Below are 72,089 nucleotides of genomic sequence, written 5' to 3'. Positions count from 1 at the left end.
ATCATCGCTTCCTCATAGTTCGTAGGTTCGTCATGGTCAAGTAACATGACCTCCAGAACTGGATTACCGTACCACTCTGGTGCAGATCGTACTCTGGTTGACCTACGACGTTCGGTAGTAACTTGATCTGAAGTTTCATGATCATCATCATTAGCTTCCTCACTGATTGGTGTAGGAATCACTGGAACTGATTTCTGTGATGAACTACTTTCCAATTCGGGAGAAGGTACAATTACCTCATCAAGTTCTACTTTCCTCCCACTCACTTCTTTCAAGAGAAACTCCTTCTCTAGAAAGGATCCATTCTTAGCAACGAATATCTTGCCTTCAGATCTGTGATAGAAGGTGTACCCAACAGTCTCCTCTGGGTATCCTATGAAGACACATTCTCCTATTTGGGTTTGAGCTTACCAGGTTGAAGCTTTTTCACATAAGCATCGCAGCCCTAAACTTTAAGAAACGACAGCTTAGGTTTTTTGCCAAACCACAGTTCATATGGAGTTGTCTTAACGGATTTAGATGGTGTCCTATTTAACGTGAATGCAGCCGTCTCTAAAGCATAACCCCAAAACGATAGCGGTAAATCAGTAAGAGACATCATAGATCGCACCATATCTAATAAAGTACGGTTACGACGTTCGGACACACCATTACGCTGTGGTGTTCCAGGTGGCGTGAGTTGCGAAACTATTCCACATTGTTTCAAATGAAGACCAAACTCATAACTCAAATATTCACCTCCACGATCAGATCGTAAAAACTTTATTTTCTTGTTACGATGATTTTCCACTTCACTCTGAAATTCTTTGAACTTTTCAAATGTTTCAGACTTATGTTTCATCAAGTAGATATACCCATATCTGTTCAAATCATCTGTGAAGGTCAGAAAATAACGATACCCGCCGCGAGCCTCGATACTCATCGGACCACATACATCAGTATGTATTATTTCCAATAAGTCAGTTGCTCGCTCCATTGTCCCGAAGAACGGAGTTTTAGTCATCTTGCCCATGAGGCATGGTTCGCAAGAATCAAGTGATTCCAAAAGCCCATCAGCATGGAGTTTCTTCATGCACTTTATGTTGGGGAACGTAGCAGAAATTCAAAATTTTCTACACATCACCAAGATCAATCTATGGAATAACTAGCAACGAGAGAGAGGGGAGTGCATCTTCATACCCTTGAAGATCGCGATGCGGAAGCGTTGCAAGAACGCGGTCGGTGGAGTCGTACACGAAGCGATTCAGATCGCGGCCGAATCCGATCTAAGCACCGAACAACGGTGCCTCCGCGTTCAACACACATGCAGCCCGGTGACGTCTCCCGTGCCTTGATCCAGCAAGGAGAGAGGGAGAGGTTGGGGAAGACTCCGTCCAGCAGCAGCACAACGGCATGGTGGTGATGGAGGACCGTGGCACTCCAGCAGGGCTTCGCCAAGCACTGCGAGAGACGAGGAGGGAGAGGGGTAGGGCTGCGCCAAGACAGAGGGAGACTCATGTCTATGGCAGCCCCAAAACCCCCACTATATATAGGGGAAGGGGAGGGGCTGCGCCCCCATCTAGGGTTCCCCCCCTAGGGGTGGCGGCCAGCCCTAGATTGGATGGAGGGGGCGGCCAAGAGGGGCAGAGAGGGGGGGCGCACCCTAGGTGGGCCTTAGGCCCATCTGAGCCTAGGGTTTCCCCCTTCCCCTTTTCCATGCGCCTTGGGCCTCTTGTGGGAGGCGCACCAGCCCACCTAGGGGCTGGTCCCTTCCCACACTTGGCCCATGCAGGCCTTCGGGGTTGGTGGCCCCTCCCGGTGGACCCCCGGAACCCTCCGGTGGTCCCGGTACATTACCTGTGATGCCCGAAACTCTTCCGATGGCCAAAACCTCACTTCCTATATATTATTATTTACCTCTGGACCATTGCGGAACTCCTCGTGACGTCCGGGATCTCATCCGGGACTCCGAACAACATTCGGTAACCACGTATATCTATTCCCTATAACCCTAGCGTCATCGAACCTTAAGTGTGTAGACCCTACGGGTTCGGGAACCATGCAGACATGACTGAGACGTTCTCCGGCCAATAACCAACAACGGGATCTGGATACCCATGTTGGCTCCCACATGTTCCACGATGATCTCATCGGATGAACCACGATGTCGGGGATTCAATCAATCCCGTATACAATTCCCTTTGTCAATCGGTATGTTCATTGCCCGAGATTCGATCGCCGGTATCCCAATACCTCGTTCAACCTCGTTACCGGCAAGTCACTTTACTCGTTCCTCAACGCATGATCCCGTGGCTAACTCATTAGTCACATTGAGCTCATTATGATGATGCATTACCGAGTGGGCCCAGAGATACCTCTCCGTCATACGGAGTGACAAATCCCAGTCTCGATTCGTGCCAACCCAACAGACACTTTCGGAGATACCCGTAGTGCACCTTTATAGCCACCCAGTTACGTTGTGACGTTTGGTACACCCAAAGCATTCCTACGGTATCCGGGAGTTGCACAATCTCATGGTCTAAGGAAACGATACTTGACATTAGAAAAGCTCTTAGCAAACGAACTACACGATCTTGTGCTATGCTTAGGATTGGGTCTTATCCATCACATCATTCTCCTAATGATGTGATCCCGTTATCAATGACATCCAATGTCCATGGTCAGGAAACCATAACCATCTATTGATCAACGATCTAGTCAACTAGAGGCTTACTAGGGACATGTTGTGGTCTATGTATTCACACATGTATTACGGTTTCCAGTTAATACAATTATAGCATGAACAATAGACAATTATCATGAACAAGGAAATACAATAATAACCATTTTATTATTGCCTCTAGGGCATGTTTCCAACAGTCTCCCACTTGCACTAGAGTTAATAATCTAGTTCACATCACCATGTGATTAACACTCAAAGTTCACATCGCCATGTGACTAATACCCAAGAGTTTACTAGAGTCAATAATCTAGTTCACATCACCATGTGATTAACACTCAATGAGTTCTAGGGTTTGATCATGTTATGCTTACGAGAGAGGTTTTAGTCAACGGGTCTGCAACATTCAGATCCGTGTGTGCTTTACAAATCTCTATGTCATCTTGTAGATGCAGCTACCACGCGCTACTTGGAGCTATTCCAAATAACTGCTCTACTATACGAATCCGGTTTACTACTCAGAGTCATCCGGATTAGTGTTAAAGTTTGTATCGACGTAACCCTTTACGATGAACTCTTTTACCACCTCCATAATCGAGAAAATTCCTTAGTCCACTAGTTACTAAGGATAAGTTCGACCGCTGTCATGTGATCCATCCCTGGATCACTATTGTACCCATTGACTAACTCATGGCAAGGCACACTTCAGGTGCGGTACACAACATAGCATACTGTAGAGCCTACGTCTAAAGCATAGGGGACGACCTTCGTCCTTTCTCTCTCTTCTGCCGTGGTCAGGTCTTGAGTCTTACTCAATACTCACACCTTGTAACACAGCCAAGAACTCCTTCCTTGCTGATCTATTTTGAACTCCTTCAAAATCTTGTCACAGTATGTATTCATTTGAAAGTACTATTAAGCGTTTTTGATCTATTCTTATAGATCTTGATGCTCAATGTTCAAGTAGCTTAATCCAGGTTTTCCATTGAAAAACACTTTTCAAATAACCCTGTATGCTTTCCAGAAATTCTACATCATTTCTGATCAACAATATGTTAACAACATATACTCATCAAAAATCTATAGTGCTCCCACTCACTTCGTTGGAAATACAAGTTTCTCATAAACTTTGTATAAACCCAAAATCTTTGATCATCTCATCAAAGCGTACATTCCAACTCCGAGATGCTTACTCCAGTCCTTAGAAGGATTGCTGGAGCTTTGCATACTTGTTAGCATCTTTCAGGATTGAAAAAACCTTCTGGTTGTATCACATACAACCTTTCCTCAAGAAAATCGTCGAGGAAACAATGTTTTGACATCCTATCTGCATGATTTCATAAATAATGCAGTAACTGCTAATATAATTCCAACAGACTCTTAGCATCGCTACGAGTGAGAAAATCTCATCGTAGTCAACTCCTTGAACTTGTCGGAAAACATCTTAACGATAAGTCGAGCTTTCTTAATGGTGACACTTACCATCATTGTCTGTCTTCCTTTTAAAATCCATCTGCACCCAACAGCCTTACGACCATCAAGCAGTTCTTCCAAAGTCCATACTTTGTTTTTATACATGGATCCTCTCTCGGATTTTATGGCCTCGAGCCATTAGTCGGAATCCGGGCCCACCATCGCTTCTCCATAGCTCATAGGTTCATTGTTGTCTAGCAACATGACTTCCAAGACAGGATTACGTACCACACTGAAGTAGTACGCATCCTTGTCGTCCTACGAGGTTTGGTAGTGACTTGACCCGAAGTTTCATGATCACTACCATAAGCTTCCACTTCAATTGGTGTAGGTGCCACAGGAACAACTTCTTGTGCCCTGCTACACACTAGTTGAAGTGACGGTTCAATAACCTCATCAAGTCTCCACCATCCTCTCACTCAATTCTTTCGAGAGAAACTTTTCCTCGAGAAAGGACATGTTTCTAGAAACAATCACTTTGCTTCCGAATCTGAAATAGGAGGTATACCCAACTGTTTTGGGTATTCTATGAAGATGCATTTATCCGCTTTGGGTTCGAGCTTATCAGCCTGAAACTTTTTCACATAAGCGTCGCAGCCCCAAACTTTTAAGAAACGACAGCTTAGGTTTCTCTAAACCATAGTTCATACGGTGTCGTCTCAACGGAATTGCGTGGTGCCCTATTTAAAGTGAATACGGTTGTCTCTAATGCCTAGCCCATAAATTATAGCGGTAGTTCGATAAGAGACATCATGGTATGCACCATATACAATAGGGTGTAGTTATGATGTTCGGACAGACCATCACACTATGGTGTTCCAGGCGGTATTAGTTGTGAAACAATTTCCACAATGTCTTAATTGTGTGCCAAACTCGTAACTCACATATCTCTATGATCATATCATAGGCATTTTATCCTATTGTCACGACGATCTTCAACTTCACTCTGAAATTACTTGAACCTTTCAATAATTCAGACTTGTGTTTCATCAAGTAAATATTTTTAGCATCTACTCAAATCATCTGTGAAGTAAGAACATAACGATATCCACTGCGTGCCTCAGCACTCATTGGATTGCACACATCAAATGTATTACTTCCAACAAGTTGCTCTCTTGTTTCATCTTACTGAAAACGAGGCCTTTCAGTCATCTTGCCCATGTGGTATGATTTGCATGTCTCAAGTGATTCAAAATCAAGCGAGTCCAAACGATCCATCTGCATGGAGTTTCTTCATGCATATCTACCAATAGACATGGTTCGCATGTCTCAATCTTTTCAAAAACGAGTGAGTCCAAAGATCCATCAACATGGAGCTTCTTCATGCGTTTTATACCAATATGACTCAAATGGCAGTGCCACAAGTATGTGTTACTATCATTACTATCTTATATCTTTTTGCATGAACATGTGTATCACTACGATCGAGATTCAATAAACCATTCATTTTAGGTGCAAGACCATTGAAGGTATTATTCAAATAGACAGAGTAACCATTATTCTCCTTAAATGAATAACCGTATTACGATAAACATAATCCAATCATGTCTATGCTCAACGCAAACACCAAATAACAATTATTTAGGTTTAACACCAATCTCGATGGTAGAGGGAGCATGCGATGCTTGATCACATCAACCTTGGAAACATTTCCAACACATATCGGCATCTCACCTTTAGCTAGTCTCCATTTATTCCGTAGCCTTTTATTTCGAGTTACCAACACTTAGCAACCGAACCGGTATCTAATACCCTGGTGCTACTAGGAGTACTAGTAAAGTACACATTCATATAATGTATATCCAATATACTTCTGTCGACCTTGCCTGCCTTCTCATCTACCAAGTATCTAGGGTAGTTCTGCTTCAGTGACCGTTCCCCTCATTACAGAAGCACTTAGTCTCGGGTTTGGGTTCAACCTTGGGTTTCTTCACTAGAGCAGCAACTGATTTGCCGTTTCATGAAGTATCCCTTCTTTCCCTTGCCCTTCTTGAAACTAGTGGTTTTACTAACCATCAACAATTGATGCTCCTACTTGATTTCTACTTTTGCGGTGTCAAACATCGCGAGTTGCTCAAGGATCATCATGTCTATCCCTGATATGTTATAGTTCATCATGAAGCTCTAATAGCTTGGTGGCAGTGACTATGGAGAACCATCACTATCTCATCTGGAAGATTAACTCCCACTCGATTCAAGCGATTGTAGTACTCAGACAATCTGAGCACATGCTCAACGATTGAGCTTTTCTCCCTTAGTTTGCAGGCTTAAGAAACTTGTCAGAGGTCTCATACCTCTTGACGTGGGCACTAGTCTGAAATCCCGATTTCAGTCTTTGGAACATCTCATATGTTCTGCGACGTTTCAAAAACGTCTTTGGCGCCTCAATTCTAAACCGTTAGCATTACGCACTGAACTATCACGTAGTCATCAAAACGTGTATGTCAGATGTTCGCAACATCCACAGACGACGCTCGAGGTTCAGCACACCGAGCGGTGCATTAAGGACATAAGCCTTCTGCGCAGCAATGAGGATAATCCTCAGTTTACGGACCCAGTCCGCATAATATCTACTATCAACTTTCAACTAAATTTTCTCTAGGAACATATCTTAAACAGTAGAACCAAAGCGTAAGCTATGACATAATTTGCAAAGACCTTTTGACTATGTTCATGATAATTAAGTTCATCTGATTATTTAATGAACTCCCACTCAGATAGACATACCTCTAGTCATTTAAGTGATACATGATCCGAGTCAACTAGGCCGTGTCCGATCATCACGTGAGACGGACTAGTCATCATCGGTGAACATCTCCATGTTGATCGTATCTACTATACGACTCATGTTCGACCTTTCGGTCTCTTATGTTCCGAGGCCATGTCTGTACATGCTAGGCTCGTCAAGTCAACCTAAGTGTTTCGCATGTGTAAATCTGGCTTACACCCGTTGTATGCGAACGTTAGAATCTATCACACCCGATCATCACGTGGTGCTTCGAAACAACGAACCTTCGCAACGGTGCACAGTTAGGGGGAACACATCTCTTTAAATTTTAGTGAGGGATCATCTTATTTATGCTACCGTCGTTCTAAGCAAATAAGATGTAAACATGACAAACATCACATGCAAATCATAAAGTGACATGATATGGCCAATATCATCTTGCGCCTTTTGATCTCCATCTTCGAGGCGCGGCATGATCACCTTCGTCACCAGCATGACACCATGATCTCCATCATCGTGTCTTCATGAAGTTGTCTCGCCAACTATTACTTCTACTACTATGGCTAACGGTTAGCAATAAAGTAAAGTAATTACATGGCGTTTTCATTGACACGCAGGTCATACAATAAATTAAGACAACTCCTATGGCTCCTGCCGGTTGTCATACTCATCGACATGCAAGTCGTGTTTCCTATTACAAGAACATGATCAATCTCATACATCACATATATCATTCATCACATCCTTTTGGCCATATCACCTCACATAGCATACCCTGCAAAAACAAGTTAGACGTCCTCTAATTGTTGTTGCATGTTTTACGTGGCTGCTATGGGTTTCTAGCAAGAACGTTTCTTACCTACGCAAAAGCCACAACGGTGATATGCCAATTGCTATTTACCCATCATAAGGACCCTTTTCATCGAATATGATCCAACTAAAGTGGGAGAGACAGACACCCGCTAGCCACCTTATGCATCAAGTGCATGTCAGTCGGTGGAACCTGTCTGACGTAAGAGTACGTGTAAGGTCGGTCCGGGCCGCTTCATCCCACAATGCCGCCGAATCAAGATAAGACTAGTAACGGTAAGCAAATTGAACAAATCATCGCCCACAACTACTTTGTGTTCTACTCGTGCATAGAATCTACGCATAGACCTAGCTCATGATGCCACTATTGGGGAACGTAGCAGAAATTCAAAACTTTCTACGCATCACCAAGATCAATCTATGGAATAACTAGCAACGAGAGAGAGGGGAGTGCATCTTCATACCCTTGAAGATCGCTATGCGGAAGCGTTGCAAGAACGCGGTCGGTGGAGTCGTACACGAAGCGATTCAGATCGTGGCCGAATCCGATCTAAGCACCGAACAACGGTGCCTCCACGTTCAACACACATGCAGCCCGGTGACGTCTCCCGTGCCTTGATCCAGCAAGGAGAGAGGGAGAGGTTGGGGAAGACTCCGTCTAGCAGCAGCACAACAACATGGTGGTGATGGAGGAGCGTGGCACTCCAGCAGGGCTTTGCCAAGCACTACGAGAGACGAGGAGGGAGAGGGGTAGGGCTGCGCCAAGAGAGAGGGAGACTCATGTCTATGGCAGCCCCAAAACCCCCACTATATATAGGGGAAGGGGAGGGGCTGCGCCCCCATCTAGGGTTCCCCCCCTAGGGCTGGCGGCCAGCCCTAGATTGGATGGAGGGGGCGGCCAAGAGGGGCAGAGAGGGGGGCGCACCCTAGGTGGGCCTTAGGCCCATCTGAGCCTAGGGTTTTCCCCTTTCCCCTTTTCCATGCGCCTTGGGCCTCTTGTGGGAGGCGCACCAGCCGACCTAGGGGCTGGTCCCTTCCCACACTTGGCCCACGCAGGCCTCCGGGGTTGGCGGCCCCTCCCGGTGGACCCCCGGAACCCTCCGGTGGTCCCGGTACATTACCGGTGACGCCCGAAACTCTTCCGGTGGCCAAAACCTCACTTCCTATATATTATTCTTTACCTCCGGACCATTCCGGAACTCCTTGTGATGTCCGGGATCTCATCCAGGACTCCGAACAACATTCAATAACCACGTATATCTATTCCCTATAACCCTAGCGTCATCGAACCTTAAGTGTGTAGACCCTACGGGTTCGGGAACCATGCAGACATGACTGAGATGTTCTCCGGCCAATAACCAATAGCGGGATCTGGATACCCATGTTGGCTCCCACATGTTCCACGATGATCTCATCGGATGAACCACGATGTCGGGGATTCAATCAATCCCGTATACAATTCCCTTTGTCAATCGGTATGTTCATTGCCCGAGATTCGATCGCCGGTATCCCAATACCTCGTTCAACCTCGTTACCGGCAAGTCACTTTACTTTTTCCATAACGCATGATCCCGTGGCTAACTCATTAGTCACATTGAGCTCATTATGATGATGCATTACCGAGTGGGCCCAGAGATACCTCTCCATCATACGGAGTGACAAATCCCAGTCTCGATTCGTGCCAACCCAACAGACACTTTCGGAGATACCTGTAGTGCACCTTTATAGCCACCCAGTTACGTTGTGACGTTTGGTACACCCAAAGCATTCCTACGGTATCCGGGAGTTACACAATCTCATGGTCTAAGGAAACGATACTTGACATTAGAAAAGCTCTTAGCAAACGAACCACACGATCTTGTGCTATGCTTAGGATTGGGTCTTATCCATCACATCATTCTCCTAATGATGTGATCCCGTTATCAATGACATCCTATGTCCATGGTCAGGAAACCATAACCATCTATTGATCAACGAGCTAGTCAACTAGAGGCTTACTAGGGACATGTTGTGGTCTATGTATTCGCACATGTATTATGGTTTCCAGTTAATACAATTATAGCATGAACAATAGACAATTATCATGAACAAGGAAATACAATAATAACCATTTTATTATTGCCTCTAGGGCATATTTCCAACACTTTATACCAATATGACCTAAACGGAAGTGCCACAAAGAAGTTGCACTATCATTATTAACCTTGCATCTTTTGCTTCAATATTATGAATATGTGTATCGCTACAATCGAGATTTAACAAAAGTAGACCACTCATCAAGGGTGCATGACCATAAAAGATATTACTCATATAAATAGAACAACCATTATTCTCTGATTTAAATGAATAACCATCTCGAATCAAACAAGATCCAGATATAATGTTCGTGCTTAACGCTGGCACCAAATAACAATTATTCAGGTCTAAAACTAATCCCGAAGGTAGATGTAGAGGTAGCGTGCCGACGGTGATCACATCAATTTTGGAACCATTTCCCACGCGCATCGTCACCTTGTCCTTAGCCAATCTTCGTTTAATCCGTAGGCCCTGTTTCGAGTTGCAAAGATGAGCAACAGAACCAGTATCAAATACCTAGGCGCTACTATGAGCATTAGTAAGGTACACATCAATAACATGTATATCAAATATACCTTTCACTTTGCCATCCTTCTTATCCGCCAAATACTTGGGGCAGTTCCGCTTCGAGTGACCAATCCCTTTGCAGTAGAAGCACTCAGTTTCAGGCTTAGGTCCAGACTTGGGCTTCTTTACTTGAGCAGCAACTTGCTTGTCGTTCTTCTTAAAGTTCCCCTTCTTCACTTCGCCCCTTTTCTTGAAACTAGTGGTCTTGTTAACCATCAACACTTGATGCTCCTTCTTGATTTCTACCTCCGCAACGTTTAGCATTGCGAAGAGCTCGGGAATTGTCTTATCCAGCCCTTGCATATTATAGTTCATCACAAAGCTTTTATAGCTTGGTGGCAGTGATTGAAGAACTCTGTCAATGACACTATCATCAGGAAGATTAACCCCCAGTTGAGTCAAGTGGTTGTGGTATGTAACGCCCACGATGCGGCTATTGGAAATATGCCCTAGAGGCAATAATAAATAGGTTATTATTATATTTCCTTGTTCATGATAATCGTTTATTATCCATGCTAGAATTGTATTGATAGGAAACTCAGATACATGTGTGGATACATAGACAACACCATGTCCCTAGTGAGCCTCTAGTTGACTAGCTCGTTGATCAATAGATGCTTACGGTTTCCTGACCATGGACATTGGATGTCGTTGATAACGGGATCACATCATTAGGAGAATGATGTGATGGACAAGACCCAATCCTAAGCCTAGCACAAGATCGTGTAGTTCGTTTGCTCAGAGCTTTTCTAATGTCAAGTATCATTTCCTTAGACCATGAGATTGTGCAACTCCCGGATACCGTAGGAATGCTTTGGGTGTACCAAATGTCACAACGTAACTCGGTGGCTATAAAGGTGCACTACAGGTATCTCCAAAAGTGTCTGTTGGGTTGGCACGAATCGAGACTGGGATTTGTCACTCCGTATAAACGGAGAGGTATATCTGGGCCCACTCGGTAGGACATCATCATAATGTGCACAGTGTGACCAAGGAGTTGATCACGGGATGATGTGAGTTACGGAACAAGTAAAGAGACTTGCCGGTAACGAGATTGAACAAGGTATCGGGATACCGACGATCGAATCTCGGGCAAGTAACATACCGATAGACAAAGGGAATTGCATACGGGATTGATTGAATCCTCGACATCGTGGTTCATCCGATGAGATCATCGTGGAACATGTGGGAGCCAACATGGGTATCCAGATCCCGCTGTTGGTTATTGACCGGAGAACGTCTCGGTCATGTCTGCATGGTTCCCGAACCCGTAGGGTCTACACACTTAAGGTTCGATGACGCTAGGGTTATAGGGAAAGTATGTACGTGGTTACCGAATGTTGTTCGGAGTCCCAGATGAGATCCCGAACGTCACGAGGAGTTCCGGAATGGTCCGGAGGTAAAGATTTATATATGGGAAGTCCTGTTTTGGTCACCGGAAAAGTTTCGGGTGATATCGGTAATGTACCTGGACCACCGGGACGGTCCCGGGGGTCCACCAAGTGGGGCCACCAGCCCCAGAAGGCTGCGTGGGCCAAGTGTGGGAGGGGACCAGCCCCAGGTGGGCTGGTGCGCCCCCCCACCAAGGCCCAAGCGCATGGGAGAGTGGGAGGGGGCAAACCCTAGGTTCAGATGGGCCTTGAGGCCCACCCTAGTGGCGCCCCCCCTCTCCTCCCCTTGGCCGCCCCCCTTGGATGGGATCTAGGGCTGGCCGCCTCCTCTTGGGCTGGGAACCCTAGAGGGGGGCGCAGCCCCCCCCCCCTATATATAGTTGAGGTTTGGGCTGCCCAAGACACACGAGAGCGTCTCTCTTTCGGTGCAGCCCTAGCCCTACCCCTCTCCCTCCTCCTCCTCTCCCGCGGTGCTTGGCGAAGCCCTGCAGGATTGCCACGCTCCTCCATCACCACCACGCCGTCGTGCTGCTGCTGGATGCAGTCTTCCCCAACCTCTCCCTCTCTCCTTGCTGGATCAAGGCGTGGGAGACGTCACCGGGCTGCACGTGTGTTGAACGCGGAGGCACCGTTCTTCGGTGCTTAGATCGGAATCAACCGCGATCTGAATCGCTACGAGTACGACTCCTTCATCCGCGTTCTTGCAACGCTTCCGCATCGCGATCTACAATGGTATGTAGATGCACTCCCCTTCCCCTCGTTGCTAGATTACTCCATAGATTGATCTTGGTGATGCGTAGAAAATTTTGAATTTCTGCTACGTTCCCCAACAGCGGCTATATCTCCCACGTGTCGAGGCACGACTTAGAGGCATAACCGCATTGTAGGTATTGTCGCAAGAAGGGTCATCTTCACACAATCCCATGTAATGAACAAGAATGGGATAACGAGAGTTGGCTTACAATCACCACTTCACACAATACATAAATTAATTCATACATCATCCAAAATCCACACATAGACCGACTACGGTCAAATACAAATGAAAATAAGATAACCCCAAATGCTAGATCCCCGATCGTCCCAACTGGGCTCCACTACTGATCATCAGGAAACGAAACATAGTAACGACCACGTTCCTCGTCGAACTCCCACTTGAGCTCGGTTGCGTCACCTGCACTGGCATCGTCGGCACCTGCAACTGTTTTGGTAGAATCTGTGAGTCACGAGGACTCAGCCATCTCACACCCGCGAGATCAAGACTATTTAAGCTTATAGGAAAGGATGGTGTAATGAGGTGGAGCTGCAGCAAGCACTAAGCATATATGGTGGCTAACATACGCAAATGAGAGCGAGAAGAGAAGCAACGCAACGGTCGCGAAGCTAGAAATGATCAAGAAGTGATCCTGAAACTACTTACGTTCATTCATAACTCAAACCGTGTTCACTTCCCGGACTCCGCCGAGAAGAGACCATCACGGCTACACACACAGTTGATGTATTTTAATTAAGTCAAGTGACAAGTTCTCTACAACCGGACATTAACAAATTCCCATCTGCCTCATAACCGCGGGCACGGCTTTCGAAAGATAATACCCCGCAGGGGTGTCCCAACTTAGCCCATTATAAGCTCTCATGGTCAACGAAGTATAAACCTTCTCCCGAGAAGACCCGATCAGTCTCGGAATCCTGGTTTACAAGACATTTCGATAATGGTAAAACAAGACCAGCAAAGCCGCCCGAATGTGCCGACAAATCCCGATAGGAGCTGCACATATCTCGTTCTCAGGGCACACCGTATTGTCCAAGCTTCCGATAGGTGAGCCAAGAGTTGCCCCTGGTGCCCACCGGCGACTGACAGGTTGGACCAATACTCAGAGGAGCACTGGCCTGGGGGTTTAAATAAAGATGACCCTCGGGCTCGCGAAAACCCGAGGGAAAAAGGCTTAGGTGGCAAATGGTAAAACCAAAGTTGGGCCTTGCTGGAGGAGTTTTATTCAAGGCGAACTGTCAAGGGGGTCCCATAAATCACCCAACCGCGTAAGGAACGCAAACTCAAGGAACATAATACCGGTATGACAGAAACTAGGGCGGCAAGAGTGGAACAAAACACCAGGCATAAGGCCGAGCCTTCCACCCTTTACCAAATATATAGATGCATTAATTAAATAAGAGATATTGTAATATTCCAAAATATCCATGTTCCAACATGGAACCAACTTCAACTTCACCTGCAACTAGCAACGCTATAAGAAGGGCTGAGCAAAAGCGGTAACTTAGCCAAACAACGGTTTGCTAGGAAAGGATGGTTAGAGGCTTGACATGGCAATATGGGAGGCATGATATAGCAAGTGGTAGGCAGCGCAGCATGGCAATAGAACGAACAACTATCAAAGCAAAGATAGAAGTGATTTCGAGGGTATGGTCATCTTGCCTGCAAGGTTCTCAGAGTTGTCGAAAGCTTGATCCTCGTAAGCATACTCAACAGGTTCCTTGTTCAAGAACTCGTCTCCCGGCTCTACCCACAGCAAGAATACAAGCAATGGAACCACAATCAATCACGGGAAATGCACAAGCAATATGATGCAATACATGCATGATATGCGAGATATGATATGCGATGCGTATGCGTGCTCCGGAAGAAAAAGGATGGACAAGGCAGTAACTTGGCAAACCAAGTATGCCACTAGAAATATGAGATGATTTCGGACGAAATCAATATAAAGATCACCGGAAACGGATGCACGGTTTGCAAATGGCAAGCAAAACAAGAATGACACGATTCTGCGATTAACAACATGATAGCACTTAGAATACAACAAGTAACTATGCTACAGCACCCCAACATAGCAATAAAGCATATGAAAGTAATCTATATGATATGCTTGACAAAAGATGAACACTGAGCTACGGCTAGATCACACCATAACAGGTTCAAACAAGCATGGCAAAAGTGCAAAAGATATCAGCTTCACAGACTTGGTGAAAATACTGAACATGGCATAAACAGCATCAGGTAGCAATGTTCAGAGCAAGCAATCAACATGCTACAGGAACTTAACATAGCAAAACAAGGCATGGCATGAATCTACTAAATTCATAGAACAACAGTCCTTTACTAACCATGAACCAAAAAGGATCAGAAGATATGATGGCACCCATGTAAACATAGCAAGTTTCGTTAACAGGTTTCAGACTTGGCAGAAAACAGAACATGTCATTAACAGAATTATGAAGGCATCTTGTGAGCTCGATTCACTCATCACATAGCAATACATGACAAAACAAGCATACCTACAGTAAGATGGCATGTTTCTAAAGCTATCCATTGCAATATCAAGTTCATAGCATGTATGGATCAACTACAACAACCTTGGCAAAATTGAATAACATGTTAACATTCTGCCAGAAATATTTTATAGAAAAAGTAGAGCAAGATTAAGACATACTAGGGCACTCCATAATTGCAAAAAGGGGCATGGATGGATAGAGAACACCAATATCTACAAAACATACTTATTGAACATACCCAAAATAAGCATGTATCTCACTGTAGACACATGGATACATGGCAACAAAATAACAGCAGTCACAGACTTGGCAAAATTCTAAGTCCCTGAAAACAGAAACATCACGAAGCCTAGTTTGCATGCTTGTGCTAGTCACCACATAGATCACAAAAATACATGGCATACACCTCTGTGAAGATGGAATGACATAGATCAAAACACCTGTAGAGCTCATGCCCATAAGATGCACACATCAAATGCAACAAAAATAACAAAACCTCAAGTTCTGATAAGTAACAACAGTAAACATCATATAGCACTCTTGCACCAGCGATTTGGGCATCAAGATAAACTCAAACGAGCATGGCACAATGGAACAAAATGAATAGCATCTCGTGACGAACATTTTGATATATCATGCACGCAAAATGGAGAAGTATGAAATGAGATATAATGCAATGAACAGGAGCATATAATGCAATAATTTCGAGACTTAGCAGAAAACGAGGGGAAAGTCAACCTCTCTTTGGATCTGGATCGGGGCGCGCGCGAACCGAGGTGCCGGGGTGAGCTTGCCGGAGATCGAGGACGGAGGGGACGAGGCCGGAGCGGGAGGAGGCGCCGGAGGACGGCGGGCGGCGGCGCGGACCGGCGAGCGGGCCCCGCGGGAACGGCGGCGGCGACTGGGAGCCGCGGCGGCGCGGAGCGGCCTCGGGGCGCGGGCGACGCGGGGCCGGCGTGGAGGCGAGCGGACGCCGGCGGAGGAGCGGGAGGACGAGGGCGGCGGCGCAGGGCGCGGGATTCGGCAGCGGAGGAGATGGGCTCGGAGGGGGCCCGACTCGGGCTGAGCGGGCCAGCGGCGCGCGCCGGTGGAGCTGCCCACGTGGCGGCCTCTGGTTGGACGGGTGCGGCGGCGGCGATTCGTCCGGCGGCGGCGGAGGGCGAAATTTTAGGGTTTGGACGCAAATTTCAGAGGGGGAGGTGTTTATATAGGCATAGGGAGCTAGGAGAGTCCAAATGAGGTGCGGTTTTCGCCCACACGATCGTGATCGAATGAACGAGAGCATGGAGGTGACTTAGATGGGTTATTGGGCTGTTTGGAGGGAGGTTTTGCTGCAACACACAAAAGGCCTTTGCGGTTACCCGGTTAACCGTTGGAGCATCATACGACCTCCAAATGGAACGAAACTTGACAGGTGGTCTACCGGTGGTATACCAAGGCCACTTGGCAAACCTTGGTCCATTCTGAGAACGTTTAATACCCGCTCACGAAAAGAAACAAGAGGGGTGCGCCGGTGCATGTGGGAGTGTCGTATTGCAAAACGGACAACGGGGAAAATGCTCGGATGCATGAGACGAACACGTATACAAATGAGATGCACATGATGACATGATATGAGATGCATGACATGAACAAAATGCAAAACGAGAGACAAAAACCCAACCACGGAGGGAATATCATAACACATAGCCGCAAATGGCAAGAGTTGGAGTTACAAATATGGAAAGTTACATCCGGGGTGTTACATGGTACCCAGACATTCTGAGTATATGTTCACTGACAGAACTATTCTCCTCCATTTTGCAGCTATAGAACTTATTGGGGACTTCATATCTCTCAATTCGGTCATTTGCTTGAAATATTAACTTCAACTCCTCGAACATCTCATATCCTCCATGATGTTCAAAACGTCTTTGAAGTCCCGATTCAAACCGTAAAGCATGGCACACTGAACTATCGAGTAGTCATCAGCTTTGCTCTGCCAGACGTTCATAACGTCCGGAGTTGCTCCAGCAGCGGGTCTTGCACCTAGCGGTGCTTTTAGTACGTAATTCTCTTGTGCAGCAATGAGGATAATCCTCAAGTTACGGACCCAGTCCGTGTAGTTGCTACCATCATATTTCAACTTAGCTTTCTCTACGAACGCATTAAAATTCAAGGGAACGGTAGCACGGGCCATTGATCTACAACAACATATACATGCAAAAACTATCAAGTACTAAGTTCATGATAAATTAAAGTTCATTTAATCATTTTACTTAAGAACTCCCACTTAGATAGACATCCCTCTAGTCATCTAAATGATCACGTGATCCATATCAACTAAACCATGTCCGATCATCACGTGAGATGGAGTAGTTTTCAATGGTGAACATCACTACGTTGATCATATCTACTATATGATTCAAGTTCGACCTTTCGGTCTCAGTGTTCCGAGGCCATATCTGCATATGCTAGGCTCGTCAAGTTTAACCCGAGTATTCTGCACGTGCAAAACTGGCTTGCACCCATTGTATGTGAATGTAGAGCTTATCGCACCCGATCATCACGTGGTGTCTCGGCACGACGAACTGTAGCAATGGTGCATACTCAGGGAGAACACTTATACCTTGAAATTTAGTGAGGTATCATTTTATAATGCTACCGCCGTACTAAGCAAAATAAGATGCATAAAGGATAAACATCACATGCAATCAAAATATGTGACATGATATGGCCATCATCATCTTGTGCCTTTGATCTCCATCTCCAAAGCACCATCATGATCTCCATCGTCACCGGCTTGACACCTTGATCTCCATCGTAGCATTGTTGTCTTCTAGCCAACTATTGCTTCTACGAATATCGCTACCGCTTAGTGATAAAGTAAAGCAATTACATGGCGATTGCATTTCATCTAATAAAGCGACAACCATAAGGCTCCTGCCAGTTGTCGATAACTTGTACAAAACATGATCACGTCTTGACCATATCACATCACAACAAGCCCTGCAAAAACTGAAAGGATCGAGAAGAGGTGTCTAGAGGGGGAGGTGAATAGACTCTAATTAAGAAAAGTTGCAGTTTTTAATTTCTCTAAGTTGAAGTGGAGTTTTGGCACAAGTTTAAACATTCACAATACATATCAAGCAAACATGACAAGAGTATATGAGTAGCGGAAAGTAAAGCATGCAAGTTGCAAGAATGTAAAGGGATGGGATTGGAGTGTGCAAACGCAATTTGGAGACACGGAGATTTTTTATCCGTGGTTCCGATAGGTGGTGCTATCGTACATCCACGTTGATGGAGACTTCAACCCACGAAGGGTAACGGTTGCGCGAGTCCACGGAGGGCTCCACCCACGAAGGGTCCACGAAGAAGCAACCTTGTCTATCCCACCATGGCCGTCGCCCACGAAGGACTTGCCTCACTCGGGTAGATCTTCACGAAGTAGGCGATCTCCTTGCCCTTACAAACTCCTTGGTTCAACTCCACAAACTTGACGGAGGCTCCCAAGTGACACCTAACCAATATAGGAGACACCACTCTCCAAGAGGTAACAAATGGTGTGTTGATGATGAACTCCTTGCTCTTGTGCTTCAAATGATAGTCTCCCCAACACTCAACTCTCTCTCACATGATTTGGATTTGGTGGAAAGAAGATTTGAGTGGAAAGCAACTTGGGGAAGGCTAGAGATCAATATTTATGTGGTTGGAATGGAATATCTTGACCTCAACAAAAGTGTAGGTGGTTCTCTCTCAGAAAATGTATGTTGGAAGTGTAGGCATGTTCTGATGGCTCTCTCCACGAATGAAGAGTGGGTGGAGGGGTATATATAGCCTCCACACAAAATCTAACCGTTACACACAAATCACCAAACTCGGTGGGACCGATTCAGAGAACTCGGTCACACCGATTTAGTTCATAATGTGACCGTTAGGTATTTCGGTGGGACTGATATGATCAACTCAGTAGGACCGATGTGCTAGGGTTAGGGTAAAGCCTCAACTCGGTTTGACCGATTACACAAACTCGGTGGGACCGATTTGGGTAATAAGTGAAACAGAAAGTTGGCCAAGCAAACTCGGTGGGACCGACTGCATACCTCGGTGGGACCGAATTATTGCAATAGGCAACAGAGAGTTTGCAAGCCCATCTCGATGAGACCGAGATCCCATTGGTGAGACCGAATTGATTAGGGTTTCTGGCAGTGACTATGTCAAGAGAACTCGGTGGCGCCAGATACAAAGTTTCGGTAGGGCCGAGTTTGACTTTTGGTTTGGGACATATGTGGATGTGAGAAAGTGGTTGAGGGCTTTGGAGCATATCACTAAGCACTTTGAGCAAGAAACTCATTAAGCAACACCTCATCCCCTCTTAATAGTATTAGCTTTCCTATGGACTCAATGTGATCTTGGATCACTAAAATAGAAAATGTAGAGTCCCGAGCTTTGAGCTTGAGCCAATCCTTTGTCCTCAGCATCTTGAAGGGGTTCCACATCCTCTAGTCCATGCCACTCCATTGTTGAACTTATCTGAAACATACTAGGTAGAAGCATTAGTCCAACAAGAGATATGTTGACATTAATTACCAAAATCACCCGGGGAGCACTTGTGCTTTCAAAAACAAGTTAGACGTCCTCTACTTTGTTGTTGCAAATTTTACGTGGCTGCTACGGGCTTCTAGCAAGAACCGTTCTTACCTACGCATCAAAACCACAACAACTTTTCGTCAAGTGTGTTGTTTTATCTTTCAACAAGGACCGGCCCTTGTCAAATTCGATTCAACTAAAGTTGGAGAAACAAACACCCGCCAGCCACCTTTATGCAAAACAAGTTGCATGTCTGTCGGTGGAACCGGTCTCATGAACGTGGTCATGTAAGGTTGGTTCGAGCCGCTTCATCCAATAATACCACCGAATCAGAGTAAGACATTGGTGGTAAGCAGTATGACTATTATTGCCCACAACTCTTTGTGTTCTACTCGTGCATATCATCTACGCATAGACCTGGCTCGGATGCCACTGTTGGGGAACGTAGCATGCAATTTCAAAAAAATTCTTACACTCACGCAAGATCTATCTAGGAGATGCATAGCAACGAGAGGGGGAGAGTGTGTCCACGTACCCTCGTAGACCAAAAGCGGAAGTGTTAGTTTAACGCGGTTGATGTAGTCGAACATCTTCGCGATCCAACCGATCAAGCACCGAACGTACGGCACCTCCGAGTTCTGCACACGTTCAGCTCAATGACGTCCCTCGAACTCTTGATCTAGCAGAGGGTCGAGGGAGAGTTTCGTTAGCACGACGGCGTGGTGATGGTGATGGTGATGTGATTCGCGCAGAGCTTCGCCTAAGCACTACGACGCTATGACCGGAGGAGTAAACTGTGGAGGGGGGCACCACACACGGCTAAGAGAATAATTGATGTACTACGGGGTGCCCCCTTGCCCCCGTATATAAAGGAGGAGGGGAGGAGGCCGGCCACAAGGGGCGCGCCATAGGGGGGAAACCGACTAGGACTCCCAATCCTAGTCGCCCCCCCCCCCTTTCCTTTCTTTCGGAGGGGGAAAGGGGAAGGAGAGGGAGAGGGAGAGGGAAAGGGGGCCGCGACCCCTCCTCCTTGTCCAAATCGGACTCCCTTGGAGGGGGGCGTGCGCCACCCCTTGCGGGCTCCCCTCTCTCTCCCCTATGGCCCATGTAGGCCCAATACTTCCCCGGGGGTTTCCGGTAACCCCTCGGTACTCCGAAAAATACCCGAACCACTCCGAAACCATTCCGGTATCCGAATACCATCTTCCCATATATCAATCTTTACCTCTCGACCATTTCGAGACTCCTCGTCATGTCTGTGATCTCATCCGGGACTCCGAACAATCTTTGGTCACCAAAACACATAACTCATAATACAAATCGTCATCGAACGTTAAGCATGTGGACCCTACGGGTTCAAGAACTATGTAGACATGACCGAGACACATCTCCGGTCAATAACCAATAGTGGAACGTGGATGCTCATATTGTTTACTACATATTCTACGAAGATCTTTATCGGTCAAACCGCAATGACAACATACGTTATTCCCTTTGTCATCGGTATGTTACTTGCCCGAGATTCGATCGTCGGTATCTTCATACCTAGTTCAATCTCATTACCGGCAAGTCTCTTTACTCGTTCTGTAATGCATCATCCCGCAAATAACTCATTAGTCACATTGTTTGCAAGGCTTATCGTGATGTGCATTACCGAGAGGGCCCAAAGATACCTCTCCGATACTCGGAGTGACAAATCCTAATCTCGATCTATGCCAACCCAACAAAAACCTTCGGAGACACCTGTAGAGCATCTTTATAATCACCCAGTTACGTTGTGGCGTTTGATAGCACACAAGGTGTTCCTCCGGTATTCGGGAGTTGCATAATCTCATAGTCAAAGGAATATGTGTAAGTCATGAATAAAGCAATAGCAATAAAACTTAACGATCATTATGCTAAGCTAACGGATGGGTCCATCACATCATTCTCCTAATGATGTGATCCCGTTCATCAAATGACAACACATGCCTATGGTCAGGAAACTTAACCATCTTTGATTAACGAGCTAGTCAAGTAGAGGCATACCAGGGACACTCTGTTTTGTCTATTTATTCACACATGTATCAAGTTTCCGGTTAATACAATTCTAGCATGAATAATAAACATTTATCATGATATAAGGAAATATAAATAACAATTTTATTATTGCCTCTAGGGCATATTTCCTTCAAAAGGGTGGTCTGTAATGTTCAAAATTCCAATGCACAACTTTGACCGCGCGGGCCCACGGTTGGGCGCATCGTCGAAGATCGATGAGATGGGCCAGAAGTCAAGAACGACCTGGAAGTGGCCAAATATATGTAGGAATATAGGGTGTGATGTTTAAAACTTTAAATACACAATGCACAAGTTTGGTGGCACCTGCCTCGCAAACCCGAAAGCACCCTTGGATATATCTATAATGACATAATATCATAGCTAGCTAGGGTTCTTGACCCACCTCCCACTTCGTGTCAGTGGGGCGGATGCACGTAATGATACGTTGGTCATACATGCATGTCACCATGACTTACCATAAGACGGACCAGTGAATCTATCGTTTGGTCAAACGACAACTGTTGTTGTCGATAAACCACTTGGGCCAATAGATTGAACCATCATAAAAAATCACACGAGAGGGACCACATAACCAGCACCTCTTGCATGCGGCCCAAAATGATGTACGTTGGAAGGGGTGATGTGTGTTTTCAATATAGAATAATGCACAATTAAGATGTGGTGCCTACCTCTCGATACAGACAACAACCATGAAGGCCACGTAGTTAAGGACGAGATACGCAGGGTACGGTGTAGGTCGAACCCAGCAATCCGAGCATGTGGGAGGGAACCCTGACAACGCATGAGCTCGAGCTTTGGTTGAACAACATGTGACAGTGACCGGCCCTAACACGAACTAGGAGGAATCCATTCATGGCCAACACATACCCCTCGTTATCGGTCAAAGGGATGATATATATGCACTCGGGGAGCCCACAGATATGTTGTCGTCATAAAAAACCGCACAAGGGAGACGTGGTCGATCAGAAGACCCCATATACACTGCATGCGGCCCGAAAATATGTATGGGTACGGTGGTGTGTGATGTGTTTAAATCCCGAATGCACAACTTCGATGGGACACCAACTATATTACAAACCAAACACCGTACCCGACCCCAAGCCTTGTTCAATACATACGATGTCGGTTTCCCAACTTCGAGGCGGCGGGGGGGGGAGGGTTGTGTCGTCCAACGCATGCGCTCAAACTTTATTTGGTCTAACATGGCACACATAGCAATAGGAAACCATCATGGTCAATCCCTTCTCGTTGTTGGGTCAAAGGGATAGATTGTGTGGGGCCCCCTCATTATCGGTCAAGGATAGTATATATACCTCGGGGAGCCCACAGATATGTGCGGCGTCTATAAATCGCACAAGGGAGACATGCTCGATCAGAACACCCAGCCCCCTATACCCTGCATGCAACCTGAAAAAGGGTTATATAATCGCCATGACAGGTCACTATAGAGTCAATCATTCTTAATTTTTTAGAGCAAAAAATAACCAATAAAAACATAGTCTACAAATTAGCGCCATGACAGGTCACAATAGAGTCAATCATTCTTTAATTTTTTGGAGCAAAAAAATAACCAATAAAAACATAGTCTACAAATTAGCAAAACAAGGATCCCAAGGTTTATATAATCGCCATGACAGGTCACTATAGAGATATTTATCTCTATAATGACCGTGTCATAGCATTTAAATGAAGCTTGAGATATGCAACTTCCCACCGGGTCACCCATCCTTGGACTACTCCAGCCCGAGCACGCTTAACTGTTGCGTTCTATTCGACTAGGCGAGCGGATGGGAACCGCCCCTTGCTGATAGGAATTGCCTCCTTGCCTTTAAGGCGTTTCATGTTGGTCACCCTATGGGACCTACTCCCTCATATCACACATATTTGTGCTTTTAGAAACTGTGTGTGATATTTACATGGCCGGTGTGTCGCCGCCTAGCCTTCAATGAGCACTGACACTGGTAGCGGGAAAACGATGGGAGAAGAGGCGGGAAACCGATGAGAGGAGTGGCGGGAAACGGTAGCCTGTTTGGATATATAACAACATTAATATAGAAAACTTAGTAGAGAAGGAAGCGTGAGCTAGCACGACGCATGCGCACAGTGCTTAACCATGTACTGCATGTGTTGTCGAAAGGGATGAGAATTGTCGTTTGATCTGGGAGCATCCAACGGTACAGACGTACGATCCGTGGGGTTTGGGTTCTGGCCAATCAGAACGCACGACTCAGATCACACGCGCAGTAGGGGGAGGGGGCATCGGCCACGGTTTGGTAGGCACACGACTTTCGTGAATGAACCGTGTGCTATTTGAAAATATTTCATGAGAAGAATCTTGATTTTTAAATGCCCGTAAATCCAAAACTCACTCGAAAATCGTGAAACTTGGCATGGTGTCACAACATGGCACATATATGTCGAGGACACTTTTTTGTCCATTTTGGCGCAAGTTTTATTACAAGTCTCTTACAAACCGGAGCTTCTCTCAAAGAAGCCTCGTGTTTCCGATAGGGAAACGTGCCCCCCTTGTGGGCAAAACGATAATCACTGCCTATTTTTGCCTTGTATTTGCTTCTACGGGCAACATGGAATGACAGGATATTCGTGCTGAAATTTAGACTTATTCAGGGTTCGTTTGGCCTTTTTATACACTAATTGAGTTTCCTATGCATTTAATGTCCATAATTCAAATCTGAACTACAAATACATGCTCCAGTTCACCAAAATGGCTAGAAAATTTTTACATGTGTCCTTGGGTGCATGTTTAGGTCCCATGCCAGAAATGTGAATGAATTACAACCGTACCGGCGTCCTGGCTCATCCTCAAACATTTGAAATCTCGGTTTTTAAATCTCCATAAATCCAAAACTCACCAGAAAGTCATGAAAGTTGGCATGGTGTCACGTCATGGCACATATATATCGTGGTAAAAACATTGTCCAATTTGGGCCAAGATTTATTACAAACCTTTTACAAACTGGAGCTTCTCTCAAAGAAGCTGCGTGGTTCCGATAGGGAAATGTGTTCCCCTTGTGGGCGAAACGATAATCACTGCCTCTTTTCACCTTGTATTTTCTTCTACGGGCAACATGGAACGACAGGATATCCATGCTGAAATTTAAACTTATTCAGGGTTTGTTTGGCCTTTTTATACACTAATTGAGTTTCCTAGGCATTTAATGTCCATAACTCAAATCCGAACTACAAATACATGCTCCAGTGCACCAAAATGGCTAGAAAAACGTACACGTGTCCTTGGGGTGCATGTTTAGGTCCCATGGAAGGAATAAGAATGAATTCAACCATCTCGGCGTCCTGGCTTGGCCACAAACATTGCGAATCTCGATTTTTAAATCTCTGTAAATCCAAAACTCACCAGGAAATCATGAAACTTGGTATGGTGTCACTACATGGCACATATATGTCGTGGTAAAATAATTGTCCAATTTGGGCCAAGCTATATTACAAGCCTCTTACAAACCGAAGCTTCTCGCAACCCTCGTGGTTCCAGTAGGGAAACATGCCCCTCTTGTGGGCGAAACGACAATCGATGCCTCTTCTCGCCCTGAACTTTGTTTTCTACACGCAACATAGAATAACAGGAGCGTCGTGCTGAAATTTGAAACTGTTCAGGGTTCGTTTGGCCATTTTATATATTAATTAAGTTTTCTAGGCATTTAATGTATTCCATAATTAAAATTTGAACTACAAGCACATGCTCCAGTGAAGCAAAATGGGTGGGAAATCGTACATGTGTCATTGGGTTCATGTTTAGGTCTCATTGAAGGAATGGAAATGAATTACAAACTTCTTGTCGTCCTGAAACATTGAGAATCTCAGTTTTTAAATCCAAGTAAATCAAAAACTCATCCAAAAAACATGAAACTTGGCATGGTTTCACGACATGGCACATATATGCCATGGTAAAATATCGTCCAGTTTGAGACAAGGCGCACACATTAATAGCCAACGAAGTCCTTTTGAAATAAATAATTGACACGTTAATATCGGAAACGGATGTATTATATGAACCTTGTGTTCCCGTAACCATTTAAGTGCGGCCACGCGTCCCTCTTTTCTTATGGGATAGTACTACATCCGTCCTCGTTCATTGATCATCTTTGTATTTTGTGCAAAATTTTAACCATACTCGGTGGCGTGCGTACAATTGTTTGCTTAGACGGGACGAGCGCGAGAAGTCCGCCGTGCAGGCTCGACAGGACGCATGCATCCTGTCCATCTCGCAAGCTCGATGGGACACGTGCGAGCGACAAGGCCATACATGCTCACCGAGAAGCGAGCTCTTTGACCTCCATCCACCAGTCGCCCGCCTCGCTCACAACTTCTCCGTTAATAGCGGCAGAGCCGCTGTTTAACACGCGGTTAATTAAAGCACCTGGACGAAGGGTGTTTGCTTGTGATCCCATGGCCCCGCTCAACGTTAGCATTTGCTTTGTTCGTGTTTTCAATTCGTATTCCGGCCTAATTTAAAATGCCACATAGGGCAACGGATAATACGACGACAAATAAAATGGTAACAGATAATACGACGACAAATTTACAGTGGCGCAGATAATAATTGTCTTACATAATCCAGATAATTTAAAATGCCACATGTGGCAAAGCCTGGAAGACACGGGGGCAGGAGAAGAAGGAAATCACAGAGAACGATCTGGGTCGCTACTGTCTCTACTCGTCGATGGGTCGCCGGGCGACGACATCCTCCAGCTCCTTCTTCAATTCCTCATGACTTTGCTTGAAAGCAGCAATGGATTCCTCCACCTCCTGCTCGCGCTCGATCCGGAGCTTCCTCAAGTCACCTATCAGTTCCTCGACAACCGTTGTCAATGTCATCCCCGAGGCACTGCTCTGCTCATGCAGCATCTTCCAGCCGGCGGCCTCCTCCTTCTCGGCGAGCACCTTGAGGAGCTTCACATTGTCACCCATGAGTTGCTCGACGAGGCTGGTCGCCTTATCAACCGAGGCATCGCTGATCTCAAGCAGCTTCATCAAGCTGTCGACCAGCTCCTGCTGCTTAATGAGGCCAGCGAGAATGTCGTCGGCGGCGGCCAAGGACTTCAGCAACGCCAGCTCGTCGCGATCGCCGACGCGGCGAGTGCGCTTGTGAGAGCCCTCGCGTGCCCGTGAGAGCTCGTTCGAGGGCTCCGCGGCGTGCCGGGACATCTCTGCTGCGGCTGCCGCTTCGCGGCGGGACCTCTGTAGTGCTTCCGCGGTCTTGGTCTTTGCTGCCTGGTTATATGTCCACCCAAAACTCCTCCTACTGGTCATGGCGGAACGACTTGACAGGAAAGACCAGTTTTGTGGGTGATGAGGAGAAGAGCTGTGAAGTAATTTTTGAGTGGATAGTTTTTATAGCCCGATGCTAAGTGTGAACACATATTAGTTTGTTCGATGTGAACAGATTTGCAATTACTTATTGCGTTGTAATCTGCAATGTGACGAGAAACAGGGTCAAAATTTATTGATGGTTCTGGGCCTACAAAGCATGTTTCTGTTGTTCTGACTCATCGCAAACAGTTCTTTTGGATCAACCGTATGCCACGCATCGGAAGCCCAAAACGTGGGCCCGCGTTCCCGGATGTACGTGTACATGCCTGCCCACTATCACACACGGTCAAGATATCACCATCGTGTCCGATGGATGCGCCGTCGCGCCTCCCACGGGGTGCCAGAAGGTTGACCATGTGGTTGCTCGCCGTTGAGGCGGCCGCGGCGCGCTCTGCTCGCGTCCGTCCGCGCGTTTTGCTCGCCATTGAGGCGGCTACGGCGTGCTCCGCTCTGGCGTCCCTGCGCACGCTCTGCTCGTCGTTGAGGCAAATTTACAATGCCAACGGTTAATAATTGTCTTACATATTAGGATAATTTAAAATGCCACATGCGGCAACGCCCAAAACACTCACGACCTACATATGCATACAATTATAATAAAATAAAGGCTAAAAGGCTGAGCTGGCGGCCTTCCGACAACGGTCTTCTCGCTGGCCTCATTAAGCAGCAGGAAGACTAAGTGGAGCACACACACAACCCGAATACCGTATGCGGTGCCATGTGTTATTTATCACATACGTGTTAATATAAGAAAACGTATGTATAACTTACTAATCATCACATACGAGTACTCGCAGACGCATCGTGTGCGATACTCCTAGCCACCGCAAGCAACTAGTTTGCATTTTTCAAAGTTTTTTGTACAAACAGAATTGCACACTAACTAACTATAGTAACTGTCTGTGTTATAATTTTTCATTGCAAACAGTTCATCCGAGTGGGCTGTTTGCTGGGTATTACACACATCATGTTTACATGAATCAATTGTGTTCTTTTGGCTCATCGCAAACAGTTCATCTATGTGAACTGTATGCCGCATATCACACACATCTTGTTAAGTTGAAACATATCTGTTCTCTTCCCTAATCGAAAACAGTTCGTCCGAGTGAACCGTATGCCGTATATCGCATAGACCTTGATCTGGCTGACCGTTCTGTTGCATTCCCTAATAGCAAACAGTCCTTCAGATCAAACTGTATGTCGTATATAGCACACACATTGATATGGCTGACCGTTTCTGTTGTTCTGTCTAATCACAAACAATTTGTATGGATCAACCGTATGCCCTGCATTGCACACGCAACTAAAATCTGAACCGTGTTTGATGTCTTCGCCATCCCAAGCGTTTTGTATCTTTTTTGACAGGTTTTTACATCCTCATTTGCGATTAATGCATCGCACACAGTTTCGTCAAAGGGTCTCTGATCGTAGTGTCGCGTTAGCAGCATCCTGCAGTAGTGATAGAGCCTAATAACCAACTAAGCCACCTTTAGTTGTTGTTTATTGTATATAAACAAGGTTATTTGAACCTTTCTTTTTTGGTCATATCAGCGATAATGATATTTTTTGCTTGGTAACTTTGGCATGACCAGCGTGATAACTATGACATGAGCAACATGATAAGTATACTATGATAAGCCTGATAACTACATTATGAGAAGGTTAATGACTATATCATGAGAAGCATGATAACTTTAGCATGGGGCAATGGTAACTTCACACTGGGGTATGTTTGGACAAACTTTTTCCTGGATGAAAGTTATCATGGTGTTTAAACTTAAGATATTAGGTCTGTGGTCCGTAAAATTGCCATAAATTTACATGGAAATTGCGGGAGAAGTTATGTTTCAACATTTTTTCCTCAAAGTCAAAGTTAACATGGTGGTTGAACGTAAGTATGAGGTCCGCGTTGCATAAAGGACCATTGATATTTACACAGTAGTTACCGAGACATGTTTCAACAACTTTTTTCCCATGAGTAAAAAGTTATCAATGGGTTGTATGTAAGTTATCGGGTGTATGTTGCGTAAATTACCATGCTATTTACACTTAAGTTATCAGGGTATATTTCTGCAACTTTTTTCATCTATGGTTAAAAGTTACCAATGTGTTTATATGTAAGTTATCAGGTCTATTGTGTATAAATTATCATCTTATTTACACATAAATTACTGGGTTATGTTTCAACAACTTTTTGTGACCGGATAAAAAAGTTATCAATTTGTTTGGATGTACATTATCAGGTCTACAATGCATAAATTATCATGATATTAACACAAAAAGTTGTCGGGGGATGTTTCAACAAAATAAATAATCTCCGGATGGAAGTTAGCATGTCGTTTGTATGTAATTACACATGAGTTATCGAGGGTATGTTTAGAACCAAAAAAAGTAATCTCGGCCCACAATTACCATGGTGTTTACACATAAATTATCGGATGTATGTTTTAATAAAAAAAATCCAGGAGAAGAAAGTTATCACGTCTAGGCTAAATAAGTTATCAGGTCTATTGTACGTATATACCAAGTTATTTATACATGAGTTACCGGAGGTGTTTCTCAAAAAAAAAATCTCCGGCTCAAAAGTTACCATGTTTCGTCTAAGTAAGTTATCAGCTCTACGCTGCGTATATTACCATGCTATTTACACAGAAATTACCGAAGGCATATTTTACAATAACCTGTATCACAGGATCAAGAAAGCTACCGTGCCTTAACAAACTGGATTGGTCCAAATAGGCCATGGGATACCAAAGAAAATCACATCGACAGCACTCTGACCCCAATATCTGTAGCAGAATTAGCACACCCATCTGTCACTTGTTTACGAGACACAGATCAACCATAGACTGTATAGTTAACAGATCTCCCACGAAAAGGGGAATTCTTCGGCCAGCAAATCTGAATTGGTCCGTGCCCCTGGTTTCAAATGGTGTCACTTGTTTATTTACAACAAACATAGCTGGTAAAATAAAGCTGAAACACGGACCGGAGGGAGGCATTACCGGTCGGTTAGGACCATAAACAAAAGATCAGTCCAATATTGCTCTGAAAATCGAGGTGCAATTTTTGGGTCTGATGAATGGTAATTCACTGACTGTTTCAACTGCTAGTAACCGACTGAAAACCAGCCAAGTTTGGATGTGGATTCAAAAAAAGAGCCGGGGGTTTGAATCTTAGACGAACCGAAGAGTTCAGGGTTGTAAAGTGGACTTTCTCTCATTCAAAAATTGTCCACCGGGACCCCGTGAGATAACTGGCTATTGTCACTAACCGGTACCAGACATGATCCTATACAGTTTATGAATTGGCTTTTGAATCCTTGACTTAAGGGGCATCTGTTGGAAGGTCCACTGCCATGACAGCAAGCAAAACGTACATTCACCAATAATTACCACATGAACATTCTCCGTCCTTGAAATGATGAAACCGCTTAACATCCCTAACGACAATCTCCCGTCCAACTGCCAGTGACATGAACATCATCGCAGTATGACAATCGCCGCATATTCTCAAGTTTTTAAGAACCGTAACTGTGGCTCCAAGAGGCAACTTTAGAAGTCCAAAACTAACTGCCAGTTTCTCGCTATGCGCAAATAATACGTATTCCTTTTGATGGGATGCCATATCTTGCAGGACAAACTTTGTATCAGGAACATATCCCAGCTTTCTCATCTTAGCACCAATCATTTCAAGGAACTTGTAGACTTCATGTGCTTCCGGATGTTTTGTGTCACCAACAACAAACACGTGAACCTTGTTTCCAACTTCTATCCAGCTGCATCCGGGCTCCTTCTTCACCCCACGATCACGCATTAGCTTCCTTACTCGTGCAGCATCAACCCAGCGTCCAGCAGCTGAATATGTGTTGGACAGTAGTATGTATGTGCCATCATGCTGCGGTATCATCTCAAAGAGCTGATCTGCCGCATAAGCACCAAGTTCCGTATCTCCATTAATCCGACAGCCAGAGAGAATCGCCTCCCAAATGGCAGGGGTAGGCTCAAAAGGCATCGTCTTGATCAAATCCATTGCTTCTCCAACTCTTCCAGCCCGGCCATGCAAATCTATCAGCCGAGCATAGTGATCTTCTCCAGGGCTAATTCCAAAGTCCCTTTTCATGGACTCAAAATATTGAAAGCCCTCGTCTACTAAGCCAGCATGATTGCAGGCTGTTAAAATTGTGAGGAATGAAATCCGATCAGGATATATGCCTTTAGCAACCATCTGGTCAAAGAGGTCAAGTGCCTCTCTACCGTGTCCATGCTGCCCAAGGGCTGCAATCATGGCATTCCATGAGACAGAGTCAACATTGGGCATCACAAGGAACACAAGACGAGCATCTTTCACAGCACCACATTTACCATACATGGTTAGTAGTGCATTTCCTGCAGAATTGCTTGCCTCGAAACCACACCGCACAATATGTGCGTGGAGCTGCATTCCATGCTTCAACGCCCCAAGTTCACCACATGCAGCTACTGCACCAGCATAGGTGTAATCACATGGCTTGATATCCTCAGACCTCATCTGGTTAAACAGCTTCAGAGCATCTTCTGCAAGACCTCCATGGACATATCCTGATACCATCACCATCCACGATAACTCACTTTTATATGGCATCTCCTTAAATACCCTAGCTGCATTGTCCAAGCAACCGCTCTCGATATACCCTGACAAAATGGTGTTCCAAGAAACGACATCCTTCAAAGTCATACTGTCAAATATCCTTGCAGCAACAGAAATCTTCCCGGACTTCGAGTATAAGGTCACCAGTGCATTGTTAACAGGTAAAGCTGCCTCAGGAACAAAATTTGGCTGCAACCGAATGAACTGCCCATGGACAGACTTCCCATGCAGAAAGAACCCGGCATTTGCACACGCACTCAGGACGCTAGTAAATGTGAATTCGTCAGGTGGTATCCTTTTCGACACCATCCTCCTGAACAGCTCAAACGCCTCTGCACACATTCCCGATTGCACATACCCTGAAATCATCGCATTCCACACGACATCGAACTCTGCATCAACCTCTTCAAAGGCTGATCTAGCAGCATGGACATCGCCTTTCCTGACATAGCCCACGACTATAGTAGTCCACGAGAGCTCATCCTTAACCGGCATTTCGTCAAGCACCTTCCGTGCGTTCCCGGACACCTCAGGTGCATCACATTTCATGTACAGCGCAATGAGCGCGTTGGACACCGACAAGACAGCCCCGGCGCCCAGTTTGAGGACGGCTCCGTGCAGCTGCGTGCAGTGCGACGCCGCGAGGTTGTGCATGTGGCCGACGGCGCTGAGGAGCGCAGTGAAGGAGTAGTCATCGGGGCGAAGGGAGTCAGAGGCATGTAGGGAGCGGAACACGGAGACCGCGGGCGCGGCGAGGGAGGCGCGGGCGAACGCGGATATCATGGCGTTGTGGAGCACTGTGTCCCGGCGGGGGAGCGGGACGGAGTCGAAGAAGGAGGCGGCATCGGGGAGTCGGCCGGCGACGGCGTAGGCGGAGACGAGGGACGTGGCGGCGATGGGGCCGGGGTCCGAGCGGAAGAGGATCGCCGGGGTGGCGAGGTCGGGGGAGAGGGTGTAGAGGTGGAGGAGGCGGAGCGTGAGGTGCGGGTGGGACGGGTTGTGGAGGAGCTCGGCGGTGATGAGGCGCGCGTGGAGGCGGCGGAGGGCGCGGAGGAAGGAGCGGGGGGAGGCCGGGACAGGGGAGTGGCACGCGGCAAGCTGGCGGAGGAGGACGGAGCATTGGTAGGGGAGGGAGGCGACGGCGTGCAGCGGCGGCGGCGGCATCGCTCGTCGGCGTTGTTTAGGCGGTTTTGGGGCGCGCGCAGCAGCCCATGGTTCGAATGGCGACGTGCCACGGCCCACGGGGTCCTGTTTGGGGCTTAGGCGTTCTGAACTCTTTGTCTCGAAAAAAAAAAGGCGTTCTGAACTCCGAAGAATGTTCATTGTGGTTTCCCTCGAAAAAAAATGTTCATTGTGGTATGAGAGAGGTACCCATTTTTGCAAACACAAACTTGGGAATGCCAAAAAGGAAATTGTGTGGACCAAATTTGAGCAAATAAACGAGCACTGAAAAATACGACGACGAAGCAAGTGAGTGGAAGCAAAATTACTCTGGCTTGACAAAAAGTGGCAGCAAACTAAGTTGGCGTTAAGTTTTCATCTATATCGTTGTAGTTTGGTTTTCCCTGTCCCATTTTGTAGAGATATGTTAGGTTCCAGTATGAAGACAATTCGAAGATGACATGTTCTGGTTTAAATGAATGTACTTTGGCTACTAGTAGGAGGCACGTGCACTATCCCGATGGTTCCAGAAAAGTTCCATCCAACTTGTTTTGGCGCGCATCTGGATGGAGCGAATCCCGATAACTAGAGCCGCCGGATCATCCGAGTTTGCTATGATAAACGATAGGGATTCACTCCATAGAAGAAATCAACGACTACGTAGTGCCCCTGCGTCAGGATGGATGGCCAGTCCCAAGTTTAAAATTTTGTTGTACTATAGTAGTGGAGAAAATCAATTTAGGTTGTCAGCACGAAGTTTTATAAAGGGAACTATTTTTTTCAAAACAGAGGTATCGATTAATTAAAAAGAAGAAAATTGCCCAATTAATTTATGGAAAATCGGACAAAAATCGATATAAATGGACAAAACAAGTCTTCTAGTTTCACGAGTTTCGGTCTCTGCAATGCGTCACGTCCAACGAAACACTTTTCTCCTCCCCACGAGCGACTCCCAGGCATCTAGGACTTTCCGCCTCCTGCCGGTGATGCTGCTGATCTGCCTCTCTCTTGTAGCCTTAGAGCCATGGAAGCGCGGTGGATCCTGGTCATTGCCGATGGGAGTGCTCCTGCATTGTTTTTAGGTGTTTCTAGAACCTGCTTATGGTCTGTATCATGCTCAGAAAAACAAGGTGATGGCGGCTCCATAAAAATGGAATAAGGTTCTCATCACCTAGCCCATGTCTCAGTTGTACGTCTCGCCTCGTCGCGACATTTGGCTGGTGTTTGTCTTCGGTGGACCCGCGTGGATCCGGTCTTCGTTCGACTGCGCTCATGTGTCCATGGATTAGATCCTTCTGATATGCGTTGCTCTTCATCGACGACAGTTGTTGTTCTGATGCGCTGGTTCTTTGGGGGCTTAGCACGATGACTTCTCGACTATTACTACGACAAGGTTTGCCCCTGAAAACGAGGGGCGATGATGGATATACACTTTTGGCTCGCTCTTGTGCTTGTAGTCGTCGTTAAGTGATCTACGGAGATGGATGTATTTTTTGTTATTTCTGGTGTTCTTTATACTGCCAATGATATTTGATAAATATATTGGAAGTTTTTCCTACAAAAAAAAGTCTATGCTATAAGTCCTGTGTTTACTGATTGCGAATGGTACTGCATGTTTATTAGATATTTATACAAAACAAGCAGGGGGTCATTTGTGACATATTACTTCTGTTATTTCATTTATTTTTCTTTTTACTCAACGAACATGTCATTTATCCTTTTTTGTCCAACACAAGTTGGATTTGGACTTCAGATTTGAGGAGCTGCTTAATGAATTATGGGAAGAAAATTCATGATATTTTGAGGATTGTAGTCCTTAGGAATTTTCGCTATGTAAGTTGTTTGATTTGTAGGATTGCAACCATAGAAGATATTCCTATGGATCCAATTGTACTATATTTAGTAGGAAAAATTCAATGGAATCCAACCTCTTTGAACAAAAAATCCTACATTATGAGCAATAAACACCCTTCAAATCCTATAGAAGTCAAGATGACATGCCACTGCAATCTTATGTTTTACATGTTCTTACGCTTTGAGAATCCTACAATCATAGAGAAGATGTCGTGTTAGAACCAAGAATCATTTCAAATCTAGACGTTTCACTTGACAAATCAAACTCTTCTTTTGGGTGGCAACAACACATTCTCGTCCCATCAGAGGTCTTGTGGTACTAGGCCTCTTTGGCTCATAGAAAAGTAGAGAAAAATATAAGAATATGAAATTTTAATTGGGGCCGCTATTCACCAATTTGGTCCAAAGAAATAGAACAAAGAAAAAAAATGAGATTTCATTTATCTTTGTTTCAAAGGACATCTGAATTGCAGTATGCTTGTACATCTTTTTTAGATTTCTATGCATGACGAATATACCAAGATCTTTAGAACATAATATGCATTCCTAACTCGCATCCCTATTTTTTTATGGAGGGAGCATCCCTAATTTCCTTGCCAGTAATATAGATTCCTCTTCTCGTTGTGCACCGAGGAGAGGAGGAGCGGTATCTTTGCCATTTGCCTTCACAAGAGCCCACACAAGGGCGGCAATATGGATTCTCGGTAACATATCTTCGCCTCGGCCGCTTGCTCCATTGCTACGCCGACATTTGAACCAAACAACAGCGACCCTACATCAAGCCTGCATGCAACCGTTGTTCGAATACATCAACAAAATCTTAACAAATTCTGCAAGAGAACTTGCATGGTTTCGATCATGGTTCATGGCATGATTTGCTGATGCTAAAACTAATTTTCACATCATTTGTTTTTAGCGTGGATTGTGCTCTTAATAAAACTCATAATGAAAATATTGTCTCTATTTTCCAAGGTACCAAAACACCTCATTTCCTTTCTATAATCGCCGTCTCATGCTGTTTTGATGGTGTCACTCAAATGTCCCTCTCCCTTTTTTTGACAAAATTCAAAGGTCCCTGCTCCATGCTTGTACATATGCTACTTTTTTTGCAGGGAATTATGAGCTTTATTCAAATAAACGCATTCGCTGGGCAGTCAGCCAAAAGGCTACTGATCAGGAAGCTGGGAGTTTCAGTAAGCCAACTTTCAGTCACAGTCACCGTACAATCGCATTTTGCACAAAGGTGAGCTGAGACATTGGTTGATCTACTAACATGCTGAAATACAAAAGAAGTAAAACTAGCAGAAAGCTCATCAATGTCTTGAAGAATTGGAGCCACAACTGAACGACTGTTGCAGCGAGTGTTCCAGAGGTTGACCACCTCGAGACTATCAGTCTCCAGCACCACGTGCGTAAACCCTCTGAGATTTGCGAAGATAACTCCATCTCTTGCAGCTAGGGCTTCAGCGATAAGGGGGTCAGTCACTCCAGGGTGGGGTTTACACCAAGCACCCAAAAGGGTTGTAGATGAACGCGCAATACCTCCAGCTCCGCTTTTTCCTTCCTCACGCATAGTCGCCGCATCAATATTGATCTTGATCTGGGGTGACTCCAGGGGGCGCCAACCATGTCCTGGCAGTGTGATCACATGCTGTGAAGGAATATCCAGCAATGCCAACGCCTCTCGGGTGAGTCTAACTGAATTTGCCGGGTCCAGTTTGTCACCTTCGTGTGTCCATTTGTTTCTTGAGGTCCAAATAGACCACATGATAGAAATGATAGATGCTCGTTCTTTGGCCGAGAACCTTGCATCACATAAAATGTCAGTTGCCCAGGTAGAAGGGTGGAGCCGCGGAAGTTTGATATCCAAGAGCCGGCGTGCTTCCTCCCAAAACCTTTGGGCGTGTGAACAGTGCATGAGTGCATGTTCCAAATCTTCATCCTTTGCCTTGCATATTTTACATAGGCTGATTTCTCGAATATGCCGGTATTTGAGCATGCATTCATCGGGAAGTTGAAAGGATCGAGAAGAGGTGTCTAGAGGGGGGTGAATAGACTCTTAGAAAGAAAAGTTGCAGTTTTTAATTTCTTTAAGTTGAAGTGGAGTTTTAGCACAGGTTTAAACATTCACAATGCATATCAAGCAAGCATGACAAGAGTATATGAGCAGCGGAAAGTAAATCATGCAAGTTGCAAGAATGTAAAGGGATGGGATTGGAGTGTGCAAACGCAATTGGAGACACGAAGATTTTTATCTGTGGTTCCGATAGGTGGTGCTATCGTACATCCACGTTGATGGAGACTTCAACCCACGAAGGGTAACGGTTGCGCGAGTCCACGGAGGGCTCCACCCACGAAGGGTCCACGAAGAAGCAGCCTTGTCTATCCCACCATGGCCATCACCCACGAAGGACTTGCCTCACTAGGGTAGATCTTCACGAAGTAGGCGATCTCCTTGCCCGTACAAACTCCTTGGTTCAACTCTACAATCTTGACGGAGGCTCCCAAGTGACACCTAGCCAATCTAGGAGACACCACTCTCCAAAAGGTAATAGATGGTGTGTTGATGATGAACTCCTTGCTCTTGTGCTTAAAATGATAGTCTCCCCAACACTCAACTCTCTCTCTTAGGATTGGATTTGGTGGAAAGAGGGTTTGAGTGGAAAGCAACTTGGGGAAGGCTAGAGATCAAGATTTATGTGGTTGGAATGGAATATCTTGACCTCAACACAAGTGTAGGTGGTTCTCTCTCAGAAAATGTGTGTTGGAAGTGTAGGCATGTTCTGATGGCTCTCCTCACGAATGAAGAGTGGGTGGAGGGGTATATATAGCCTCCACACAAAATCTAACTGTTACACACAAATCACCATACTCGATGGGACCGAATTAGTAAACTCGGTCAGACCAATTTAGTTCAAAATGTGAACATTAGGGTTTTCGGTGGGACCGACATGATCAACTCGGTAGGACCGATGTGCTAGGGTTAGGGTAAAGCCTCATCTCGGTTTGACCGATTACACAAACTCGGTGGGACATATTTGGGTAATAAGCAAAACAGAGAGTTGGCCAAGCAAACTCGGTGGGACCGATTGCGTATCTCGGTGAGACCGAAATTATTGCAATAGGCAACAGAGAGTTTGCAAGCCCATCTCGGTGAGACCGAGATCCCATCGGTGAGACCGAATTGATTAGGGTTTTGGCAGTGGCTATGTCAAAGGAAGCTCGGTGGCGCCGGATAGGAAATTTCGGTGGGGCCGAGTTTGACTTTTGGTTTGGGACATATGTGGATGTGAGAAAGTAGTTGAGGGCTTTGGAGAATATCACTAAGCACTTTGAGCAAGCAAGCCATTAAGCAACACCTCATCCCCTTTTAATAGTATTGGCTTTCCTATGGACTCAATGTGATCTTGGATCACTAAAATAAAAAATGTAGAGTCCTGAGCTTTGAGCTTAAGCCAATCCTTTGTCCTTATCATCTTGGAGGGGTTCCACATCCTCTAGTCCACGCCACTCCATTGTTGAAATTATCTGAAACATACTAGATGAAAACATTAGTCCAACAAGAGATATGTTGACATTAATTACCAAAATCACCCAGGGAGCACTTGTGCTTTCAGAAGTATACCACGAAGTACCCTCCACTAGAACACTCGCACTTTTGGTACCACTTTAAGAGACCACAATGACTTCCACAACAGCTGCTTACTTACTGAAGATTCGGTGACCTGCCCTTCTTCTCGAGCTTGATGCTCTTTCTGAATCACTAGAGCTCGGTACGTTGATTTAACAGTGTAGATGCCTTATCTCTCATGTGCCCATGCCAATGTGTCTTCGCCCCCGCCGCATCGAAGAGGAATATTGAGAATAGCCTCTGCGTCTAGTGCGATAAAAGTGTGACGAACTAGCTCTTGTTTCCAAGTCCAGTTCTCTGTGTCAATAAACTCGCTAACTTGAGTGATGTTTGTGCCCGACGGCTGAGCAGGGGGCTCTGGTTAGTGTTGTGGGGATCCATTTATCTGTCCACAGATTAATTGAAGTACCACCCCCAACACGCTGAACAATCCCCGCTAATAAAGCTTCCCTTCCAGAGATGATTGCCCGCCAAGTAGCCGAAGCGGCCTTTGGTGCTATAGCCTGCAGGAAATCAGTGTCTGGAAAGTATCTACCCATCAAAACTCTGGCACAAAGTGAGGTAGGATTAGTCATGAAGCGCCAACCATGTTTCCCGAGAAGTGCCAGATTGAATATGTGGAGGTCGCGAAAACCCATCCCTCCATGACATTTTGGTTTTGCCAATTCCTTCCAAGAGATCCAGTGAAGAGACCTCTTGTTGATCGAACTGCTCCACCAATACTTTGCCATACTAGAGGTGAGATTTTTGCACACCTTTTTGTCAGAAGAAAACAACTCATGTTGTATGTGGGAATCACCTGAATAACTGTTTTTGAGTAAGACCTCTCTCCCTGCACACGCAAAAAGCCTCTCTGACCAGCCTTGCATCTTACTCCTCGACCGCTCACCAATGTGCTTGAAAGTGCCGCTCGTAATCCGGCCAACGGCAAGGGGAAGACCAAGATACCTGTCACTGAACGCTTCGATCATGATACCCAACGTTCCTTTGATATCCTGTCGGATGGAGCTAGGCGTGTTGGGGCTGAAAAATATTGCACTTTTGTCTTTGTTGACCCGCTGTCCCGAAGCTTCATCATAGATCCTTAAGATGTCATTCAATCTTTCTGCGCATTGTGAGTTTGCATTTAGAAAGATCAGACAATCATCAGCAAAAAGCAAGTGAGTCACCCATGGCGAGCGCACACTCGCCCTAATGCCTCTGTTGATATATCCGCCATAGAATTTGAGCATGGATGAGAAGCCTTCTACACAAAGCAGAAAAAGGTACAATGAAGCAGGGTCACCTTGCCGCAGCCCCCTGGAAGGCGTGAAGTAAGGTTGCAACTCACCATTTACTCTCACATAGAAATGAACAGAGGTTACACATTTCATGATTAAACTTATCCAGGTAGGACTGAATCCCAAGCGCAGTAGGATAGCCTCCAGATAATGCCACTCGACTTTGTCGTACGCTTTCATCATATCCAGTTTAACTGCACATGCATGGTTTTTGCCTTTCTTCCGCCTACGGAGTGTATGGGCACTTTCAAAGGCCACCAAAACATTGTCAGTTATCAAACGCCCAGGAACAAACGCGCTTTGTTCCTCGCTAATGATCTCATCCATGCATCCCCTCATGCGGTTAGTGATAACCTTAGCTGCAATTTTATATAGCACGGGACATAATGCAATGGGTCGATATTGAGAGATCGATTGGGGGTACCGTACCTTTGGAATCAAGGTTATGGAGGTGTCATTGAGACCCACCCAGCAACTCACCCCTGTTTAGAAAACCCAACATTGCATTAGTTACATCATCTTTTAACAAGTGCCAATGCCGTTGGAAAAAACCGGCTGTGAAACCATCCACGCCTGGTGCTTTAGATGGAGCCATTTGAAACAACACCTCATTGACTTCTTGTGCCTCAAATGGTTTCGTCAGCATCTTGTTTATCTCCAGTGTGACTTTCACCGGTACATGAGAAAGCAGCTCACTCATATCGGACACGCCCTCGGAGGTGCAAAATGCCTGATAGAACGTCTAAATTTCTTGCTTGTCTTCTTCTGCATCTGCACAAACTGATCCGTCGGCTCTCTTTAAGCCGCTTATCTTGTTCATACGTTGTCGCTGCTTAGCTTGTGCCTGAAAGTAACCTGTGTTGCGGTCTCCTGCACGGAGCCACAAAACCCGTGAGAACTGCCGCAGCCAGATTTCCTCTTGACGGGGCGCCTCGCGCAGCTGGATTACAGTAGTTTTCTCTTTGTCAGAAGGCCCCCGGCCTATGGACTGTTTGCGTAGTTTATCGAGCTTCTTTTGCAATTGCCGAACTTTCCTCGCAAGACATCCAAACTCTTTAGCCCCCCATGGCTCTAGTTCCTTCTGTAATGCACCCAGTGACTCCACAATCCCTTGTAGCCCGGTGCCCTTGCTTGTCTACGCCACGCTTCTCTGACTAGAGTCTCGTAGTCAGAACGAGTCTGCCATACATTCTCATATCTGAACTGCTTTGCTCAGTGTGCGCCATCCGTCTGCCTCGTACCATGGATCTTTGTCACCACGAAACAGTGATCTAACTCGGTAGCACTTATATGACGCACCCGAATGTCCTCATAATGTTGACGAAAGGCTTCATTCGCAAAGGCTCGATCGAGCCTTGCTTTCACATTATCATCACCACTTTGCCTATTGTCCCATGTATATGCCATTCCAGACCAACCAAGATCTTGAAAGGAAATATCCTCAACAACTTCACGAAAAGCCTTCATTTGCCATTCTGGTCGAGCTGACTTACTGAAGTGTTCATCATCGAAAAGCGTCTCGTTGAAATCGCCCAGACACATCCATGAAGAATGCGGCAGGGCATGTAAGGTCCGAAGAAAGCGCCAACTATGATGCCTATCTTCGACCCGCGGTTCACCGTAGAATCCAGTAAACCGCCACTCCGTTGCGGCTTGGTCCTTGACCCTCACCGAAACGTCAATGTGATTCTTGCTATAATTTTTAAAGTTAACATCCACATCATTGGACCAGTAAAGCCCAATTCCACCACTTAGTCCAACACTGTCGACTGCGAAGCAACCTGAGAAACCAAATTGATATCGCGGGTCTTCCACTCTCTTAGCCCTGATTTTAGTCTCCATTACTTTTTTTTGAGGAAAAAAGAGTAACAAACTACTCTTCAGCCAACCAAAACATCGGCAGCTAACACTGCATCCAGGTCTTCAGGTAAACCCTCCACCATCAGCATGTCCGCCTTGCATCTTGCCCGGGCAGCCAGGTGGTGGGCTAGGATGTTCTGATTCCAGTTGATGTGCATGATTTGTGCCTCGCTGAAATTCTCCAGTTCTCTCCTGGTGTCAACAATAACATGATAGCAGGCGGATAGATTGGCAACACCCGGTTGCAAACAATTTGCAACTGCCATGCAGTCTGTTTCCACGATTATGGGGCCCCTATATAGATCTGACAGTGAGCGCAGCCTGGCCATCAGGGCAGATGCTTCTGCCTCTTCCACTGTCGAACATCTGACTAATCTCTTAGACAGTGAGAAGATGACTTGTCCCCTATGGTCTCGTGCAACCGCGCCAGCATGGGATTCGCCGCTTTCCGCGTGGAAAGCCACATCAGAATTTAACTTAACTTTCCCTTCGCACGGGTGGCGCCACTTGTTATCGCTGCATGCCTTGGGAGCCGCCCCATGCATGTCCATCTCTCTTGTCGGGTCAGCCCTAGATCTCCTACGATCCACCGCCGTCACCGCTTGTTTCTGCTTCTGATTTTTTCCTGGGCCTAGTTCCAGGCTAGGGCAACATCCCTTTAGTTCCTCCTCATACTGTTTCAGGAAAAACACCGAGCGACTGACCAGTTCCTTCCCCGAGCTGTGAATGCAGTCATCCCAGAGAAACCAGCAGCGCCAAAGCAGTAACAGAACTTTTGTTCTTGTTTCCGCGTCGCAAGGGTACAGTAAGTGTTGCAGCCAGTCTTCTCCCGTATATCTGAAGAGAGATTCATTAGGTAGGTCCCACTGTCCCCTCATCTCATGTCTAAGTGCACAACTTTTTGTACAGGAGATCACAGCATGGAACTCATCTTCCTCTGCGTTGCCGCAAATGTTGCAGGTACTGTCAACTTCGAGAGTGTGTCTCCTTTTGTTTTTCTTTGTAGCCAGAGTGTTAGTGGCAACTCTCCAGCCAAAAAATTTCACTTTCTCTGGTACCTTTGCTTTCCAGATGATATCCCATATGGGTCGGTCGTTGGCCTCATTGGTCGAGCTGGAGGTTTGGGTGCTCGTTCGGTTTTGAAGCGCTACTGCCAGCTTATACGCGCTCCTGACTGAGAAAATGCCTGAATTTTCATAGTGCCACGCTAGGGTGTACTCTCCACCGGATGTTGGGATCTTAATCTCACAGATTGCCTCCACATCAAAACGGTAAAATAGTTGGTGGATCAACTCCGTATTCCATCCGCTCCCGTCGGGTAACAATAGCTGATTAACCCATCTTAATCTGGATCATCGTATGAACACGGCTGGTTTGAGTCCCTCCTGGCGGGGAATCCAGTTATCTCTCTGGATGGTTACACTCTTCACGTCTCCTATTCTCCATACTAGGCCGGCCTTTAGGAGTTCCAGTCCATGTTCAATCCCACGCCAGACCGGTGACGCCTCCGAGGCAAACACCGTGTCCGTTAGCTTACCATGAGGATAGTACTTAGATTTTAAGACACGAGCACACAGACTGTCTGGTCTTTGTAGTAATCTCCAGGCTTGTCTAGCAAGCAGGCCTGGTTTAAAAAATTCATATCTCTGAAACCAATGCCCCCTCCTCTCTTGGGCTTGGTCATATGCTCCCAGGACATCCAGTGTACTTTCCTACGTCCATTTCCATCTCCCCACCAAAAGTCCCGGATAAAACGCTCGTACTTGTCATAGAAACCTTGTGTCATTTTGAACACACCCATACAGTAAGTCGGTAGGGCCTGCAACACCGATTTAACGAGTGTTTCTTTAGCTGCATGAGACATATACCTCTCTGACCAGTCTGAACATCTCTTGACAAACCTCTCCATAATCGGTTGAAACATCGAGTCCTTCATTCGCCCCTCGGGAGTTGGTAGTCCTAGATATTTGCTCTCGAAGGTAGAGGTTGAAATCTATAGAGCATCCTTGATATCCTTTTGTGTCTCAACTGGACAGATCTCACTGAATAACACTGAACATTTATTATTACTAAGGAGTTGGCCTGATCCAGCCTGGAACCGTTCGAGGACCTGCATGATACACTCAGCTTCCTCCTTGCACGCCTTGAAAAAGAGTAAACTATCATCGGCGAACAGTAGGTTTGATATCCCTGGGCTTCCTCTCGCAATTTTAATGGGGGTGATCTTCCCTTGTCTTATCTCCTTATCCAGCAAACAAGATAGCCCTTCCGCCACAAACAGGAACAAATAGGGGCTCAAGGGATCACCTTGCCTCAGACCCCTCGAGGGTGTAAAGGGGTCCAGCAGTTCTCCGTTATACTTCACTGTATATCGCACAGATTTGACACAACTCATCACCCATCCAACCCATTTTTGTCGAAGCCCAATTTCAGGAGGGCTTCTTCCATAAAACCCGAATCAACTCTATCATATGCTTTGGCTAGATCCAATTTGAAAGTGCAATGTGTGTTCCCTGGCTTGCTTGCTGTGTTGGATCTTATAAAAGCATTCAAATGCGATTGTAGCATTATCCGTGATCAGTCGACCAGGGATGAAAGCACTCTGGGTCTCCGAAATAAGGTCATCCAAGAGTGGTCTAAGCCGGTTAACCATGCATTTGGAGATCACTTTATAAATCACGTTGCAGAGGCTAATGGGCCTGTAGTCTCTTAGAAATTATGGGTTGTTATTCTTCGGGATTAGCACTATGACCGTGTCATTGACTCCTTCTAGCATGATACCATCCTTGAAAAATTTCAGGACCGCATTCACCACATCCTGTTTAACCGTGCTCCAATTTCTTTGGAAGAATCTGGCCTGGAATCCATCAGGCCCCGGGGCTTTCAGCGGCCCAATTTGGAACAGCGCGTCGCTGACCTCCTTTTCTGAATAATCTTTGAGCAATGACTCGTTCATCCCGCCTGTCACTCTCTCATTCAAGCAGTCTACAATCACCTTAGGGTTCACCCCTTCCTCCTTGGTATAAAGTTGCTTGAAAAAGTGGGTGGTCATCTCCTGAAGCTTGGGTCTGTCTTCTACCCAGTTGCCGTTCTCATCTTTGAGCTTGCTGATTGTGTTTTTCTTCCGTCTCCACGAGACCTTGCGCTGAAAGTACTTAGTATTTCTGTCGCCTTCCCGCAGCCACAGAGCTCTGGAACGCTGTCTCCACATCATCTCCTCGCGGTTGAGCAACTCGTCCAATTTAGCTGACACGCTTTTGATCTCTCTATCCCTCGAAGTTGACACTGGCCATTTCCAGAGGCTTTCCAGCTGTTTTCGGATCGCAGCCGTTTGTTTGATAATGGAGCCAAAGTTGTTCTTAGCCCATGTGTTTAGAGAGCATTGTAGGTCTACTAGCTTTTTGGACATGTCAACCAGGTTATCAGCAGTCATACTTTCACCCCAAGAGCTTACTATTGCGTCCGTTAGGGACTCCATTCTCTCCCACATATATTCGTATCTAAAACCCTTCTTTATTGGCCTCCACTCCTGCCTTGGCCCAAGCCTCAATAGCAGTGGTAAATGGTCAGAACGAGACGAGCAGACATGTTCCACCATCGCCTCCGGAAAGATGGTGCTCCACTCCTGATCCGCTAACCCACGGTCAATCCTTGCTCTCATGTTATCTTCGCCACTTTTCTTGTTATCATATGTCCAATTGGGCCCCCTGAATCCAAGGTCAAACAATTTGCATTCAGTGAGCAGCTCTCTGAAGTTTGCCATATATCTTTCATTTCTTTTAGCTTTGGATAAGTGTTCATGCTGCCACATAGTTTCATTAAAATCTCCCATCATGAGCCAAGGTTCATTAGACAGAGGCCGAATTCTCCTTAGTTGTTCCCACATGTGATGCCTTTCACTTGCTTTTGGTTCTCCATAGACGAAAGTACCCCGCCATTGTCGGCCATGGGGATTGAGACGGATCAACACATCGATGTAGCGAGGGCCAACAGCGAGCTTCTTTATTTCAACTTGCTCATCATAGAAGAGAGCGATGCCTGCACCTTTCCCCTCCCCAACGTGGGAGATACAGTGCTTGAGACCTAGTCTCCTACGCAATTTATTGACGTACATCTCACTTTTCCTAGTTTCAGAGATAAAGACCAAGGAAGGACGATAGGTGCGCACAAGGCACACCAACTCCTGAACCGTCCGGGGTTTCCCAAGCCCCCGACAGTTCCAGCTTAGTATCGTCATGGCTCCTGGCGGGTGCCGTCCATCGCACCCACCAGTTGACCGAGAGTCCCGGGCTCGGTAGCTTCCTTCCCGCCGTCTTCCCCGTTGTTACTCTTCCCTTCAAGTTCCTCTGCACTCTTCTTCTTTTTGTTCTGGTCTGTATCGTTGCTCTCTTCCAGCTCACCTGCAACCACAGCCTCATCCTGACCACGAGCATCTCTCTTTCCAAGGATCGACCCAATCGTAGCCGAGCCCAAGTTGGAGACCTTCCTGCTTACCTTCTTCCTCTTGTACCCTTCATTTGCCACTGGTTCTTTTGCTGCATTTCCCTCTGTGACCTCTTCCACACTCTCATCCGCGCGCCCATCCTTCTGCCCTGTACCTTCTGGGATTTCGCAACTGCTATATACCGCCGCTGGTATCTTGTGGGTCGCCGGCACAGGTGCATCAGCAGCCCCCTGGACCTGTAGGAGTGGTGGGGGAGTGGGTATCTGTGCGATAGCGCCCAGCGGGTCACCAACCCGCACAAAGCGCGGGGTCGGGCCGAAGCCAGGGGGTAACTGAGCTCTTCAGGCTCCCCTGAATTCCTATCCTCCAAGGCCTCCTTGCTCCCACCCATGGCGTGAGTCGCAGATGCATCTGTGTCCTTCGAGAGGCTCGGTTCCTCCTGAACTGCAATAGCCATCTTTCCCCCTTTGCCAGCATGCCCCTTGGGAGTAACCTCACCGACCTTGATGGCGCTGACTGCGGCAATGGCTGCCTTTACCATTGGGTCCGCAAGCACCTCCTCCGAGATGCTGTTGTAGCGGACCATGGCTATCTTCCTTGGAGCTCTTCTGGCCTCTTCATCAATCTCTGGGCCGAAGTTGAGGAAGCGCCAAGCTCCTCCCCCTTCAGGCAGGATGACCCCACTAACACTATTGCTCTTCTTGAATGGAGAGGCGCGCATTGCTGCCGTGAACCTCATCATTTGGAGGTCCTCCGGCAGCTTACAATCGCGTTGGCCATGTCCAATACAACCACAGTACGCACAAAAACGAGGAGCTCTCTCGTACTTCACTTCTAGGATATGCAGCTCTTTCTCCTCTCTGCCTATCTCACCTAGCTCTCTGGTTTTGATGTTCCTAGACAGAGGTTCATCTACATCGTGTTTAACCCTCACCCTAATGAACTCATTGCGGATTCTGCCATGCCTATCTGTATCTACCTCAAGTACCTCGCCGAGCAGGGATCCAAGCTTCTCTCCAACCTCTCTGGAAAGGAAGAGGGGGGACATCAAATATCTGCGCCCAGATTGGCATATGGGCGATGTTCACATTGCCCGGCGCCCTGGTCCCGCCCACCGGGACGATGAGGAAGGCATCACCGCGGTGAGTCCACGGCCCGTTGTCGAGGATGAACCGGAGATCTCCCTCCTTCTCGAACTCCAAGAGGTACCTGTTGTTCTTCAGCTGCGTGTAGTGGAGCCTGCCTCGCAAGCCCCACTTGTCCTTCAGCTCCTTGAAGAGGCCCATGGCGCTGAACGCCTGCATCGAGAAGAACAGGCCTACCGCCAGCCATCTGTTGCGCATAGCCGCCCTCTCTCTCGAGAGGTCGAGCAGCACGACGTCGGAGGCCTGCCCGTCCATGCCCGCCCGGTCGTTGGACCTGGAAGAGCTTCCCCTTAGCAGCCGGCGGCTGCTACCACCTGCGCGGTCGCAGGAGCCGATCTCCTCCAGCTCCCGCTCCGCACCCTTGCCCTTGCCTCCGTCTTGGTTCGCCATGAGAGGTCGTGGGTTGCAGTGTAGATGGGATGAGATCTGGGGTGGAGGCCTAAGTCCCGGGTCTGATTTTAAAGGGGGGTGGCGCTCTTCGTCCCAATCCTGTCGTCCATTAGGGATGGCAGGGGCGGATTCTTTCCTTCTGGTTTGATCTGCATAATCTGGAACTGCTGATCATATTCTCGTCCCCGATCCGGTGGATCTCCCCTTTCTTTGACTGCCGTGGTTTCCTGCCTTGTAGACAGATTCTGTTCCAGAGATGGTTGACACAGATCTTCCCTCATCTCCCTAATCTTGCTTCCCAATCTTTCCAGGCACGGAACCTTGGGGATTTCTTGATCTCTTTCTGTTTTCTTCCTAGCTCCTGGCCTTGATTTCCTCTCCACTAGATCGCAAACTGCCTTTCTGGCTCTCAACCACGATTTCCGTAGTCCCAGCGGATCAAGGCAGGCAACCGAGCCCGTGGTATCCACCGGAGATCTCTTCTCTCCACTGATCTTTCTGAACTCCGGCGCCTGGGTTTGGCCGCCGTCTCCTCCCTCCGATCGCCCTGAGATCGCCTTTCCGGGGGTTCCGGAAATAACGGAGCTCATGTCTCCATTACGAACAGCAGGGCAGGACCTTCTTGTACATATGCTTTTTTTTTTGAACACTTCTTGTACATATGCTACTACAAAGGTTCACGGTACATGCTAGTAGTACAAGTACATATAATATGATAGATACAAATACCCTTCGCATCCACGTACCACTTGTAGCAAAGCTGCCTAGACTGCTATATGAAGACGTGTGATTGCGTCCCCACTAATGCATGTCGACGAGGCTACATCTACAGCACATTCTAACCAGTCGACGCACCCGCGGCCATGATGATTGTCACTGGACCGAATTGAATGTAGAAGCATATGAAGACGTCGGCAGGGCATCCTAGGCTTGCAGGCTCCCATCAGACGCACCCAGTGTTTGTAGTTGCAGAGCACAGCATGGACCGCGAAGCATGCAAGGCCAGAGCTCCAAGAATCTCCTCCGCCTGCGGTGCTCCGAGCCGCGGGTGCACAATCTTGGACTGTCGGCGCAACCCAGCTCGTGCTCGCTCGCTCTGCCGCTTGGGTTGGGCCTTCAGGCGAACGTCGCCCAGCCGGCGGCTAGCCGCCGTCCGGTCAGCGACAACACGGTGTTGGCATGTACGGTACGGAGCATGGACCAAAACAGCCCCCTTCCCCACGGCAGAAGCCAACAAATCGGCAGGTTAGCCGGTGGCCCGCGAAAGCTTCGATCAGCACGAGCGGGCGGCAGACCAAACGAAACGATCGCGATCCGCCCGTGCTCCTCTACTCCTAGCCAATTCCAGCAAGCGAGCTGCGAGCGCGCGCGGCACTCACCAAACGGAGCCACTGGCGTCTGTCTCTAAACGGCTAGCGTAGGTACAGCTACAGGGGCGATGGTCTTTCCAGGCGGTCATTATGCTTTGCTTCAGAGTTCAGAGGGCGTGTATACCATACATGGCCGCAGCGCATGCTGAAAGGAACTGGACGGGAAGGAAGGCTGAAGCGGACGAAAGCGCTCGTGCCAAAAGCTCAATGAATAAAACCGGAAAGTCCCGTCAGCCTTTGCTTGCTAGATGAGGTAGTACATGCGGGAATATATATAAAAATAAGTAATCATGGACGGTACCGCGATCGACGATGGCTGCACAAGTACGTCTTGATACACAGTAGTAGTATTGTACTACTGGACTGTACTCTACCGAAATCATTAGACGAAGCCAATTCTTGTCAGCAGTGATGAGTTATGGCACTGGGAGTTTCAGTCAGACGAATTCACGCGCATGCTGAAACCGAGCTGCTCGTACGGTTGTTCCGGGACGGTTTTGGTCATGCTGCCAGCCTGACAACCTCATGTCCGTCCCCACGGTCGGTGGTTGCAATGGAAGCTCCCAGCACCAGCAGCCGCGAATCTCGGTAAGATCCAATGATCCTCGGCCACGACCAGTGTGTTGTTCTAGGCTTGTAGCCCGTCCCCGCCTTTTCCTCCGTTCGCTGTTCTGCTGGAGACGGCACTGTTGGCCAGCGTCCCATTACTGTTCGCGATATGTTCAGATTCGACACTGACGAAATGCGATCCCCATCGTATCTTTCTCTCCCACACCCGCAAATCCCACTATACCTCCAGATATGTTGATCGGCGGCCATATTTTCGGTTCACTATCTACCAAACCCAGAGTGAAATTCCTCTCCGCGGCGCGCCACGTCGTCGCCGCAGCTTCCCGACAGGCCCTGCCAGTTAAACTCCCTGGCTGACAGCCACGCGCCAACAGTGCACCACCACCGCGTGAGGTGGAAGAAAAAATAGGCCGGACAAGAACGAAATTTCTTTTCTATTTTGCGACTGATTGATTGACAAGAACAAATTCAGATATCACGTCGTTTCATAGAGTGAAGTCTGAAATAAACCCTATGGTTGTAGAGCTCGACAAAACTGAACCCTTACATCTAAATCCCTGAAATCTGTACAACAACCTTGCATATCCCGGTCATTTTGAACCTTTTGGCATTTCTAAGAGAGGATTTGGTGACGTGGCACTCGGAGGCTGGGATTGTTGACTCTGACTGAATTAATGACTGCCACATCGGCTTGCTCACATGGGAGCCACCGCCATGCCCATTTGACCACCGTTGGCTATCCGCATTGCGCTCCGGCGCTGCCAGTACGAGCTCCACTGCCTCCTGTCCATGCTCTAGCTCGCTGCCCCGTCCGGGAACGATCTCTGGGTGGACCGCGTCCCGTGCTTCGGCCTGTACATCTTCGTCGTGGACTTCTTATTCTACCTTGCGTGTGTCGTGTTTCTCGTCGGGAATAGATCAGTAGCACGCCTATATATGCGTATATATATGCGTCTAGCCAGTGTAATCAGAAGCATGCCTGTAGCTTGCTGGCTTGTACGTGCATGTAGCCCGCAAACATTGGTAAAGCTCTACAACGAGCCGGTGCATGACACCAAGCGCCGAGCCAGGTAAAAATGTTTTTGGACCATCACGGCGACCCCGGCGTGAAGCACACCGAATTGCCGGATATTACCACGGCCGGTGTGCACGCCTCGCAAGATACGTGGCCTTGGTTTCAGCAAGTCACGCGGCATAGCGGCAGCGCCTGTGGCAAGGGAGCCGGTGAGGCGCACGGCCCCGGCATCGACGAGATGCGCAGCTCCCCGAGCGACGAAGAAACCGGCGATGCAAGGCAGCGCGGGCGACGCCATGGCAGGCAAGACGCCCGACAGCCCAAGCGATGCAGGATCCGGGGAGACATCCGACAGCTCACCGGTGTACGAAGCTGGCTGTGCAGCGATGGCTAGCACCAAGAACGAGCAGGTCCTGGTACGCCAGCCGGTGATCCTGGCTCGGCCATGAGTGGTTGCGAGTCACGCAGCTCCCGTGGCCGTCACACGAGGTGCAGTCCACGGCGATGCTGCTGAGTGCTGACGGAAGGAGTTTGATTCCATGGGACCCATCTGTAGGCGTTGGCTGAGTAATCGATCCCGGTCTTTCCAGGTGGTATTTAGAAATCCTCTGTTTGGATACGACCTTAAGGTTCAAAACAATCGGGATCAGTTAAGTCAGGGTACAGATTTCAGGGATTTAGACGTAAGGGTTCATTTCCGTCGAACTCTACAATCATAGGGTTTATTTCAGACTTCACTCTCGTTTCATCCCCCAACCTGGCTCGTGTAGCCACCGCCTGGGCCCGCCAGCGGTCTGGTCCGAAGTCTGAACCCGCTCGCGTACGAACACGCCAACAGCTTCAGCTCTTCATTTACTTTCTACCAGCTTCTTCTTCTACTACTAGTACTACACTGGCCAGGCGAGGCCGCGACGACTGCCAGCGGGGACGCTGACGCGTCATTGGCTCCCCATTCATTGCGCTTCCGTGTGACCACCTGGTTCAACACGCCGAAATGGCGGGTCGCTCGCGCCCTCGTTCCTCACCTGATTTCACAGCCGCTAGTAGCATTCCTCCTGCGATCGTCGTAGCTCAGCCGGTCTCCTCGCTGACTGACTCGCGGGGCCCACGCGAGGCCGGGACCCGGAGGTCAGCGGGACGGGATCCGGGAGAAAGCGAACCTTGCCTGCATCACACGCCGTCGCCGCTATCGGCCAGCCTCACTCCCCCCCTTCCTTCTCCCTGCCTACAATACAAAGCGAACGAAACTGAAGCAGCGACGCGAAAAAAGGTTTCGAAAAATTTGAATCCATGGCAATTTAGATTAGAATTACAGGGTTTCGAATTCAGAATTCTCCGCGGCTGCGCCCATGGGAACAACGAGGCTGGGTGCGCGCGCGGTGCTCGCTCTGGTGCTCTGCGAGCTGCTGCTGCTGCTGTCGCCGTCGGCGGTGGCCGACGACGGCGGTCTGCCGCGGCGGTCGCTGCACCAGCCCTTCTTCCCGATCGGCTGGTCCCCGCCGCCGCCGGCGTCTGCGGATGCGGCCGCGCCGCCGCCGCCGGCTGCTTCGGCGGCCGCGACCTCGAGCCCCGCGCGGTCCGCGCCCAGCGTCACCAACATCGTCGCGATCGCGCTCACCGCGGGCCTCGTCGCGCTGGCGGTCGTCTCCTACTCCTGCGTCCTCCTGTGGCGCCGCGTCGCCGAAGGCGCGGAGGACGACCGCGCCGCCGCGAAGCCGGCGGGGGCACTTGCCGCGAGAATTCCGAGTGATGCCGGGAGCAGCGCCCGGCACCAGGCGTCGCCGCCGCCCAGCTCCACGGCGTCGGACGCGATTTACCTGGACCCTCTCACGGCGGTGATGGAGGTGCGCCACCACCGGTCCAGCCCTGACCTGCGCCCTCTCCAGCTGCAGAAGCAGCCGAGCCCTGACCTCCGCCCGCTGCCGCCGCTGAAACGGCTGGGCACGCAGCCGACGCCGCCGCCCGCGGCCACGCCGCCTATGACCGGCACGGAGTACACCTCCTCCGACGAGGACCAGGCGACGTTTTACACCGCGCGAAAGACCAACATGTCTTCATTCAGCCGGAGCACGAGCCAGCGCAGCACCATTCTGGAGCACGCAGTGCCGCCGCCCGTGGCGCCTCCACCTGCTCCCGCGCCGGTGCCGGTGCCGGTGCCGCCGCCGCCCGCTCCAGCGCCCGCGGCGCTGCCACCGCAAGCGAATCGCCTACGGCCTCCTCGTCCGCCGCCGTTGCCGAGGCAGAGACTGCTGCGGCCGATGCCCGCCGAGTCGCCTCCTCCTGCCGCCCTGGCCAATTTAGCGCTGACCAGTCCCCCTGAAGCCTCTGTCCTAAACAGGGAAGCCGAGAGCTCTGACGTCCAGCCGGGCGGAAGCACCCGGCCGCCCAGCCTGAAACCGCTGCACTGGGACAAGCTCCGGGCCATCTCCGGCCGCACCACAGTCTGGGACCAGGTCAAGAATTCCGACTCATTCCGGTACGCCCCTCTGCCATTCCTGTTTCCACAGTATCTCGGCGACCTCATTGTTTTCTCACCGAGCTGTTGTTGGCAATCGTGTGGTGATATTTACAGCGTGGATGAGGCGGCAATGGAGAACTTGTTCCCCCAAAACAGCACCGCCGCCGCCGCGGGGAATTCCGGTCAGGCGGCAGCAAGAGGAGGGCAGCACAGCCGGCTGCTCGACCCAAAGAGGCTGCAGAACGTGGCTATCATGCTAAAGGCGCTCAATGTGACCGCGGACGAGGTGATCGGAGCACTCGTGCACGGTGAGTTTGCACACTCTTATTACCACTTCCCATTTGTTCAGGTCCCCTACCACAACTGTCCTTGTGGCGCTTGCAATTCTGTCTTCTGTTCTCTTCTTGTGCAATTCCGGAGGCCACATGTCATGCCAGTGCATGAGTACAATCTAGTTATTGCTGAACCAAGTACATTCAGCAACTTGGCAAATGATTGAAGACCACTGGTTGGTCCACAATGCCAAGTCCCATGCCAGTGCTACATAAGAGGGTTGCAAAAGATTGATTGGAAAATTTTCACCCTGACAGGTTTACTTGAATTGGTAAAACTTTGCGCATTCAGAATATAACCCGCGCGACGATTAAGCTGGCCCCGTGTTTTGTTTCTTCCAAATGGCCCTGTCATGGTGATCAGGAAACTACTAGATACATGAACTGCAAGCCATTATTGTGTTCATCGGTTATAAGAAGGTCCGTGTCACACGTTTCACATGCCTCATCAAACCGTTTTCTAGTCATATGTTTCACACAGGAATTTTGCGCCCGAATTGGCGAAACACGTCACCATGTTCACCAAATACGCATATACTATACCTTGAAACCCGTATAATTATCGGGCAGAGCAATCCAGCGATTGTCGTGTTGCTCACCTAACTAATATACATTCCTAACATACCGGGGAATCTTTCCCACTTCCCTACATGACACCTTTTCTTTTATTTTGATGTGAGCCGATAGTGAAGGCTCCTATACTTGTCCTGCCTTTTGACCTCAATTGTCACATTTCTCTTGGGTGAGAGGTTGCTTTCACGATCAAATCGTCTGGATGCAGTGCGTTCCAACAAGGATTATTCTTGCATTTATAAGCTTATGTTGGTGGATAGTTGAGTTTCCAGAGCTGAGGGCCTGGACCGCGAGACGCATCTGGCCAATGAAACACATAATTTTTCTTTCTTCTGTGGCTAAGTCTTGATTAGTTGGTGTGGATATCTTTGTGAACAATCGGTGATATATCATCATTGGTCATGTCAATTTAGGCAATAGTAAGATTGTGGGGCAGATTAGGACATGTATTGGAGACGAGATCTGCATCTTTTGACAAGACACAAGTGCTTTACCTTTACCTTGGGATATATGATGTGTATATTTTCTATTTGGAATCACATACGGTTACCAGTATTAATTGTTTCATGTGAATGAGGTGTCAGCTGCGTTGATTCTGCATTTTTTTAACATACAAAGTTAGAAGTCATTCCCTGCTAATTTTGACTTGCCCCTGTATTGAAGAAATTTTTTTCTCAGATTATTCATCACTTCTTGTCAACTTTTCTCTTTTATTTTCTCTCGAGAAACACTATTCTCTTGTATTGTGTCGGAGAAGCATCATTTTCGTTAGTGTCCTTTAGGGATATTATTGAATGCTAAATCTATTGGAATATTATTGCATACTTAATCTGTTGCCGGTGGACAATCTCGTTTGATCCTCTCAAACTATTGTTTTCTAGATTGCAATTAGTTTGATGAAATATAAAATATAATTGTGAGGTTATTTCTTTGGACAATAGTACATATGAGTTGTCGGGATATGATCACCGCTCAATTTGTCGTTTGGTAGAAGTAGCATACATTTTCCAGGATTTTAGTGGGAGGTCCTTTGGCCATGCACACCTTCAGACATATTCAGCCCCATAGCTGGTTCTGAAAGTGACTGGTGTATTATGAGTTATCGCTAGTATGAGGTGTCTTCCATGTGTGCTATTACATAACTACTAGAATGATTAGCAAGGCGCTGTTAAGTGCCAGTAACTTATTTTGTTAGAGAGAACCTTCTGTAGAAAAGGATAATGCTGTGGGTGACATAGTAGTGGGCCTATTACTCTGTTTTTGTTTTGGTTCTGATGCCACTTGGAAACATTCATTGCCTATTTTGTTGTTGGCAATGATATTATCTATGAATGTTGGATCCAACAAACTTTTTCAACAACCTTTTTTATTGTGCTTAACCAACAGATCTCACCTGTACATTTATCATAATTTCAGCTTTCGAGAATACTGTTCACTCTTTATAGCATCGAATATATATAACTCATGTGCTACATGACACAATAAAAAGTTCAGTACTGCTTGTGTAATAGTATAACGCTTTGATATTTTAATGTTGTATTAAAGGTGTGACTTTTCATTAGAAAGAAAAGAGACGGGCATGTTCAGACTTCAGACTGCACTCATGATCCTCCTTTTGGCAATGCATTTTTTCCTGTTTCAGCTATCGACATAAATACTTTAAAAAAACCTCCTTTTGGCGTGATGTTTAAATCAGGAATTCAAGTCCACCTGAAATTGATTGTGTTCTTACCGTTTGGAGTTTGCATCATCGACCCTTTCGCTATGTGAATTATGACAGTTTCACTTCATGAATAAACAGGAAATCTGGAAGACAAGCCTGAGTTGTATGAAACACTAGCTAAGATGGCACCAACGAAAGAAGAAGAGTTAAAGCTGAAAGATTACAGCGGTGATTTATCAAAAATTGATCCAGCAGAGCGCTTTCTAAAAGACGTTCTCAATGTTCCTTTTGCCTTCAAGAGAGTGGATGCAATGCTTTACAGAGCAAACTTTGATGCTGAAGTGAATTATTTAAGGAAATCTTTTGGAACTATGGAGGTAACTAGCTATGATGAATTGATGATTGCATCTTATAATTTGCATTTTACAGTACTTCCTCTTATCTTTTTCTTTTTGTTAGATAAATCAATCATAAATGCTTCATGCTTCACAAAATAAACATCTGGCAATACTCTTTGTTGAAGTTCATCCTTTATTAAGTTCTGTTTGTCTTAGGATCCGTATCAGTTTGTGTCTCGAAGTACTTCACTGTGTTGTGCCAGATCCTTCTTAAATTCTATTACGGACGTTACGAATATTCAGGCCAATGTCAAATATACATTTTCAGGCAGCTTGTTCAGACCTAAGAAGCAGCAATCTGTTCTTGAAGTTGCTGGATGCGGTTCTCAAGACTGGGAACCGCATGAACGACGGCACCAACCGAGGCGAGGCGAGGGCCTTCAAACTCGACACGCTTCTAAAGCTCGCCGACATCAAGTCAACCGACGGCAAAACGACACTGCTCCACTTCGTGGTTCAAGAGATCATCCGGTCAGAAGGCTTCGACTCCGACCAACCAGAAACCAACAATCCTGGGACTGGCAGTGCCAGCAAAGAACGGTTCAAGAAGGACGGCCTGAAAGTGCTGGCAGGGCTCAGCAGCGAGCTCTCAAACGTGAGGAAGGCGGCCACGCTGGAGATGGACACGCTGAGCGGCAACCTGCTGAGGCTCGCGACCGACCTGGAGAAAGTGAGGCTGGTCTTGCAGCTCAGGGAGACGTGTGCCCGTCAGGAAAGCTCGGGCGCGGGGTTCTTCGAGTCGATGGATGGTTTTCTTGGAAGGGCGCAGGCGGAGATCGGGAGCATGAAGATGGCAGAGAGGAGCGCGTTGCAGCGTGTGAAGGAGACCACGCAGTACTTCCATGGCGATGGCAACATGGAGGAGCCTTCTCAGCCTCTGAGGGTGTTCATGGTGGTGACAGAGTTCCTGTTGATACTGGACCGCGTGTGCCGGGACGTCGGCAGGACGCCGGAGAGGGTGATGATGGGGTCCGGTAAGTCGTTCCGCGTCAGCGCCGGCACCTCGGTGCCGCCTCGCCGGTATGAGACGCGGCCGCTTAGCTCGTCGGACGAGGACAGCTCGTCGTCGTAGAGCAGCTTAGAGGAATGTCCCTTTTTTGGGGGGGGGGGGGGGGGGGGGGGTGCACAGGATAGCGCTAGTGGAGATTTTGAGGGCGGTGAGTCTTGCAGGGTCGTTTATGTGTGATGATCACCCTCAGGGCTTAGAAGGGGCCGTCACTTTACTGTGTAATAGTACTAGAAGATGTTTACAAAGATTAAAAATATAGCTGTACAAAGACAAGTTTTTCTTGATTCTTACATATATGGGGGGAATGGGAAATTGTTCAGCTCACCATGTTATTACATGTCTCGTTGCTTTCCTCGTGTTTGTTGTCAGCAGTCATCTGAATCCGCCTGTCAAGGGTGAAGTTTCAGAAAGCACTGTAGAAAGAAATTTCACCTGTGAAGCAAATTTAAGCCGTCTTTGCAGATCGACCCGAGTAGTCATAAATCGTGGAGGTGGAGCTACCCGCAGCCTCTGCATGATCGGGTCGCTGAGGTTGAGGTTGGGGGGTTGCTGGGCAAGGGACCGATAGGTAGGTACGATGGGAATTCTGGTGTACGAAAAGCAGAGGAATACCACGACCAAAGCTATGACAACGAGGAGAACAAAGGAAGTAAAGTGCTTGCCGGTGATGGGCACGAAAAAGAGGCCATGGGACGGGAGATGGCGACGCCAAAGTGATGATTCCCGTTGCGTATCTTTGTGTAGTGCTGGTGCCTCGTGAACGTTGCTGTGCAGGAGTAGAATACGCGTAGCACGTTGCGACCATTTGCGGCCTCTGAAAGCAAGGATGGGATGGACTGTAGATTTGTCCGATGGGTGCTAGTGCGCTGCTGTAGAAACGGCGTTGAGCTCACGGGGAACGAACGATCTACGAAAAGTCTAACGCCCACACGTGTGGGCGTCTGGCAACTCGTCCACACGCATGGATCCTTATCCAACCAATTCTACATGAATTTTGGCGCGTTTTAGCAGTTTTTGTGTGCCACGTAGGACTAAGCTGGTGTGTGGGCATTCATCCGGTCACTCACACGTCTTTTTTTCACCACACGGGGGCTAATGTGTGGGCGTTTAGCAATTCGCCTCACACATCAGTTTCATGCACGCAGAGGGGGCTGGTGTGTGGGCGTTTATCACTTCGCCCACACGCCCGTTTCCTAGCCCACACCCAAAGCTGGCAGTTGCCATGTGTTTCTGCAGGTACATGGCAACTACCTCTAGCTTTGCTTGTAAGTAGATGGCAACTCTTTTTACCCGAGTTGCCATGTATTTTTGCATGGTACATGGCAACTGCCCTAGCGTGCACGTAAGAAGATGGCAACTCTTTCTTTTTACATGGAAACTGCCCTTGCGTGCTTGTGAGCACATGACAACTCTCTCTTTTACCCGAACATGTTTTTTTGCCATGCCTTTTTATAGTGCTACATGGCAACTGCCTAGTGTTTAGTGGGTGGCAACTCCTAAAGTTTTGAAATCATGGCAATTGCAGTAGACCAGACCATACATGGCAACTGCAGTTGAGCAACCATGGCAACTGTAGTTGTCCGACATGGCAACCGAAATTCAGCGACATGGCAACTGCAGTTAAGCAAACATGGACGAGGGTCTGAACCATGGCAACTGCGGGACGCGCGGTGACTATACGCGGGGTGTGCGGGACCACGAGGTACGAGGCCTGACGTACGGGGCGTGTGGGCGTTATCTATTTCGCCCTCACGCACGCGTGTGAGAGGGATCGGAAGGGAAAAAAAGAGATGTGTGGGCATTACTTTTTTTGCCCATACGTGAGTGTGAGTGTGTGGGCTGTTCCTCTTATACATCACACAAAATGTGTGGGCAAACCCCCTAACGCCCACACGTGTAGCACTTATCAGCGTCCATGATCTAAGCCTGGTATGGTGATCGGAGTGAGGAAGCGGGACGAAGAGAGAGGGCAGGCAGTAGACCGATCATGGCGTCCTTTCGCGCCCGGTACCGGCAGGAATCTTCTGCCGCCGCGGCCAAATTTGACGCGAATACACGCAAAATTCTCCAACAAGCCGGGGGCTGCTACGCGAGCCCTTCTATTTTTTTAGGGGTAGCCCTTCTATTAAAGCGAGGACATAGTCAAATCACCTGCAAAAAAACATCTATACAAAAAGATATGTTAACATCTATAACAAAAAATATATAGTATAATTTTATGATGAATATACTGAAATTAATTTGATGTTATAAATGTTGGTGTATTTTTTAAATAGACTTTTTTTGCGGGTTTTTTTAAATAGACTTGGTCAAACTTAAAGAGTTTGACTTAGGACAACCTAAAGCTTCAAATATTTTGGAATGGACCGAGTACATACGAAAATAAAAATATTCATCTCATGTTTAGGGGAAAATGTTATTTATAAAAAAAATGTCCATGTGTCATGCAAAAAAGTTCATTAAAACTTATGTTGTCCTGTACATGGACGAGACACAGTCTTGGTCCCAGCAGTAGCCCGGATTTTTTTCGGCGAATACGCAAACCTTGTGTATGTTTCATTAATATAGAAGAGAATAAAATGAGTATAAAAAGGAGATACAACACATACTATAAACGCAAGTAGACATGAACATGATGCCTAGAGCAGAAGGACCAGAGATGCTCTGTCCAAACCAAGGACACAACACTGCTAAACCCACAAACCCCAGGTTTAGAGGGGCAAGACAAACCAGCCTGAAGACTACCATCGCCAAAAGTGGCTAACACTAGGGGTACGAGGAGCAACAACCAAGATAGCATCTTCACGAAGGAAAATGATGCCGTGGCGCCGTTGTCATCCGATCCGGATAACCGGACCTAGGGTTTCCCCTAAATCGAAGAGGGGCACAGAAGAAGGCCATGGCAGCATCTTCAAGAAGGAAAACGACACCCGCAGACGTCGCCGTTGAGAGCACCGTGACAGCACCGGCAAACCGGAAAAAGCAACACGCAGATACGAACGGAGCCGGCAAGCCGGAAAAAGCAACACACAGATACGAACGGAGCTAAAAATGGCCGTTTTACAAGGCTGTCAGCCGACTGAGACTTCGCGCTAGCCACACCATTTCTACAAGGTGATGATGGAAACTTTTCAGGTAGATTGACTAACCATCCATGGATTGATCATTGATGGAATCATCGAATGAATGAGGAAGCCCTCAGATGGAAATAGTACATCTGGTGTGGCACAACAGAGAAGACGAGAGGAAGACACAAAGCTTCTTCATCTTTGCTGCGGCGCAATGGAGATGGACAGATAATGGCCTGGAACTTCATTTCTTGAACTTGCGATATTGCTGCCATTTTACTGATGCAATCTAAATATTGTTCGTGTCACTTTGCTGGTGTTTGAATGAGAATGAATGTGAAATACATTGTTGTTTCCTCTTGCATGTTTAATATATGACATTATAATATACTGTTATATGTTGTTTCTACTTGTTTGAGCATCTTTTTTTTTTTGCGGGTGAAGAGAAAAGGTAAAACTCCAGGCGGCTTTCAATAAAAGCCATCTGCAACAAGGAGTATCCCTGCCGGCTCACAATAAAAGCCATGCCTGAGCCGTCTGCGATGAGCCTTTTGTAGTGTAATGGTTGTGATTGTTCTTAATGTCTAAATACTCTCTGACTAGTCAATGGTAGCAGTTGCATCAAGCATAATCTGGCATGAACTTCTTAAGGAATCTTATTGGTTGAGATTCCTCAGGCACGAGCTCGTCAAAAGAAACGTAGTATCTCTCTTTGTCATACACATGGCATGTAGTCAATATTGTCTTCATCAACCGCCAATTCCAGCTGGCCTCATTGATATACTGCAGACAGAAGACATGCCGGGAGCACAAATGAAGCTATGATGTCAAGACCCAGAGAAAATGCACAAAACTAGGAGAAGTATCAAAGCACCTTGCCCCAGTTCTGTTTAATGGAGTCGTGGGCAGCACGAAGGTTATAACTTGGAATTCTTGGAGAAATATGGTGCGGGACGTGTACATTTATGTCATGGCAAAGGATCTCTATCCTGTAAATGTACAAATATGTTAGCCAGATAAAACTCAATTTCAGAATCAACATGTTTCCAAGACAATTTGGCTAGACGGGAAAAGGAAGATATGATGTACTCCAGTTCACCTAAAGTTGGAACTTACACTCAGTACTCACAGTTTCGCATACATCCTTCATCACAGAATATTCAAAATGTGTTCCAAGATCCATTAGTAATACACTAATACTAGATGTACTTCAGTGAAGTACTATCCTACTTGCACGGTTAGTCCTAAACTAGGACCAGAACTCCAGAGTTCAATTAAGCCTATTTAATTTGCAATCCTAAAACTGTACTTCGAAGGCCCCATAACATCCTCTCATGGCACTTTATCCAAAATGAAAAATGAATTGCAATCTAGAAACATTGCACAGCATGCTGGTGAATTTTCTTGATTTTCAATTGAAAGACGAAGCAACAAATGGACAATAGCTGTCATTTTATTTGGATGCAAAGTCATTGCTTTATCTTGCCATACTAATTACATATGCGATGAAAATCAACATGGACATCATTTCCTGAAAGTTTGTTTAGTATATATGATCATAACAGGAGTCCTAATATGCATTTAAACAAAACTGAAAGCAAAGATAAATAATTCGTACCATCGAGGATAGCTACAGTGAACTGTGCCGTTTAATTGCGCCTGTGCAGCATTCCACTCTTTTGATGATTTGAAAGGTATATGAGGAGCAGTGTGATGCACCATTGTAAAGGTGCTCATCTGAAGCAAATAGTTTAAATAAAACAAAGTTAAGTTAACTTTCAGTATACAAACTCATAAACAATGAAGTTGCTACTTCATTACTTGGACCAATATTATTATCTCTTTACGTATGCATTCCTTGCTTGGAGAGGTGTTCTGTAATTATGGCTAGCTTTAACTGTGTCTTCGGGTTTCTAGCCAATTTAGTCGATGCAAGTATTGGGGAGAGCTAATTCATGGTAGATTACAGGTGAACTCCACTACAGTCGATTCATAGGTACCGTACACTGTCATTTTGTGTTCGGAACATAATGCCAGAACTGCCGCCTCTCCGATGACCCGCCCGCTAGCACCGGCCTAACCGCCGCCCACAGTCAGTGTCGCTGCCGCCGCGCCCTGCCCTGCCCCAGACACCTCCTCTGCCGGTCTGCCGCTGCACAAGCTATCCCTCTAAGCCCGGAGGGCCAGGTTCTTTGCTAGAGCCAGCATGCCAGCCCCACCCCTAAACCTGTCGGGTCAGGATTAATCTTGCCGCTGCTCATCCCTTCTCGCCTGCCTTTCTACGCCGGCTAAACCTTGATATGCTGCTCGCCTGCTCCGCAGCCTGCTGCAACGTTGCAGGCTCCGCCTAGTCCCGTGCTTGGTTGAGAGAATTAGTGGGTGCTGCTATATGTCCGATATGTGATTTTCCTGGTAAGTTTGACCACGCCCCGTGGTCGACCGCCGAAAAGTTTCCTCGGTTCTTTGCTAGCGCAGGCTCCACCTATATTTTATAGTGTAGCCGTTGTTCGCAGCATTGGAAGATGAAAATAAACTTGTCTTTATGAAGACTACTAGTCTGTACCTTCTTCCTACTAAGACCACTGGGTGCAGAGAATTAGTCTTATTAAATAAAGGAAAATCCTATTGCTCCGACGGGATAATTCCATTTACATCTAGAAATTTGGCAAATTCTAGGTGGAAGCTTGCACGATTGGGAGTCTTCTAGATATTCTGGTGGGCTCAAGTCTTCTAGATAATATACTTCCACAGCTGAACAGGACAACCATGAATTTGGATACTGTACATCTGCAGTGCTCCCTCCGTTCGAAATCATTTGGAGTTCTAGCTTGTCGTAAGTCAAACCTCTCTATATTTGACATAATTTACAGAAAAAAATGTTAATATCTACAACATGCGACCACTCCTGCTCCTATACAACTTCTCTAATGTTGGCATTTGTGTTCTACACATTTGGTAAATTTAAAGAAGTTTGACTTAGGATAAAGCTAGAATTTCAAATAATTTGGAATGGAGGGAGTAAATGATAGTAACAAAAATCAGCAATGTACCCAAAAGTGATAAACCATCCATGGCATGAACCAGAACTTGAACCATCCAGCTATTCCTGATTGAAGAATGATTAGGGGCCATCCAATTGCCATGAATGCAAAGACACACGCCAAACTTATCTTCACCCTAGGGAGTTCATTTGGCCGGAATTTTTTTAGATCAAAGTGCCACATCAACCTGACAAGTTGCATTGTGAACATAAATGTTATTGCCTGGAGGAATTCATGAGAAATAATTCAACATAAGAGATGGCCATCAAAACATGTGAATCGAGAGATGTTGGGTGGGATATACCAGTGAGCAATAGACATCCATGGCCTGATAGGACCATAACCAAATATAATTGCCTTCCTTAGGAAAGAAGACGATTCAATTTCGTTTTGCCAAACAGGTTGCCATGCAGTATCTTCTACTAACCTGGAGTTATACCAAGGTAAAAATTTGAATGACCAAAGTAGAACGTGGTTGGAAATGAAAAGGGCTTTCAGATCACGATATGGCTTTTTTCTAAGTATACGAGTCTTTTTGTTACAGTGCAATGCATGAACTGAAAACATCAAAAGTAAAGTAACAGGCTGATACTATCGACTCATTAACTTGAATGACAATAACATCATCTGGACCATATTGGAGATGATTATACAGGGAGGTATATACATACATATTTGTCTTGGCGTGATGTCTGTCATGCTTAAACCTCCAAGGTTCATAAGGGTAAATTAATGGCAGGAAAGCTAGAGTTCCAACGATATCCTCCACTAGCTTATTCCTTGAAAATGATTTATGTGCACAATCATGACCTATGACAAAAAACTTCACAAAGGCATCAATTAAATCGTGGACAGGCCACAAGGACAAAAGCAAGCAAGTGTGCAACACGTGTGCAAGCACACCCACAGGCAGGTTTGGAGGGAAAGAGAGCTCACCCCAGTCACTGCTGTACCAGCCCATGCCCAAGCAACGGGAAGAAGATACCATGGAGCTTTTGAGATAAGGAAAAGACCGAAAGCATATGAAGTAACTGATATCAGAACAGATGCCCAAGCCTTTACATCATCGATTTCAAATACCTAGCAGGAGCAAAGTTTTACATAAGAATTTGAGTACAGGAAACATCAGGAGCATAGCTGGTATTGGCATTGTCTAGTTGGTACTCCCTCCGTTCGGAATTACTTGTCGCAAAAATGGATGTATCTAGACGTATTTTAGTTCTAGATACATTCATTTCCGAGACAAGTAATTCCGAACGGAGGGAGTACCTCTTTAGGCAGAGTATCCATGACATCTTTAAGAGTAATGTTATCTGGTAGCTGTTCTCCAATTTGATTGAAACCATAATCTTCAGACATTTGCTTCCTTTTTTCCTCATCATCAAGCAGTGGTGGAGTAACAGGTAGTACTGCTGCTTGCAACCTTCCCCTTTGTTTCAATGGTAAAAATTGGTGATGACTTCTCCCGTTGCATAAAGAAAATCTCTTCACAATAAGTGAACCTGGCAAAACATTGGAACGCAACATCGAAACAATGAAACGATGCGGCCAAATAAGAATGAAAATTGGGAAGTTAGATATATACTCCATCCATTCCAAAATATTTGAAGTTCTAGGTTTGTCTTAAGTCAAACTTCTTTAAGTTTGACCATGTATATCTAAAAAGATATTAATATCTACAACATCAAATATATATAGTATGAAAATATATTTTGTGGTGAATATAACAAAACTAATTTGGTGTTGCAAATGTTGGTATAGTTTCCAATAGACTTGGTCAAACTTAAAGATGTTTGACTTAGGACAAATCTAGAACTTCAATTTGGAATGGAGGGAGTATATGTGATGAGCTGAGCTGAGCAATTTCTCAATCATCTCATTTGTATCACAATCTAATTACGGCCGTGCTACAGCATGGATCCGTGCCCAAGGTTTACAGAACGAATCACATGGCCCCTTATTCTTCCTTGTGCCGGGACTCCTCCCCTCCTCCTACTCCACACGGTAGCTGCACTGCCTCCTTCTCTCCTGCACCTGTTCTGGCTACATTGCTACTGCCAGTGTCAAGTCAGGACACCGCTCACCCAAATCAGGCCATCCTCTAAGCCTGGCAGGGAGCTCATTACCGATCATTCGGTGTGCCACCTTGTCACTATTGCCTCTACGGTCGCCAGCGTCGAGGTCAACCCTCTCAACCGCCAGAGTCCAAGCCCACAAGCCTTTCTACCAAAGGAAGATTATTTGATATAACTAACCACTTGTAATGCTACATACAAGGACACATCCTTGTATTCCCGCCATGCAATTGGCAGTACAATTCACAAATTCACAATACCACGACCTCGGCATGGTGATTTCCCATCCAACCCTGAACAGTTATATTCCAGGCAATTCAACGCATTACTATGCCAGCAAGAACAGGGGAGCCGTCTATCTCGCACCACACAAAGGCCCTACATTTCCAACCCAAATGCGAGTGCTAGGACGGCGGGACTGTACCTGACAGAGCTCCCGCGGCTGCTCTCCGCGGCGAGAGGTTCTTGGCGGGTGCCTGGGCAACAACAAGCTCAGGTGAGTGCCTCGCAGGCATTAACGCGAACAGATGGCGGGCACATAAACAAAGCATGCGCAGGATAGGATAGGGTTCCTACCCGCCGCAAGGAGAGGAGCTGCAGAGGGGCGGAGAGGCCGCTCGCCGTCGCCATCCGCCCCCGTCGCGGCGGCCGAGCGTAGAGAGTGTGGAGTCGGCGGCGGGGGCCTGGCGAGAGGAGTGTGGAGATGGTTTGGATGGGGGAGGGCCCTGCGCTGGCGTGGTGGTTGTGATGAACGCAGCAGCCCGGCAGAGGCGAGGCGAGCGCGCGCCGCAGATTGCAGCGACTAGTGGCTGGGGCGCGATAACGGCCAGAGCACCTGGCAATAAATTTTGCGTGCCAAAGGATTTATATTAATTTTTGTGTCACAAAAAGGGATATAGGAACACGGTTGATAACAAAGTTTGACATGAAACCTGCGTGGCTCCGTGAACATAGACCATCAATCAATGGCGCTAAGAGCGTCTCCACTCGTTCGTCCCCCAGCGCACGGTCCGACGCTATTTTGACCCTTCGGCCGGCGCATTTTGGGCCCTGGGGGCGATGTAGTTCCCAGCCACGCCCCCAGGTGTCGGCCCCAAGACGTTATAAATTCAAACTTGATATTTTCCACTACCAAAAAATCGCCACAAGTCCGGCGATCAGCGGCTACCACATAGTTCGGTGATCACCATGCCACAGTTCGGCGATCAATAACTCGAAAGTTCAGCGTTCAAAAAGGAAGGATGCGTAAGCAATGCATCAAGCGGCGGCGGCGGCCTCCGGCGTCGGACTGGCGGGAGTCGGCGTGCGGGCTGGTCGGCGTCGGCGCGGCTTCTGTGTTGGGCGTCGTGGAGGCGTCATCGCTCGGGCTTGGCGACTGCGTAGGGGTCGGCGTGGGAGTTGGCGCGGTCGTCGGCGGCATCCTGGTTCAAGATGAGGCCGCGCTCCGCCAGGTACCACGCCTTGACCTGCTCGTCCATCTCGACATGTCCGCCCCCATCAGGAATGCCAGGTCGGTGTTCCTCTTCTTCGCGGCGACGTTGGTCCGGAGTAGGTCGAGCTTGACGACGTTGTTCGTCATCAACGCCGACCATCGCGCCTCGGATTTCTCTTCCCTCAGGGCTGCGTGGTTCTTGGCGTCGACGATGCACTGCTCGATGGACGCATGCAGCCGTACCGATAGATGGCACGTCGTCCTTCGCCGCATTGGCTCGTTTGTTGCCGTCTGAGCGCCCATCAGCCGCGCCCGGAGTCGGCGCGTCCGACTTGTACGTCTCCTTGGCCTTGGCGAGGGTGCAACGGACATCCGCCCACTTCTCGCACTTCTCGATCCGGGAGAATACGTGGAGGTACTTGAACTCTTGGTCGGTGCTGCTGTCCTGGCGGTACATGGTGAACATCCGAACCATCTGCGCCCAAGAACAAGTGTCGGCGACGCAAACGGCGAAAGGAGCGACAACCGGCGACGGTGCATACCTGACCCTCGATGTTGGCGCCGCTATCCACGTGAGCCGCGACCTCCTCGACGATCCCATGCCATTTGTTGCAGGCCATTTGGATGAGCGCCCAATGGTTCGCCATGGCCTTCGAGCTGCGCTTCATGTGGATGCCGGCGAAGTAGGGGTCGACCAACTTGCGCTCATCGAACTCCGACTTGATGCGCTCCCAGTACGTGTCGGTGCTCTGGTTCGTGCCGGTGATCGGGTCGAGGCAGACGGTCTTCCATGCTTCGGCGAGGCACTCACCTTCTTTGGACGCCCACTTGACGCGCGGCTCGCCGGTCCTGGCCGCCCGCTGAAGGAAATATGCCCTAGAGGCAATAATAAAGTTGTTATTTATATTTTCTTATATCATGATAAATGTTTATTATTCATGCTAGAATTGTATTAACCGGAAACTTAGTACATGTGTGAATACATAGACAAACAGAGTGTCACTAGTATGCCTCTACTTGACTAGCTCGTTGAATCAAAGATGGTTATGTTTCCTAGCCATAGACATGAGTTGTCATTTTATTAACGAGATCACATCATTAGAGAATGATGTGATTGACTTGACCCATTCCGTTAGCTTAGCACTTGATCGTTTAGTATGTTGCTATTGCTTTCTTCATGACTTATACATGTTCCTATGACTATGCGATTATGCAACTCTCGAATACCGGAGGAACACTTTGTGTGCTACCAAACGTCACAACGTAACTGGGTGATCATAAAGGTGCTCTACAGGTGTCTCCGATGGTACTTGTTGAGTTGGCATAGATCGAGATTAGGATTTGGCACTCCGATTGTCGGAGAGGTATCTCTGGGCCCTCTCGGTAATGCACATCACTATAAGCCTTGCAAGCAATGTGACTAATGAGTTAGTTGCGGGATGATGCATTACGGAACGAGTAAAGAGACTTGCCGGTAACGAGATTGAACTAGGTATTGAGATACCGACGGTCGAATCTCGGGCAAGTAACATGCCGATGACAAACGGAACAATGTATGTTGTTATGCGGTTTGACCGATAAAGATCTTCGTAGAATATGTAGGAGCCAATATGAGCATCCAGGTTCCGCTATTGGTTATTGATGTTGGGGAACGTAGCAGAAATTCAAAATTTTCTACGCATCACCAAGATCAATCTATGGAGTAATCTAGCAACGAGGGGAAGGGCAGTGCATCTACATACCCTTGTAGATCGCGATGCGGAAGCGTTGCAAGAACGCGGATGAGGGAGTCGTACTCGTAGCGATTCAGATCGCGGTTGATTCCGATCTAAGCGCCTCCGCGTTCAACACACGTGCAGCCCGGTGACGTCTCCCACGCCTTGATCCAGCAAGGTGAGAGGGAGAGGTTGGGGAAGACTCCATCCAGCAGCAGCACAACGGCGTGGTGGTGATGGAGGAGCGTGGCAATCCCGCAGGGCTTCGCCAAGCACCGCGGGAGAGGAGGAGGAGGGAGAGGGGTAGGGCTGCGCCGAAAGAGAGACGTTCTCATGTGTCTTGGGCAGCCCAAACCTCAACTATATATAGGGGGGGAGGGGGCTGCGCCCCCCTCTAGGGTTTCCACCCCAAGGGCTGGCGGCCAGCCCTAGATCCCTAGATCCCATCAAGGGGGGGCGGCCAAGGGGAGGAGAGGGGGGGCGCCCCACTAGATGGGCCCTAAGGCCCATCTGGACCTAGGGTTTGCCCCCTCCCACTCTCCCATGCGCCTTGGGCCTTGGTGGGGGGGCGCACCAGCCCACCTGGGGCTGGTCCCCTCCCACACTTGGCCCACGCAGCCTTCTAGGGCTGGTGGCCCCACTTGGTGGACCCCCGGGACCCTCCCGGTGGTCCCGGTACATTACCGATAACACCCGAAACTTTTCCGGTGACCAAAACAGGACTTCCCATATATAAATCTTTACCTCCGGACCATTCCAGAACTCCTCGTGACGTCCGGGATCTCATCCGGGACTCCGAACAACATTCGGTAACCACGTACATACTTTCCCTATAACCCTAGCGTCATCGAACCTTAAGTGTGTAGACCCTACGGGTTCGGGAACCATGCAGACATGACCGAGACGTTCTCCGGTCAATAACCAACAGCGGGATCTGGATACCCATGTTGGCTCCCACATGTTCCACGATGATCTCATCGGATGAACCACGATGTCGAGGATTCAATCAATCCCGTATACAATTCCCTTTGTCTATCGGTATGTTACTTGCCCGAGATTCGATCGTCGGTATCCCTATACCTTGTTCAATCTCGTTACCGGCAAGTCTCTTTACTCGTTTCGTAACTCACATCATCCCGTGATCAACTCCTTGGTCACATTGTGCACATTATGATGATGTCCTACCGAGTGGGCCCAGAGATACCTCTCCGTTTACACGGAGTGACAAATCCCAGTCTCGATTCGTGCCAATCCAACAGACACTTTCGGAGATACCTGTAGTGCACCTTTATAGCCACCCAGTTACGTTGTGACGTTTGGTACACCCAAAGCATTCCTACGGTATCCGGGAGTTGCACAATCTCATGGTCTAAGGAAATGATACTTGACATTAGAAAAGCTCTGAGCAAACGAACTACACGATCTTGTGCTAGGCTTAGGATTGGGTCTTGTCCATCACATCATTCTCCTAATGATGTGATCCCGTTATCAACGACATCCAATGTCCATGGTCAGGAAACAGTAACCATCTATTGATCAACGAGCTAGTCAACTAGAGGCTTACTAGGGACATGGTGTTGTCTATGTATCCACACAAGCATCTGAGTTTCCTATCAATACAATTCTAGCATGGATAATAAACGATTATCATGAACAAGGAAATATAATAATAACCTATTTATTATTGCCTCTAGGGCATATTTCCAACAGTCTCCCACTTGCACTAGAGTCAATAATCTAGTCCACATCACCATGTGATTAACACTCATAGGTCACATCACCATGTGACCAACATCCAAAGAGTTTACTAGAGTCAACAATCTAGTTCACATCACTATGTGATTAACACTCAATGAGTTCTGGTTTGATCATGTTATGCTTGTGAGAGAGGTTATTTAGTCAACGGGTCTGAACCTTTCAGATCCGTGTGTGCTTTACGAATATCTATGTCATCTTGTGGATGCTACCACGCACTATTTGGAGCCATTTCAAATAATTGCTCTACTATACGAATCCGGTTTACTACTCAAAGTCATCCGTATTAGTGTCAAAGTTCGCATCGACGTAACCCTTTACGACAAACTCCTTTTCACCTCCATAATCGAGAAAATCCTTAGTCCACTAGATACTAAGGATAAGTTCGACCGCTGTCATGTGATCCATTCCCGGATCACTATTGTACCCCTTGACCAACTCATGGCAAGGCACACTTCATGTGCGGTACACAGCATAGCATACTGTAGAGCCTACGTCTGAAGCATAGGGGACGACCTTCGTCCTATCTCTCTCTTCTGCTGTGGTCTGGTCTTGAGTCTCACTCAATACTCACACCTTGTAACACAGCCAAGAACTCCTTCTTTGCTGATCTATTTTGAACTCTTTCAAAATCATGTCAAGGTGTGCGTTCTTTGAAAGTATCATCAGGCGTCTTGATCTATCTCCATAGATCTTGATGCCCAATATGTAAGCAGCTTTATCCAGGTCTTCCTTTGAAAAACTCCTTTCAAACAACCCTTTATGCTTTCCAGAAATTTTACATCATTTCGGATCAACAATATGTCATTCACATATACTTATCAGAAATGTTGTAGCGCTCCCACTCACTTTATTGTAAATACAAGTTTCTAACAAACTTTGTATAAACCCAAAAACTTTGATCACTCCATCAAAGCGTATATTCTGACTCCGAGATGCTTGCTCTTATCCATGGAAGGATCGCTGGAGCTAGCATACCTTTTAGCATCCCTAGGATCGACAAAACCTTTCTGATTGTATCACATACAACCTTTCCTTACGAAAACTGGTAAGGAAACTTGTTTTGACATCCATCTGCCAGATTTCATAAATGCAGCTAATGCTAACATGATTCCGACGGACTTAAGCATCGCTACGGATGAGAAAATCTCATCGTAGTCAACTCCTTGAACTTGTGAAAATACTCTTTGCCACAAGTCGAGCTTCATAGACGGTAACCTTACCGTCCACGTTCGTCTTCTTCTTAAAGATCCATTTATCTCGGATTTCATGGCTTCTAACCATTTGTCGGAATATGGGCCCACCATCGCTTCTCCATAGCTCGTAGGTTCATTGTTGTCTAGCAACATGACTTCCAAGACAGGATTACGTACCACTCTGAAGTAGTACGCATCCTTGTCGACCTACGAGGTTTGGTAGTGACTTGATTCGAAGTTTCATGATCACTATCAGAAGCTTCCACTTCAATTGGTGTAGGTGCCACAGGAACAACTTCCTGTGCCCTGCGACACACTAGTTGAAGTGACGGTTCAATAACCTTATCAAGTCTCCACCATCCTCCCACTCAATTCTTTCGAGAGAAACTTTTCCTCGAGAAAGGACTCGTTTCTAGAAACAATTACTTTTGCTTCCAGATCTGAAATAGGAGGTATACCCAACTGTTTTGGGTTTTCTATGAAGATGTATTTATCCGCTTTGGGTTCGAGCTTATCAGCTTGAAACTTTTTTCACATAAGCATCGCAGCCCCAAACTTTTAAGAAACGACAACTTAGGTTTCTCTAAACGGTGTCGTCTCAACGGAATTGTGTGGTGCCCCTTTTAAAGTGAATGCGGTTATCTCTAATGCCTAACCCATAAACGATAGTGGTAATTTGATAAGAGACATCATGGTATGCACCATATCCAATAGGGTGCAGTTATGATGTTCGAACACACCATCACACTGTGGTGTTCCAGGCGGTATTAATTGTGAAACACTTTCCACAATGTCTTAACTGTGTGCCAAACTCGTAACTCAGATACTCATCTCTATGATCATATCACAGACATTTTATCCTCTTGTCATGACGATCTTCAACTTCACTCTGAAATTACTTGAACCTTTCAATAATTCAGACTTGTGTTTCATCAAGTAAATACACTCAGCATCTAATCAAATCATCTGTGAAGTAAGAACATGACGATATCCACTGCATGCCTCAGCACTCATTGGACTGCATACATCAAAATGTATTACTTCCAAT

At 47.1% G+C, this 72,089-nt stretch overlaps 4 protein-coding genes across 4 annotated transcripts; 1 reads left to right on the top strand and 3 right to left on the bottom strand.

Moving 5' to 3' along the window:
* Positions 1-29,496: 29,496 nt before the first annotated feature.
* On the bottom strand, positions 29,497-33,025 carry LOC109775720 (pentatricopeptide repeat-containing protein At1g25360). The gene is made up of 2 exons (XM_073508242.1): positions 29,983-33,025; positions 29,497-29,896 (listed from the first exon to the last, which is right to left on the bottom strand). Exon 1 carries the CDS (start codon positions 32,927-32,929, stop codon positions 30,359-30,361), a length of 2,571 nt encoding a protein of 856 aa, XP_073364343.1. The 5' UTR covers positions 32,930-33,025; the 3' UTR covers positions 29,497-29,896; positions 29,983-30,358.
* An 8,387-nt stretch (positions 33,026-41,412) lies between these two features.
* LOC141040831 (uncharacterized) lies at positions 41,413-41,943 on the bottom strand. Its single transcript, XM_073506948.1, has one exon. It carries the CDS (start codon positions 41,941-41,943, stop codon positions 41,413-41,415), a length of 531 nt encoding a protein of 176 aa, XP_073363049.1.
* Positions 41,944-51,505: 9,562 nt separating this feature from the next.
* On the top strand, positions 51,506-57,084 carry LOC109775719 (formin-like protein 13). Its single transcript, XM_045232806.2, has 4 exons — positions 51,506-52,802; positions 52,899-53,092; positions 55,491-55,729; positions 56,019-57,084. The coding sequence occupies exons 1-4, from the start codon at positions 51,676-51,678 to the stop codon at positions 56,820-56,822; spliced, it is 2,364 nt and encodes a 787-aa protein (XP_045088741.1). The 5' UTR covers positions 51,506-51,675; the 3' UTR covers positions 56,823-57,084.
* A 3,109-nt stretch (positions 57,085-60,193) lies between these two features.
* Positions 60,194-65,795, bottom strand: LOC109775718 (omega-6 fatty acid desaturase, chloroplastic). Its single transcript, XM_020334425.4, has 10 exons — positions 65,520-65,795; positions 65,368-65,419; positions 64,138-64,370; positions 63,805-63,948; positions 63,540-63,691; positions 63,173-63,295; positions 62,878-63,055; positions 61,446-61,564; positions 60,702-60,816; positions 60,194-60,610 (listed from the first exon to the last, which is right to left on the bottom strand). Exons 1-10 carry the CDS (start codon positions 65,571-65,573, stop codon positions 60,449-60,451), a joined length of 1,332 nt encoding a protein of 443 aa, XP_020190014.1. The 5' UTR covers positions 65,574-65,795; the 3' UTR covers positions 60,194-60,448.
* Between the last annotated feature and the right edge of the window lie 6,294 nt (positions 65,796-72,089).

This window comes from Aegilops tauschii, chromosome 2, assembly GCF_002575655.3.
Source record: "Aegilops tauschii subsp. strangulata cultivar AL8/78 chromosome 2, Aet v6.0, whole genome shotgun sequence".
Lineage (NCBI taxonomy): Eukaryota > Viridiplantae > Streptophyta > Magnoliopsida > Poales > Poaceae > Aegilops > Aegilops tauschii.
The sequence above is the reverse complement of the archived record's forward strand: the minus strand, read 5'-3'. Positions and strand labels throughout refer to the sequence as shown.

Excerpts from the sequence above, each read along its gene's own strand:
- LOC109775720 (XM_073508242.1), bottom strand. The coding sequence starts at position 32,929 with ATGAACATTCTTCGGAGTTCAGAACGCCTTTTTTTTTTCGAGACAAAG.
- LOC141040831 (XM_073506948.1), bottom strand. The coding sequence starts at position 41,943 with ATGGACATGCATGGGGCGGCTCCCAAGGCATGCAGCGATAACAAGTGG.
- LOC109775719 (XM_045232806.2), top strand. The coding sequence starts at position 51,676 with ATGGGAACAACGAGGCTGGGTGCGCGCGCGGTGCTCGCTCTGGTGCTC. Across the intron at positions 53,093-55,490 it reads GATCGGAGCACTCGTGCACG|GAAATCTGGAAGACAAGCCT; the intron begins GTGAGTTTGCAC and ends ATGAATAAACAG. Across the intron at positions 55,730-56,018 it reads AATCTTTTGGAACTATGGAG|GCAGCTTGTTCAGACCTAAG; the intron begins GTAACTAGCTAT and ends ATACATTTTCAG.
- LOC109775718 (XM_020334425.4), bottom strand. The coding sequence starts at position 65,573 with ATGGCGACGGCGAGCGGCCTCTCCGCCCCTCTGCAGCTCCTCTCCTTG. Across the intron at positions 63,296-63,539 it reads CATCACGCCAAGACAAATAT|GTTAGTAGAAGATACTGCAT; the intron begins GTATGTATATAC and ends GTATAACTCCAG. Across the intron at positions 61,565-62,877 it reads GGATGGTTTATCACTTTTGG|ATGAGCACCTTTACAATGGT; the intron begins GTACATTGCTGA and ends TATTTGCTTCAG.